This window comes from Miscanthus floridulus, chromosome 14 (assembly GCF_019320115.1).
Source record: "Miscanthus floridulus cultivar M001 chromosome 14, ASM1932011v1, whole genome shotgun sequence".
NCBI lineage: Eukaryota > Viridiplantae > Streptophyta > Magnoliopsida > Poales > Poaceae > Miscanthus > Miscanthus floridulus.
The window spans coordinates 15,433,930-15,502,798 of record NC_089593.1 but is presented as its reverse complement, the minus strand read 5'-3'; the positions used below and the strand labels follow the sequence as shown (position 1 = coordinate 15,502,798).

Sequence of the window (68,869 nt, the reverse complement as noted above, 5' to 3'; positions counted from 1 at the left end):
CGAGCCTCGAGCAGGAGGTCTCGGCATCCTGACACTAACTCTGCCTTGCGCGAGGCTCTCCAGGGAAGGTCTCGGTAGGGAACGCCGTCTCCGCCTCGCCCGAGGCTCTCCACGGAAGGCCTCGGCAGGGGGTGCATTCTCCGTATCGCGCGAGCCGTCTCGCGCGAGGCCTCAGCAGGGAGACCGATCTCCGTCTCGCGCGAGGCCTCATTTTCCGTATCGCTCGAGGCCGGGTCGTCCGCGGCCCATCACCCCCCGCCTCGACCGACCCTCCAGACAGCGCGTCATGTCTCATTAATGCTTCAACCACTCCCACAATCTCAGCCGGACGACGGCTCAACGCCACAGAATGGCCGACGCGACCCGAGGTCGCATCAGCGCCATACCGGCCGGGACAGGGCACGGCGGGGATTACCGGCCACTGTGTCCTAACACTGTGTCCACGATCAGCGCCATACCGGCTGGGACAGGGTACGACGGGGATTACCGGCCACTGTGTCCTAACGCTGTGCCCACGATCAGCCGCCCGCTCGAGGCCTCGGCACTGTACACCAAGGTCTCGGCGATCTTGGGGTTCGGGCCTACCAAGACCCCTCCACCGCGGGGTAGCCTCGGCACCGACCAAGCCTCGGCCTCGCGCATAGTCCGTCCACAGTGGCTTGCACGTTCACCACCGCACCCACTCCGAGGCAGTCCCGGGGTTCCCACGACGCACAGAATCTGATGGGACGACCACGCCGCTCCAGTGCTCCAAGGACGGACCACTCCGATGACCATGCCGCCACAGGAACAGACTACAGGGCCCGGACACGCCGCCTCTGTTCACACGACACCGTATAGTTAGCTCATGTACCGTCCTTGTCCTCCCTTCAGGCTATAAAAGGAGAGGACTTGGGCCGTTTTGAGGGACGAAGAAGAACACCTTGTAACACACACACACACGCACATCCCTGCCGCCTGAGAGCAACGTCTCAAGCGGCCCGCACGACACCCTACCGAGACCTGGGACTAGCTCCCTCTCTCCTTTAGCTTGTAACCCCCTACTACGAGCACTTCGGTGCAAGGAATACAAGATCGACCTCTCAGACTGGACGTAGGGCCTCGATTGCCTGAACCAGTATAAACCTTGTGTCTCTTTGCATCACCATCCGGAATCGGAAGCATGCAGAATAAATTCACTGGTTGGTTGAGGACCCCCTGGTCCGAAACACCGATAGTTGGCGCGCCATGTAGGGGCCTCTGCGTGTCGGTTTCGTCATCCCAGCAGGTTCCGGATGACAGACCCCGTGCGACCATTGTGTCTTGGCACCGTGGTTTGGTTCGGGAGCCTAGAGTTCATGTCTCTAGGGCACGAGTACGACATGGTACTCCTCACTCCTCGAGCCCCACCGTCCGACGATGAAGTCACACCCCGGCAGCCCAGGCGCAGGCGGCGTCCGGGCGGCCGCTCTCGCCGCGCTCGCCAAGCACGACACGAACAAGGCCACCCCGACGCTACGCGAATCCGGAGCGCCACGCCACCCCCCGCCGATATCCTACGACCAGCTGTTGGCACAGGGTCCCTGGCTGGGGACCTGTCTAGCCTGAGCTTGGACAAAGGAAAGTCACCTGTGACACGCGGCGATGCCCAGTCGTCAAGCTCCGCTCCACCACTCCCTGAAGAACCGACCCCGGCGGGGCAGAATCTGGCGACGGCACCATCCCCATACCCCTTTGGGTTGAGAAATGCCACCGCCTCTTACGCCTACGCTTACACTACTGCTCACGAGCATCCCTCGGAACGCCGCCAGCGCTTCGCTCTCGACCTGAGCATCCACGCCGACTCCTCGGATGAGAACGAGGCATGGCCCGGAGTGGATTTCTCCGGACTCAACAACCCTGGGGCTTTGCGCCAGTTCCTGGCCGCAAGCGACTACTGCTTCAGCTACTCCGACTCCGACGACGAAGGCACCTACGACCCCACTCGCGAGTGTTTTCATGTCGGGCTCGGGATGCTGAGGGCGGGCAAAGAGGACGAGGGGGCAGGTAGCCGTTCCCCGCTTCGCCCAGGCACGGGCGCCGTCACACCTCCACGCGTCGTCCTGCTGGCCGCACGAAATGAGAACGTCGCTCTTGCGCGACCTCAGCGCCCAGACCTAGAACAGCTCCGTGAGCTCCAGGCCAAGGTCGAACAAGACCAACTCCTTCTGCAGCAGCTTCGAGACTCTCTCGAACAGGAACAGCGAGGTCACGGCGAAGGCGGGGGAGCCCGACGGAGGGCCCGCGATGTGCATCACCACATCCATGACGACGAAGGGAGTGATCAACCCCCAGTCTTCAATCGCGCTAGCCAGAACGTCGCGGCTGTAGCAATGCTGGTCCGCGCAATGCCCGAGCCTTCTACCACGGAGGGGCGGCGGGTCCGCGGCGAGCTCCGGGATCTCCTAGAGACCGCCGCGGTTCAGTAGGCTGAGAGTTCCGCCTCCCGACGACACGGGGGCGCCTCGAACCTGCCCATGGCACCGCCTCGACAGGACAGGGAAGCCCCAGCTCGTCCCGAGCCCGACCAAGGGCCGATAGCCCACAAGGCCCCTGTGCTTCTGGACCGCCTCGGCAATCGACGCAAGGTACAGGGAGACCATGAGGTGGTCAGCAGGCGACGATGCCACGACAACGAGGGGCCCGCTCGGGGCTACCACCCACACCGAGGCGGTCGCTACGACAGCGGGGAGGACCGCAGTCCTTCCCCTGAACCGCCAGGCCCTCGGGTCTTCAGCAGGGCCATCCACGCTGCTCTTTTCCCCGCCCGGTTTCGGCAACCAGCCAATCTCGCAAAGTACAGCGGCGAGACCAACCCTGAACTCTGGCTTGCCGATTACCGCCTGGCCTGCTAGCTAGGTGGCACGGACGATGACCTGCTCATCATCCGCAACCTCCCCTTACTCTTGTCGGACTCAGCGCGAGCCTGGCTCGAGCATCTTCCTCCCTCACAAATCCACGACTGGCGCGACTTGGTGAGGATATTCGTCGGGAACTTCTAGGGCACATACGTGCGCCCTGGGAACTCCTGGGATCTTAAGAGCTGTCGCCAGAAGCCGGACGAGTCTCTTCGAGACTTCATCCGGTGCTTCTCCAAACAGTGCACCGAGTTGCCCAGCGTCGGCGACTCGGAGATCGTCCAGGCTTTCCTCTCCGGCACCACTTGTCGGGACTTGGTTCGAGAGTTAGGTCGGAACGTGCCGCGCTCTGCTGCCGTGCTCCTCGACATCGCCACCAGCTTCGCCTCAGGTGAAGAGGCTGTTGGAGCCATCTTCCCCGACACCGACACCAAGGGTAAGCGGAGGGACGAGGCACCCGAGGCCTCAGCCTCCCACCTCCCCAAGAGAAAGAAAAAGGGGCGCCTAGGGAAGTAGGAGGTCCTGGAGGCTGATCTGGTCGCGGCCGCAGAACGCAAGAACCCCCGAGGCTTCAAAGGCCCTAGGCCCTTCGACGATATGCTCAAAAAACCCTGCCCTTACCACCAGGGTCCGGTCAAGCACGCTCTCGAGGATTGCACCATGCTGCGGCGTTACTACGCTAGGCTCGGGCTCCCCGACGACGACGCCAAGCAGAAGGACGCCGGTGACCGGGACGAGGACAAGGACGACGGGTTCCCCGAGGTATGCAACGCCTTCATGATCTTCGGTGGGCCCTCGGCGTGCCTTACGGCGCGGCAGCGCAAGAGGGAGCGCCGAGAAGTCTTCTCGGTCAAGGTGGCCACCCCCTAGTACCTCAACTGGTCTCGAGAGGCGATCACCTTCGATCGAGATGACCACCCTGACCATGTTCCGAATCCCGGGCAGTACCCACTGGTTGTCGACCCGATCATCGGCAACACCCGACTCTCCAAGGTGTTGATGAATGGAGGTAGCGGCCTCAACATCCTCTATGCCAACACCCTGGAGCTCTTGGAGATCGACCGGTCGAGGCTCCGAGGCGACGTCGCACCCTTCCACGGCATCGTGCTAGGGAAGCGCACGTGACCCCTCGGGCGCATCGACCTTCCTGTCTGCTTCGGCACCCCCTCCAACTACCGCAAGGAAGTTCTCACCTTTGAGGTAGTTGGGTTCGGGGGAGCCTACCACGCCATTCTGGGGTGGCCGTGCTACGCTAAGTTCATGGCAGTGCCCAACTATACCTACCTCAAGCTCAAGATGCCAGGCCCTAGCGGTGTCATCACGATTGAGTCCACGTACGAGCATGCATACGACTGCGACGTTGAATGCATCGAGTACGCCGAGGCCCTTGCGGAGGCCAAGACCCTCATCGCCCACCTCGACCAACTCAGTGGCGAGGTGCCTGACTCCAAGCGTCGCGCGGGGGCGTTCGAGCCCGCAGAAACCATCAAACCCATCCCGGTCGACCCCACCTGCCCTGACGACCGAGCGCTGAGGATCAGCGCCACCCTCGACATCAAATAGGAAGCCATGCTCGTCGACTTTCTCCATGCGAACGCCGACATATTCGCATGGAGTCCCTCGAACATGCCAGGCATACCAAGGGAGGTCGCCGAGCATGCCCTAGACATCCGGGCCGGATCTAGACCCACGAGGCAACGCCTGCGCCGCTTCGACGAGGAAAAGCGTAGGGCCATCGGTGAGGAGATACAGAAACTCTTGGCGGCCGAGTTCATCAAGGAAGTGTCCCACCCAGAGTGGTTGGCTAACCCCGTGTTAGTCAAGAAGAAAAATGGGAAATGGAGGATGTGTGTAGACTACACCGGTTTGAACAAAGCCTGTCCAAAGGTCCCCTTCCCATTACCTCGAATTGATCAAATCGTTGATTCCACTGCAGGGTGCGAGACCCTGTCTTTCCTCGATGCGTACTCTGGTTACCATCAAATCAAGATGAAAGAGTCCGACCAGCTCGCGACTTCTTTCATCACACCGTTCGGCATGTACTGCTACGTGACGATGCCCTTCGGCCTCAGAAATGCAGGTGCCATGTACCAGCGGTGCATGACCCAGGTCTTTGGCGACAACATCGGGTAGACCGTCGAGGCCTACGTAGACGACATCATGGTCAAAACCAAAAAGGCTGAGGATCTCATTGATGACTTGAGGATAACCTTCAAATGCCTTAGAGAGAAGGGCATCACGCTCAATCCCGAGAAGTGTGTATTCGGGGTCCCCCGAGGCATGCTCTTGGGATTCATAGTCTCAGAACGCGGCATTGAAGCCAACCCAGAGAAGGTCTCGGCCATAACTGGCATGGGACCAATCAGGGACCTCAAGGGAGTACAGAGGGTCATGGGATGCCTTGTGGCCGTGAGCCGCTTCATCTCGTGCCTTGGCGAAAAAGGTTTGCCTCTATACCGACTCTTGAGAAAATCCGAGCGTTTTTCTTGGACTCCCGAGGCTGAAGAAGCCCTCGACAGACTCAAAGCACTGCTCACGAATCCTCCCGTCCTGATACCCCCGGCCATGGACGAGACCCTCTTACTCTACGTCGCCGCAACGACCCAAGTGGTTAGCGCTGCCGTAGTGGTAGAGAGGCAGGAAGAGGGGCATACTCTGCCCACCCAACGACCTGTTTATTTCATCAGCGAGGTGCTCTCTGAGACCAAAGCACGCTACCCCCACATCCAGAAGCTGGTCTACGCCGTGGTCCTGGCCCGGCGCAAACTGCATCACTACTTCGAGTCACACCCAGTGACTGTGGTATCATCTTTCCCCCTGGGCGAAATAGTTCATAACCGGGAGGCCTCGGGCAGGATAGCCAAATGGGCTGTCGAGCTTATGGGGGAATCCTTGACCTTTGCGCCTTGAAAGGCGATCAAGTCCCAGGTCTTGGCCGATTTCGTGGCTGAATGGACAGATACCCAACTGCCACCCACTCAAATTCAGACGGAGTGCTGGACCCTGTACTTCGATGGATCCCTGATGAAGACCGGGGCAGGCGTGGGTCTGCTCTTCATTTCGCCCCTCGGAGTACACATGCGCTACATGGTGCGGCTCCACTTCGCCGCCTCCAACAACGTGGCCGAATACGAGGCCCTCATCAACGGCTTACAAGTCGCCATCAAACTTGGGACGCGACGCCTCGACGTCCGAGGCGACTCGTGGCTCGTCATAGACCAAGTGATGAAGGAGTCAAACTACCTCGACCCCAAGATGGAGGCTTACTGCAAGTTGGTACGATGCCTAGAAGACAAGTTCGACGGTCTCGAACTAAATCACGTCGCGCGGAAGTACAACGAGGCCGCCGACGAGCTGGCAAAGATGGCCTCGGCACGGGCCCCAGTCCCCCCGAACGTCTTCGCCAGAGACCTCCACAAACCTTCCATTGGATACACCTCGGCAACAGAGGAGGGCCCACCTATGGAACCCGTGGCGAAGCTCAACGCCCCCTCTACTGCCGAGACCCCCTCGACCAAGCCCGAGGTCATGGAAGTCAACGCCGAGCCTCCACAGACTGATCAGGACGCGGATTGGCGAGTCCCGTTCCTCGATTGGCTCGATCGGGGGGAGCTTCCTGACGACAGAACCGAAGCGCGATGGCTTGCGTGGTGAGCCAAGACCTATGCCCTCTACAACGACGAATTGTACAGGCAAAGTCCCTCAGGTGTCCTCCAATGGTGTATCAGTTCCGAAGCGGGCCAAGCCCTGCTTTGGGACTTACACGTAGGCGCCTACGGGCACCATGCGGCACCTCGGACGCTCGTAGGGAACACTTTCTGCCAAGGGTTCTACTGGCCGACGACAGTTGCCGACGCTACCAAGCTGGTACGCTCCTGCGAAGGATGCCAGTACTATGCTCGGCAGACACATCTCCTGGCCCTGGCCCTACAAACCATCCCCATCACGTGGCCATTCGCCGTGTGGGGGCTCGACATGGTCGGGCCTCTGCAAAAGGCCCTCGGGGACTTCACCCATCTATTGGTATCAATCGACAAGTTCTCCAAATGGATTGAGGCTCGTCCGATCAATCGAATCAAATCTGAGCAGGCGGTGCTGTTCTTCACTGACATTATCCACAGGTTTGGGGTCCCCAACACCATCATCACCGACAACGGGACGTAGTTCACCGGCAAAAGGTTCCTGACGTTTTGCGACGACCACCACATCCGTGTGGCCTGGTCGGCCGTAGGACACCCAAGGACCAATGGCCAAGTAGAGCGTGCCAACGGCATGATCCTACAAGGCCTCAAGCCAAGGATTCACAACTGATTGAAAAAGTTTAGCAAGAAATGGCTCGCCGAACTCCCGTCGGTCATCTGGAGCCTGAGGAACACTCCAAGCCGAGCCACAGGATTCACGCCTTTCTTCCTAGTCTATGGGGCTGAGGCCATCCTCCCCACCGACTTGGAATATGGTTCCCCGAGGCTGCAAGCCTATAACGAACAAAGTAACCGCACCACCCGAGAGTACGCCCTTGATCAACTGGAGGAAGCCTGAGACGTCGTGCTACTACACTCGGCCAAATACCAGCAGAGCCTGCGGCGCTATCAGGCCCGACGCGTCCGAGGCCGAGACTTGAAGGTAGGCGACCTGGTGTTGAGGCTAGCACAGAGCAACAAGAGTCGCCACAAGCTGACCCCGCCATGGGAAGGACCGTACATCATCGCCCAAGTGCTGAAGCCTGGGACCTACAAACTGGCCAATGAGAAGGGCGAAGTCTTCACCAACGCTTGGAACATAGAACAACTACGTCGCTTTTATCCCTAAATTTCCAAGCATTGTATATATCGTTTCTCGAAATACAATTAAAAAGCGTTCTTTAGTTGGTCTAACTTTTCGAGAAACCCTCCAAGCCCATCGTAGGCCTCGGCAATACAGTAACACGGCAAGGGAAACTTGGTTCTGCCTCGGCAGAACCAAGCCTCCCTCGGGGGCTAGATAGGGGACCCCCCCTAGGCGTAGCCATCCCCTAGGTCCCATGCACCATTCTTCAGTTGTTTTTCGCAAAAATTCCTACGCCAAGTCCCTAGCAGGCTCTGATGAATCAGTTGTAAAAACCCCTCGGACCAAGGTCTGTTTCCTAAGCAAGAGGCCGGTAGAGTCGTGAGACGGCCTACGCCTCCGGGCTACGGCACTCCCTCACTACCTCTCACTCAAGGGACGGCTTAGGCCCCAAGGGGGTGTTTTGCAAATGAAATCCGATCAGGAGCGACAGAGGGCAGAGGCTCGAAAACATAAGAAAAACAACTAAGAAACACAAGTACTTCAAAAGTAAAGGCCTCGACGGCCACAAGCATTACGATACAAAAAATAACCCCTATTCTATTTTTACATAGCCCCCGGGGCCTAGATCAAGGCTCAGGGCCTTCAGCACCGGCAGATGGTAGGGGAGGAACCACCTCCTCTTTGAAGAGCGTCGCCAGCGCCGTGCCAGGGCCTTCCGCCACCTCCATCAGCTTCGCCACCGCCGTGTCGGCCTCCTCGTCATCATCAGGCAGAACATAGCCATCACTGATGGCCAGGAGGTCGACGCCAAGGTAGTGAGAGGAGATGACGGCCAGCGCCCGCTTAACACCCATGTGCAGTGCCCCTCGGAGCCGCTCACGCATCTGGCTGCTCAGCGTAATCAAGCGGCTCCCAAGGGAGCTACCTGATTGAACCCCCTCGACCTCCAAGGCCTCGTAGGCGGAAAGGGCAGCACGCTTCAGCGCCTCGTGCTCCCCGATCTCAGTCTCGAGCATCGTCTGCACCGCGCTGGAAGCCTTGGTGGCCCGAATGATCTCTACCTCTAACTCTGCACCGCGGAAAATGGAATGAGGTCGAGCGAGAGAAAGAACAACCTAAGTTAGGGACAGAAGCCCACGGAACTCACCCTTGGCCTTCTGCTCCCAGCGTCGGGTCTCGGCCTAACAGGCCTCGGCCTTCTCCTTCAACCGCTGGGCCTCGACCCAAGAGGCCTCGGCCGCCCTAGAAGCTTCACTTCCCAGCTCTGCGTCATACAAGGAAGTCAGGGAGCGAACATAAGGAGAAGGAAACAAAACAAGGGGACTGGAACTCACCCTCGACCGTCCCCTTCAAAACCACAGCCTCAATTTGCGAGGCCTCAACCGCAGCAAGGGCCCTGTTCAGAGCGCCTTTGGTCAGCCGGTGCGCACTCTCCTCTGCCCCCAGCTGCCCGGCGAGGACCTTGCCCGAGGCCATCGCCTCTTCGGCCCGGGACCTAAAGGCATCCCGATCGCTGACCGTGTGGGTAAGCTCCTCCTCCAGCTCCTTGACTCGCGCTGCCAAAGGGGCGAGCTACGTCTGGGCTGCGGCCGCCTCGACCTTCGCGTCGGCACAGCGAAGGCGGAGGTCCTCCACCTCCGCGCTTCGCGCCGACAGAAGCTCGTTAGCGTCGGCAAGAAGGCCCCTCTGCCGCTGAAGCTGGTCCCAGATGCCCCTCTCCCACCGGAGAAAGACCGACTTCCCAAGGGAGTGGGTCTCGAGCTCCTGAGGAGGCAGAACAGAGGTCGTCGATTGCGACAAAACCGAGAAAAGAACGACGTCACGCGAGAAAGGAAAACGCGAACTTGGGCAACTCCGGGCAGTTCGTCGGCCACCACGGACAAGGCCGTCCACAACGACCGCTCCGCCAGCTGGCGGTATTGCTCGAAGGTGCCCCAGCGCCCACCCTCGGCTGCGTCCTCAAGGGCGAATAGAGGCTCTCCCTCAGGGTCATCCCGGCTCCACCACAGTACCCGCGGGTGGTCCCACCCACGAGGCTCGGGTCGCACCCGCATGAGGGCCGAGTTTCCCTCGTCCAAGAGCGGCGCCGGCTGCTCCACGGCATCGGTCTCTTCGGCGTCGACCACCTCCCGCGCCCGGGAAGTATCGTCGGAGGAGATCGGATAGACCTCTGCCTCCCGGGCGCTCTCTCGCAATGACGGCGGGCCCTGAACCAAGGGCACCACCGAGGCCTCTACCGCCTACGTCTCCGCCTCCTGGACAGATGGCCTCGCCGCCATCATGACGGCCTTGGTGACCTCAGGGGCTCCAGCCTCTGCAATTACGGCCTCGATGGTCTCGGGGGCTTCAGCCTCTGCCATCGTGGCCTCGGCAGAAGCAGAGACACCAACCGCGGCCACTGTGGTCTCGGCGGTCGTGGGCGCCGTGGCCTCCGTCGCCTCAGCCTTGGAGACCCCGGGGGCCTCGGCAACCAAGGGCACGCCGGCCCCATCCGACTCGTGAGCCTCGCCCCCGCGGGATGGGAGTGATCCCTCTCTCGTCGGTGTAGGGGCCGCCTCAGCAGCCCCTCCTTGGGCGGCCGGTTCTTTTAGGTCGACCCTCGCCAACGCCGCGCCGCGGTGGATGGCGGCTTGTGCCTCCGCCACCTAGTGGGCGGAGGAGCCGGGGCTCACCTTAAGCGCCTTAAGGGGCGCCAAGGGAAGGTCGTCCGCAGGCCGCTTCCGACTAAGGAAAATTAACCTACAGGGTTAGCGCAAAACCAAAAAAGTGACTGGAAGGCACCATGACCCTGCCAAGAATACACTTGCCTTGAACGGGGCGGCCCCCGCTTCGCCACGGCAAACCTCATCCACAGCGGCGGAGGCGGCGGCAGAGGCATCGCCTCTGTATCCATCGACGCCGGTCAGTCTTCAGTGGACCCCGGCGCCCCTTCAGTCCTCTGTAGGGGCGGTGGCGTTGCCTCCATCACCACTTGCTCCACCACGGCCGCCGAGCCTAACGGGCTGACGGCGCGTTTGCCTAACGCCCGCGCTTCGGGCGTGTCGGCCTCGGCCCCGGAGCGAGCAACCGCTGGCCCTTGGTCCGCTTCTCCTCCCCTTCCCGGGGGTGTCGGGCTACTTGCCGACACCCCGGGCGCCACCTCCACGACGTCAGGAAGGTGGTCCAGGGGACCTCGCCCTCCCTCGCCCTTGTCGTTCCTGTCCGAGGCCTCCGTCGACAACGACGTCGACGGGGATTCCTCCAGCGGGAGACCGTCCTTCCGTTGTTGACGGCGGCGCTTATCCAGCCCCTCGCGCGTGAGGATGTGCTTCGTGCGCTTCGTCGCCTTGGTGTCCTTTTGCTTCTTCTGCGCATCGGCGTGAGCGCGGTTGATCGCCCGCCGCCCCGCGTCCTCGGGAACGGGTGGTGGAGAGGAGCGCACGTCCCTCATCCCTGAAGGAACGACAAACGTGCATGAGGGAACAAGGGGTAAAGGGAGACTGAGGAGGTCCAGAGGCTACAGCGGCACACGACTTACCAGCGAAAGGAACCCCCGCGACGGCCGCATCACGATAGGGGTCAAGTTGCCGCCCCTCAGCTTCGCCTCTACCGTCTCCCCCACCCGACAAAGAATTTCCTCGTCGGAAAGGGCGGAGGAGGACATCCGGGTGCCCTCAATGGGCTCACCCGGCTTCATCTTGAACAGCCGCCGCCGCCGAGCCATCAGCGGCAGCACCCTCCGGCGGTGGAAGGCGGCCACGACCACAACCACGGTGAGGCCACGGCCTCGCAGCCTCACCAGCCCCTCTAGGAGCGGCTCCAGCTTGGGCTGGTCGACCTTCGGGACACCCCACTTCCATTTCTCCGGGCAACTCCCCACAATCCGCCCGGTGTAGGGGGGAAGCCCTCCGTCGTCGTTGCGGAGGTAAAACCAACTCGTGTACCACCGGCGGTTGGAGGACGCGAGTTGGGCCGGGATGTAGAGGTGCAGGCGGTCCTGACACGCTTGGAGAGTGCAGCCTCCGGCCCTCGCCGCCTTCCTCTTACCCGACGTGCCCGTCGGCTTGGTAGTATGCCCCGCCTGGAATAGATGGAGCCACAACTCCCAATGGGGAGCGATCCCTAAATACCCCTCGCAGACGGCAACAAAGATAGCCGCCTGAGCGATGGAGTTGGGATTAAAATTATGGAGCTCCACGCCGTAGTAGTGCGGGAGTGCCCACATGAACCGGTCCGCCGGGACGCCGAGGCCGCGCTCGTGGAAGGAGACGAAGCTTACGACGTAGCCGTCGCGAGGCCTCGGCTCCGGCTCGCCGTACGGAGCAATCCACTCCGGCCTAGTGGGGTCTGTCACCGGGCGGAGGAGTCCACCGTCGACAAGCGACTGGAGCATCTCCTCGGTGACATCTGACGGATCCCAGGGGTCCGCCTCGACAACAACGATGTCGCCAGCCATGGGTGCGATGGAGGAATCAGGTGCGGCGGTGAGTTTTTTCTCTCCCTCCCACGCTCTCGCTTTTTTCTCGCTTTCTCCCTAGGCTCGCTCTTCCTCCTCTTCTTCTCGGCACCCGCTGCTCTAGCGATGGCTCGACGGGGGCGGTGCTAATGCAGGCAAGGTAAGACGAGGAGGGGCGAGACTCTTCGGGTATTTATGCGGGGAGGAGGCAAAACGAACGGACGATGAAATCGGGGAGGTTTCCCCCCCCCCCCGATCCGGCGCGGTTAACCACGAGCCGATTTCGCCGGCCCACGCGCCCACGTCTCCCGCATTAAATGTGAGGACAGTTATGTCCCATCCACCACGCCACGCTCGGCCACTATGGCAACAGGTGTCATTTCGACTCCCCATGAAACTGCCTCAAAAGGCGCGCCGCCCGTACCGAGCCAATAGGGAAGATATTCCCTGCGGCCTATTCCTTTCATATGAAGGAACCGGGCTCTGAACCTATTACGATCCAGGGGTTCGAAGGCTGGGCCCCAAAGGGTTTCGACAGCCGCCCCAGGATAACAGAGTCAGGGACGACCGTGGGCGAGCCCATACGGGGCCGAGGCCCAAGCAAGCGAAACACTTGGGACGCCCAAAGTTGTGTCCGAGACCGGAGGAAAGTCTCCGAATGGGATCCCACCGTAGGGAGGCACCAAGCCACCGAAGCCTAGCGAATGGCCTCGGCACCCACTAGAGACATCCTCTGGTACTCTTGGAGTGTGTCACTGGACCGCTAGCCGTCCCCTAGCGAACGGGGTATGGGCCTCCACTCGGACTACCCGATAACAGCTCACCGGAAGTGCCACCGCTCGTGCCCATCGAGGGTAGCGAGGCACATTCCACCCCTCCTTCCGAGCGAAAAGGAAGCGCGAGGGTCGCACAAAAAGTCAGGGGAACCCTCGACGGCCTTCTCGTTTTATGCAGAGGCTAGGGGGGCTCTTCCTACAACCTTGCTGAGACCCAGCGACCCCAGCTCGCACTCAAAGGGGCTCAGCAAAACAAACCCTCCTTCCGAGCGAAAAGGAAGCGTGAGGGTCGTACAAAAAGACAGGGGAGTTCCTGACGGCCCTCTCACCCTGTGCAGAGGCTAGGGGGCTCTTCCTGCAAATACGCCGAGACCCCACAACTCGGGCCCGCGCCCAAAAGGGGCCTCGGCAAACAAACCCTCACGCACGAGGGGCGTATAAAAAGTCAGGGGAACTCCCGACGGCCCTCTCGCTCTGCGCAGAGGCTAGGGGCTCTTCCTGCAACCTTGCAAAGACCAGAATGGGCTCGGCAAACAAACCCTCCGTCCGAACGAAAAGGATATGTGAGGGGCGGATGAAAAAGTCAGGGGACCCCCGACCGTCCTCTTGCTCCAGGCGGAGGCTCGGGGGCTCCTCTTGCACCCAAATACCAAGACAAACGGTTCAAAGCCACGCTAGAGATTTCATTACAAAACACGATAAAGGGCACCGAGCCCGTTACGGTCCAGGGGTTCGAAGGCTGGGCCTCCAAGAGGTTTTAACAGCCGCCCCAGGGCAACAGAGTTAGGGACGACTTCGGGGCGAGCCTACGAATGGCCCAGACCTGAGCAAACAGTCGCTCGGGGCATCCTAAGTCGTGTCCGAGACCGGCAGGGAAGTATCCGAATGGGATCCCACCGTAGGGAGGCATCGAGCCACCGAGGCCCAGCGAACGGCCTTGGCACCCACTAGAGAAACCCTCTGGTACTTTTGGAGTGCGTCTCTGGACCGCTAGCCGTCCCCTAGCGAACGGGGCTCGGGCCTCCACTCGGACTACCCGATAATAGCTCACCGAAAGTGTCCACGCTCGCGCCCATCGAGGGTAGCCTGGCACATTCCACCCCTCCTTCCGAGCAAAAGGAAGCGTGAGGGTCATACCCAAAGTCAGGGGGGCCCCTGATGAACCTCTCGCTTCGTGCGGAGGCTAGAGGGCTTTTTCCTGCAGCCTCGCCGAGACCCCCGCAACCCGAACTTGCGCTTATGGGCTTGGCAAATGCAGTAAGAACTACTCGCTCAAACGCAAAAATGGAGAAAGCCCCTGGAGGAGTAACTTCTCTCCTCCAGGGGCTCGGGGGCTACACCCGGCGGGTGCGCTCGCGCGCACCCACCAGAACCTCAAAAAACAAAACCCAATACCTACGGAGCAAGTATAAACCCAGCCTCGGCAAACCCTCAGGGAGAGTGCACGCACTCCCCCCGAGGCCTGGGGGCTACTGTCGGGTACCTTAGAACGGGGTACCCCAAGCAAACCTCAAATGGGTCGCTAAAGTCCCATCCAAAAAAAATAATAAAGCTAGAAGGTAAGCTGTGGGCCCCTCACCCACCACGACCGAGCCCACTGGGTCCTCCTCCTCCTCGCCTCGAGCCTTGAGCAGGAGGTCTCGGCATCCTAACACTAACTCCGCCTCGCGCGAGGCTCTCCAGGGAAGGTCTCGGTAGGGAACGCCGTCTCCGCCTCGCCCGAGGCTCTCCACGGAAGGCCTCGGCAGGGGGTGCATTCTCTGTATCGCGCGAGCCGTCTCGCGCGAGGCCTCGGTAGGGAGACCGATCTCCGTCTCGCGCGAGGCCTCATTTTCCGTATCGCTCGAGGCCGGGTCGTCCGCGGCCCATCACCCCCCGCCTCGACCGACCCTCCAGACAGCGCGTCATGTCTCATTAATGCTTCAACCACTCCCGCAATCTCAGCCGGACGACGGCTCAACGCCACAGAATGGCCGACGCGACCCGAGGTCACATCAGCGCCATACCGGCCGGGACAGGGCACGGTGGGGATTACCGGCCACTGTGTCCTAACACTGTGTCCACGATCAGCGCCATACCGGCTGGGACAGGGTACGGCGGGGATTACCGGCCACTATGTCCTAACGCTGTGCCCACGATCAGCCGCCCGCTCGAGGCCTCGGCACTGTACACCAAGGTCTCGGCGATCTTGGGGTTCGCGCCTGCCGAGACCCCTCCACCGTGGGGCAGCCTCGGCACCGACCAAGCCTCGGCCTCGCGCACAGTCCGTCCAAAGTGGCTTGCACGTTCACCACCGCACCCACTCCGAGGCAGTCCTGGGGTTCCCACGATGCACAGAATCTGATGGGACGACCACGCCGCTCCAGTGCTCCAAGGACGGACCACTCCGACGACCACGCCGCCACAGGAACAGACTACAGGGCCCGGACACGCCGCCTCTGTTCACACGACACCGTATAGTTAGCTCATGTACCGTCCTTGTCCTCCCTTCAGGCTATAAAAGGAGAGGACTTGGGCCGTTTTGAGGGACGAAGAAGAACACCTTGTAACACACACACGCACATCCCTGCCGCTTGAGAGCAATGTCTCAAGCGGCCCGCACGACACCCTACCGAGACCTAGGACCAGCTCCCTCTCTTCTTTAGCTTGTAACCCCCTACTACGAGCATTTCGGTGCAAGGAATACAAGATCGACCTCTCAGACTGGACGTAGGGCCTCGATTGCCTGAACCAGTATAAACCTTGTGTCTCTTTGCATCACCATCTGGAATCGGGAGCACGCAGAATAAATTCACTGGTTGGTTGAGGACCCCCCGGTCCGAAACACCGACAGCGGGTTTTTCCAATTATGCTAAAAGGATTAAGATTGCGGGTGGATTTTGAAAGATTTTAAAAACCCCTGGAGATGCTATAGAGCATCTTCAGCGCTTCCTAGTACAACTCGATAATAGGGGTAGTCTAGTTTTTTATTTCCACAACATTAGTTGAATCTACGGCCGTTACTGTCTTATCGTCTCCCTCTCGCGAGACTAACCCTAAGCGCCGCCGCCGTCGCCACCCCCTTGCTGTCCACCACCACTGGCCCCTCTCCCTTCCCCTCCGGCATCTCGCCGAAGGTCGGATAGACTGGGATTCATCGTTTTTAATAAGTTTTCTAGTAGATCGAGTCTTTAGGGTTAGAGTCTCTACATACCAAATTTCATGATACTGGAGATTTATCTCCTCCTCCTCCTTTCCAGCGACGACGAGGGGGCAGGGTGGAATCGTTTTCTCTATGGCGGCTTTATCGAAGATGAGGACGATAACTACGACATCAACAACTTCACTGGTACGAAGACATGAAGACTTTTCTTTTCGGACCTGGTGATATCTAGAGCACACATCATGAGTCACGACGCCACCGCTGGAACCTAGAAGCCTGGAATGGAAATATCCATTTGCCCATGACGCGGTGGATAAGCACACATGCTCGCGTGGCGACAGCTGATTGGCGCCATCAGGTGTCGCAAACCTTTTTACTGTTCATCAAAGGGCTCCCCCACAAACACAGTGCAAATGCAGTTAGAGCATGTCTGATACTTCCTTCGTCCCAAAAGAATGGTTATTCAGATTCGTTGCTAAACAACGATCTTTTTACAACGTAGGGACTAGTTAAAAGTAATTAATATAATAATATTTTTTTACAAAATATATTTGTTAGGTTTCTTTAACTGTTTCTAAATTCTAGCTGTTAAAAGATTAGAAGACAATGTTACATGTTCGCTTCGTGAAAAGCCAGGCTGAAAAGTACTACTCGTTGATTTGTTGTGAGAGAAAAACAATATACTATGGCTGATATGTTCAAACGAACAGGAATTTTGGATTATTCCTCAATCACCCTAATTACTTTTGTATTTTCTTTCTCGCTTATATATTTGTATTAGAAACCCTGTTCTTACTTTTATTCTTGCACACATCCTTCTACCTTCAAATTGGCCGATTGATATGCACACGGATATTTTTAGACGATTGGATCGATTTCCCCAAGTGTTGGAAAGATTGGGAGTAGAGAGAGGCAATTGTTGGAAAGTGTTTTTTTATAATCTTGCTAAAAATCAAGATTAGGAGTGGGTTTTGAAAATTCTTGTCCCTAATACAACTTTCCCAATAGATTAATAATAGGGGTAACCTAATATCATTTTTTTGGATTATTAGGAATGATGTTGAAACAAACCACAATAATTTCTTCCAATAATCTTGCCCTGCCGCCCGCCTCCTCGCACCTCGTTGTCCAATCACGACAAGATCACCATGAGATTCAACACGGAGGCAGCGACCATGGCTCATGCCCAGGCGCACCAAGACGTCGGCGGCTTAGAAAGAGACACATCAGTGGGCTTCCGTTTTCTAGAGCTCTAGGCCAACGACTTGGATAGAGGGCGTGGCCATGGCTCACGTCCAGCCGCAGAAAAATGCTGGCGGCCGATGACTTGGACGAAGATGAGGTCACGAGGGCCATAGCTCAAAAAGGGAAGAAGGCGCAGTTACTATGGAACCCATGCTATTAGGGAAGATGCAAATTTCTATTTGAAGGGAGATGGGATTATGGGAGAGATATAGTCGAGAAGAAAGGAAGAGTTATTGAAGGTAGACCCGAGCATTTCGCAGACCAGGTAGGGTCCGGGTCGGGTCGAAAAAGAGCCCAGCTATTTTGAACTGATATAATCCTGTCCACGACCATCCTACTATGCGAGTCGTGCATTTTACAGAGGCTGGGCTCAGATCGAGAATTTTTTTTCTAAGCTGCGAGATATGTGCCTTAAGCCATGTCCACTAAGGTTCATGGACGGGCCAAAACTCAACGGGCTTAGGGCAGGCTTGCGAGTTGAGTCAGGCCCATTGAAAGGTCCTAATATGGCTAGAGGGGGTGCATAGCCTATTTAAAAATCTATAAATCAACTAGAGCAATTTGATTAGTATAACAAATAGCAAAATGCAAACTTGTTATAGCTCTATAAGGGTTGCAAGCCACCTATCCAATAATTCTAGTTGCTATGATCTCTAGACACACAATTTGCTATGTCACTACTCACTAAGAGCTCTCACACTTGCTACACTAAAGAGCTTCACTAGATGAACTTAAAACAACAAAGCAAGCTCTCAATTCTAATTACACTAAAGAGCTTATTACAACTAGTTTGCAAGAATATAAATGAATGAGTAGGGTGATTATACCGCCGTGTAGAGGAGTGAACCAATTATAAGATGAATACTAAATCAATCACCGGGAGAATACCAAAGGGTAAGAGACAACCAATTTTTCTCCTGAGGTTCACATGCTTGCCGGCACGTTAGTCCCCGTTGTGTCGACCAACACTTGGTGGTTCGGCGGCTAAGAGGTGTTGCACGAACCTCGTCCACACAATTAGATACTGCAAGAACCTACCCACAAGTGAGGTAACTCAATGACACGAGCAATCCACTAGAGTTACCTTTCGGCGCTCTGCCGAGGAAGGCACAAATCCCTTCACAATCATCGGAGATGGCCACGAACAATCACCAACTCGTGCCAATCCTCCTCCGCTGCTCCAAGCCGTCTAGGTGGTGGCAATCACCAAGAGCAACAAGCGAATCCCACAGCAAAACACGAACACCAAGTGCCTCTAGATGCAATCACTCAAGCAATGCACTTGGATTCTCTCCCAATCTCACAAAGATGATGAATCAATGATGGAGATGAGTGGGAGGGCTTTGGCTAAGCTCACAAGATTGATATATCAATGCAAATGGCCAAGAGAGTAAGCTTGAGCTGGCCATGGGGCTTAAATAGAAGCCCCCACAAAATAGAGCCGTTGGCTCCTTAGTCTACTGAAAAATGGGACGACCGGACGCGCAGGTCAAATCGACCGAAAGCTGGACCCAGCGTCCGGTCACGCGATGTGTGCGACGTGTCCCCTGCTTCAAACGCTGATCGCCCGATCTCAACGATCATCAGTACATTTAAGTTGTGACCAGACACGCTGCTTCGAAGTGACCAGACACAGGACTTCAGCGTCCGGTCGTTTCCAGTAAGCATCCAGAGACGATTTTTCACGATCGGACGCGTCTGGTCACCCTTGACCGGACTCACCCAGCGTCCGGTCACTCAGTGACCCAGCGTTCGGCCGAAGACCGACGCCAGCGTCTTCGCTGCTTCCATTGACCGGATGCAGGACCCCAGCGTCTGATCACTGCATGACCAGCGTGACTAACCCCTTTTCAACTCTATCTTCTTCACCCTTGCTCAAATGTGCCAACCACCAAGTGTATCACCTTATGCACATGTGTTAGCATATTTTCACAAATGTTTTCAAGGGTGTTATGTAACACCCCTAGTGTTACGAGCTTGTTTAGCACCGCGATTTAGGCCTAAAAAAATTTCAAAGCGAGTTTTCTCAAATTTTGGATTTAAAACATACTTGAGGCGATAAGCGAATCCTGTGCGACTTAGTTTCGTGGACTCAAATCAATGGTCAAGTTAAATTACGTAGTGCGTAGAAATATTTAGGAGTGTACGATAACGATTCTAGCAAATAAATGGTGAACGGCTTGTTTAATTGATTAAGCATGAAAATCAACTTTTACAAATAAAATAAAATCTATTAATAAATTGAACGATATATATATTTACTCACGGGTTTATTTTGTTAAGCACGAACTGACGAGAAAGAGAGCGCAACAGCTTCATTTATTTTTCTGACGTACAGCGTACTAGCCTGGCATTGCATTTATGCATTGTCTTGTCTTCTGTCGTGGCTCGGCGTTGCAAGCCTCAGTTGTTGCCGTTCCCGCTAAGCGCCACCGTCCGACTGCCAGTTCCATCGCTTCACCCGGCAGCACCAAAAATGCCTTGCTTGTCTTGTCTGCCTCTGTGGTCTGCCTCTGCTTCTCCTTGTCGTCTCAGCTACGCCAAGCCGTCCAGCTCCGCTGCTCACTTGCTTCTCTCAAATCGAGTTTCTCTGTTCTTGCCGTGAAGCTGACATCGTTGCTGCATCGTCAAGTCCTTTTCGGATTCACCGACCGAACCACGTGCTCGGGCGAACTCACTCACGTTTCCTCGCCTTTTTCTCATGCGCCTGCTTTCCCTGTCTCTGAGCGCCCTCCCCGTTTGCTAGCTCTCTCGCGGTCTCTCTGCTTGCCTCTTGCATCGGTGCTCCCTACTCCTTGCCTCGTGCGAGCATTCGCCTAGGGCCGAGACCGCCGACGCCCATCGTCGGTTCTTCCCCTTGCGCGAGCATGCCCAGGCCTACCGTGGCCGTAGCGCCGACCCTCCTTTTCCTCCCCGCGTCATGCCCTGCTGGCTGCCGTGCCCCGCCCACGTCTCTGTCGTCCGCTTCCCATAGTGCTCTGCCATGGCCGGTCCACAGCGCTCTTCCCTACCGCGTCGTTCCTGCTGCTCCGCGCGCGCTCCCTCCTCGGCTTGCCTCGTGTTGTCGCCCCGCGAGAGTGCGCTACTCATCCATGCTCGAGCCGCGTTGACTCGTGAGCACCGCCCTCCCGTGCGCCATGCCATCGGTGCTGTGCAACCGCCCTACCTGGGCCGCTGCGATGTTGCCGTCGTCCGCCTGGCCGACGCAGCCGCAGCTGGAGTACCGCTGCCACGGTTTGCGTGGGTAGGCTGCCGAGGCTTGATTCAGGTCTCGCCGTGGCCAGCCGTGGTCGCATGGGCTTCCATGCCCCTCACCGGCGAGTTCTCGCCGCCGTTGTGCCTTCCCCGGTCGAGATTGACCGCTGGCTGGTGCTCCCTGTTCGTGCTCTGCTTCGGTGGAGGAGGTGAGGGTGTAAGTATGTGAATAGAGGTAACAATAAGGTTCTAGGTGCGATAAACGTGACTCACTTGAATAGTATTTATGTCCTGAGGTGGATTAGATAAAAGTGCAGGGACCCAGGCGTAATTTGGGTCGCCGCTGCTAGGCTTCCCCACCTGGGCCAGGCGTCGCGCGTTCCGCATGGGCTGGCCTGCTTTAGCTAGGCCACGCCGCTTGGCCGCTTGGGTCGCAGCCGGCCTTGGGCCGCTACCGCGTGCGCGAAGGTGGGTCGCTGGCCGGTGAAAGGTCCTAATATGGCTAGAGGGGGGGTGAATAGCCTATTTAAAAATCTATAAATCAACTAGAGCAATTTGATTAGTATAACAAATAGCGTAATGCAAACTTTCCCTAGCTCTACAAGGGTTGCAAGCCACCTATCCAACAATTCTAGTTGCAATGATTACTTAGGCACCCAAACTTGCTATATAACTACTCACTAAGAGCTCTCAATCTTGCTACTCTAAAGTGCTCAATTAGATGAATGTAAATAATAAAGCAAGCTCTCAATTCTAATTACACTAAAGAGCTTGTATCAACTAGTTTGCAAGAATATAAATAAGTGAGTAGGGTGATTATACCACAGTGTAGGGGATGAACCAATCACAAGATGAAGATTAAGCCAATCACCGGGAGAATTCAAATGACAAGAGACAACCGATTTTTCTCCCGAGGTTCACGTGCTTGCCAACACGCTAGTCCCCGTTGTGTCGACCAACACTTGATGGTTCGGTGGCTAAGAGGTGTTTCACAAACCTCGTCCACACGATAGGACACCGCAAGAACCGATCCACAAGTGAGGTAACTCAATGACATGAGCAATTTACTAGAGTTACCTTTTGGTACTCCGCCGGGGAAGGTACAACTCCCCTTACAATCACCGGAGATGGCCACGAACAATCACCAACTCATGCCAATCCTCCATCGCTGCTCCAACCATCTAGGTGGTGGCAACCACCAAGAGTAACAAGTGAAATCTGCAGCGCAACACGAATACCAAGTGCCTCTAGATGCAATCACTCAAGCAATGCACTTAGATTCTCTCCCAATCTCACAATGATGATGAATCAATGATGGAGATGAGTGGGAGGGCTTTGGCAAAGCTCACAAGGTTTCTATGTTAGTGAAAAATGTGCAAGAGAGTGAGCTTGAACCGGCCATGGGGCTTAAATAGAAGCCCCCACGAAATAGAGCCGTTGTACCCCTTCACTAGGCACAACGCGGGCTGACCGGACGCTCCGGTCATGTTGACCGGCGCTGGACCCAGCGTCCGGTCGCTCGATGTAAGCCACGTGTCATTCTGAGTTAAACCTGCGCCGCCAGATCTCAACGGCTATTGACTGACCGGACGCTACGACAGAGCTGACCGGACGCTAGACCCTCAGCATCCGGTCGTTTACAGTAAGGGTCCAAAACATGTTTTTGACGACCGGACGTGTCCGGTCATGCTTGACCGGACCCTGCCAGCGTCCGGTCAGATGATGTCTCCTCTGTGCGCCTTACATCAGCGTACGTCAGCACTGACCGGACGCACCCTGCCAGCGTCCGGTCGCAAAGTGACCCAGCATCCGGTCGTTTGACCGACGCCAGCGTCTTCGCTGTTATACCTGACCAGACGCGCCGGTCCAACTGAGGCCAGCGTTCGGTCACTTACAGTGACCTCCAATTTTTCTGTCTAGGGCGCCGGTGGCACCGTCGGACTGTCCGCACTCTACGGGCGAACACTCCGCCGGTGGAGTTCCTTACTCTTGCTCCCAAACTTCACCACCCTTGATCAAATGTGCCAACCACCAAGTGTATCACCTTGTGCACATGTGTTAGCATATTTTCACAAATATTTTCAAGGGTGTTAGCACTTCACTAGATCCTAAATACATATGCAATGAGTTAGAGCATCTAGTGGCACTTTGATAACCGCATTTCGATACGAGTTTCACCCCTCTTAATAGTACGGCTATCGATCCTAAATGTGATCACACTCACTAAGTGTCTTGATCATAAAAACAAAATGGCTCCTATCATTTATACCTTTGACTTGAGTCTTTTGTTTTTCTCTTTCTTCTTTTCCAAGTTTAAGCATTTTATCATCACCATGCCATCACCATCGTCATGATCTTCGCCATTGCTTCATCACTTGGAGTAGCGCTACCTATCTCATAATCACTTTAATAAACTATGTTAGCACTTAGGGTTTCATCAATTAACCAAAACCAAACTAGAGCTTTCAGCCGGGCGCATCGTTGGGCCAGTCTGCCGCCTGCCGCGCCTGGGCCGCCGTTCATGCCCGCGCGCCCGCCTGGGCCACCGTCCTCCACTAGACCACGCTTCGCGTTGGGCCGAGATCATTGACGCCGGCCCGTTTCGATTTCTAGGGCAATTTATGATTTAGCTTATAAAGTAAACTTGTAAAATCAATATAAAAATGGTGAAACCAGTTTTGTTGAGTCTCTAAAATCATGATCTACCTGCTAGTATATTTTGTTCATATAGTTTGATAATATTCTTGAAAGCTATATAATTAATTTAAGGTACTTAATATTATAAAATATAAACTTATAGGAATTTCCATGATAAATTGGTAATATTGTTGAATCTAAAATTTCTATAGTAGATTCCTAGCAATATTAGGTACTCACTGTAATTTTTGTAGCTCCAGAATAATTAGTTGCTAAATAGATAATGATGGCCTATTCTGAATAAAGATTAAATGGATAGAATGGGATAAAGAAACAACTTGGGTTTGTATAACTAGAACAATTGTTGGGAAGTAACGCCTTATTCGACAATACGGATACGTAGACCAGCGTTAGAGCTATCATGTTAGTTTGTGAGGTGTAACCGGACTTCTAAGCATTTCGGCTATCGTTGGTTATTTACATCTATGCATTTGCATCAATACATATCATATAGGTACGATGATGGATCAACGGATCAAGTGAAGGATGATTGAGAATCCGAAGATGGTGTAATGGTATTCTCTCCAGGAGATGATGCAATGGGCTTCTTATTCAGTTGATGGTGGATGATCTGAAGATGCAGATACTAACTTTTTAATATATATCTTACCCAGACAAGTCCTAGTACATAACCTCTACTTTCTACAGTTTAAATTATATTTGTGCATCAAGTTTTAAGGAGTTGAATGAAACCCACTTGCATATATATCTTTATCCTATGAGTCTTACTAGTATGACAGGATCGTGTAGAATGCTATGCTACAAGACTCCGGTAAAAGTCGAGTGATGGCTGTCACTCGTGAGAGATAGGAAATATATTATTGGATTATTATCACTTGGAATATATAAATGGTGGAAAGGAAAATGATGACTGGGCAGAGATATGGTTTGGGTATGGGTGGGTGTAAGAGGTTGTGTCGCCATGGACGTGGGGCATGGCTTGGTTACACTGTTTTCCCTATCTGTGTCGGTTAAGGACCGGTCGTTGCATAAAGTATCGTGGGCAAGTCACAGATTTATTATCCCGAGCACATACTTGTGTATGGGCACTTGAAAGACTTGTTGCTCTCTTGTCGTGGGTTCCGGCTCTATCCGAACCGACTGTCAGGGTTTCTTTTTAGTGGAGGAGGTCCTTGCACCGCACTGAGTCTGGGACTCAGGGGCGGGGGCTTGGAGTCCTAGTTTGGACGAGGACCTAGGACCCCAGGACAAGAGGGTGATGGGTTGGTCCTACTTGTGCCCGAGGTATAAGCGGGGCATGTGTTTTTAGGGTACCCAGCTGGAGGCATTGATTCACGAATCGCCGGGCAATCCGGTACGGCTTGTCTCGTGTTTAGCACCGTAGTAAGAACTGAAAGATGAAAGATGTAATGGAAAAAGGAACTCTGATTGCTTATCACCTGCTTGAAAGTAGCATAGGTGCTTACATAGAATGGTTAGGTAATGAACCAATACGGCTATTAATAAAAATCGAATATAAGGACGCACGCTTAGTAATGCTTCCTGCACATGCAATAAACCCACAAGCCAGATAGCCTTGCATATCCTTGGAGTCTTTTCTTTTCTCCTGTCGGGTAAGTCTTGCTGAGTATAATTGAGTACTCAGGGTTTTATTTCCCCGTTGCAGGTGACAGGTGAAGGCTAGAGCTGACATTTGTGTGTGGATTCCTCCTGGTGGGCTCAGAGAGGATTTCCTTTACGCTGCGATTGTAGTTTTTATTTATAACTCTCACTAAATGTTTTTATAAAGGAAAGTTTTATAATCTGATGTCGTAGTTTATATCTCAATACTTCATCATGTCATGAATAGATATTTATTTCCGCTGTAATTCTGATCACATGTTTATATTTCTCTCTTACATTAAATTGTTCATAACTCTGATAATCTGATTACATTCCACTGTTATAATGATAAATGTTATACTCTGATGTTGTATTAAAAGTGATGTAAGAAATGGTTATGAATGATGTAAGCTTTATTCTCTCATTTGTGATCCTGATGACAAAAATGTGGATTTTCGGGTTCTCTCCTGGGGTGTGCCCGACAGAACCGAGTAATTTAGTGCTCTCTCCTGAGTGCTTAGTGTCTAATGGAAGACAAGCACTCCTGGGAGGCATTAGATTAGGCGGTTCTGCCACATGTTAGTACTCCACTAGATCCTAAATACATATGCAATGAGTTAGAGCATCTAGTGATACTTTAATAACCGCATTTCAATACGAGTTTCACCCCTCTTAATAGTACGGCTATCGATTCTAAATGTGATCGCACTTACTAAGTGTCTCGATCACCAAAAAAATGGCTCCTACCACTTATACCTTTGCCTCGAACCTTTTGTTTTTTCTCTTTTTTCTTTTCAAGTCCAAGCACTTGATCATCACCATGGCAACACCATTGTCATGTTATGATCTTCATTTGCTTCACCGCTTGGAGTAGTACTACCTATCTTATAATCATTTTGATAAACTAAGTTAGCACTTAGGATTTTATCAATTCATCAAAACCAAACTAGAGCTTTCACTCGTCTCAATTTGCGCAAGTCTAATTGGAGGTATGCTGGGATAAGGCCCGAGCATCGCGGTCTTTCTCGACTCTTCCCTGCTACAACAGGTGATAGCAGGCGACCGGGAGGCGATTCGATCCCGGCGCAGATCTCCTGAGGTTCCCATCCTCCCCGGCGCCTGCTTTGGCTCCGGTGGGCATGGGGATCGGGGAGTGAGGTGGCCGCTGTACATATTTCCTTCTACTCTAGTAGATCTAGGTAGTTTTTTTTTAGTTTCTTCGTTGCTTCCGATTGGAGGAGTTTGGTTCTTCGATTTCATCATTGGAGGAGGTGACTCCAGGGTGAAGTCGAAGATTTCTTTCCGAGCTATTGACTTCGTCGATAACGCCGGTATTTTGCCCCTCCAAGAAACCTCTGGTGATCCTGGAGTTGTTCTTGTGAGGTATGTGCTCCTCCTTCCCGCTAGCTTTGGGTTGGAGTTCCCAGTCCCAGTGTTGGGTTCTTCGTCTTCCGTCGATTGGGATCGGTCATGGAGGCGATTGGCGTCTGATCCCAGTCTTCGTGACGATGTTGTTAGTGCGTTCATTGTTGTATGGTACGGTTCATTCGTGGCCGTGCTACTTTTGGCTATCTTCAAAGATGATGTCACGTCGTCTGTTGGGGTGTGGGCCTTGAGCTTCCTCCTCAGCTTTCTTCTCTGTTGCTGGCGATGGAGGAGAGGCGAGCAGCGGCGATTCCCGGTGACGGAAACGGCAACCTCTAGGAGCTTCTATAAAGGACTTCAATGTAATTTTATTTTGCTGTGGGAGCTCCTTTGTAAGGGGCTGGATGTAATATCTCTCCCTGCTTAATAAAATCCAACCCGTTTCTCAAAACAAAAATGGAGGTATGCTGAAGCAAGAAAAAAGTTGCATTCCCTCCAAGATGACAGTTTTACTAGGGACAGAGTCATAGTGGAAGACTGCTGGAGATTTGCTACTAACTACTTACCGCATTCGAGCTGTGAATCATGCCAAGAACCTTCAGGTCCAGTTTAGTTCCCCAAATATTTTGCAAAATTTTTCACATTCCCCGTCACATCGAATCTTTGGACGCATGCATGAAGCATTAAATATAAATAAAAAATAAAACTAATTACACAGTTTAGACGAAATCCACGAGACGAATCTTTTAAGCCTAATTAGACTATGATTGGACACTATTTGCCAAATAACAACGAAACTGCTACAGTGCTTCATTTTGCAAATGAAGTCATCTAAACAGGCCCTCAGTAAGCAGAGCACAAACACGGACACAAATAAGGGATGTACATATGCATAAACATCAGGAATTCAGGAAAACAAATTGGACAGCTGCAAAGGCACAATGATGGACGAAGCAGAATTAAGATAACTGTCAGTAACGGGACAATAGTCTGTCCGACTGTTTGAGAAACTGGCATCTCCTCTTAAAACAGATTAGAGCATCTACCACATCCTACTAATCTTGGCTAAACCGTCCTTAGGCGTTTAGATTGTAAGTTTTTTCACTATCTCTCCATCACATCAAATCTTTGGACACATGCATGGAGTATTAAATGTAGATAAAAAAAATAACTAATTACACAGTTTGATGGTAAATTACGAGACGAATCTTTTAAGCCTAGTTAGGCCATGATTGGACAATAATTATCAAATATAAACGAAAGTGCTACAGTGCCAAATACTTATTCCTAACCCCAATCTAAACAATGCCTTAATCTAGCATCTACTTTAACAGCCATGCCCTATATAACAAAATGTGTCAGGGATGAGGCGACAAAAGAAAACGGCAACCAGTCAACCGCCATAACCGGCTCCTCTTTTCTACTCCTGGGGAGTCAAGCTGACGTTGATGTCAGGAGAGGCCCTGTGCAGCATGGGCGGGGAGCTCGCAGGCCAGCCAATCATGGTGAAGCCCCCCGTCGTCGTGTTCAGGTTCATGGTGCCGTGCTCTGTGCTGCCATGGGGTTGTGGAGGCGGGGCGGCGGAGGGTGGCGGTGCGTGGAAGCCGTTGCCGGGACCTGCCTGGGAGATTGGCATAGCGGCAGTGAGCACAGGAGGGGGAGCCACAGGTGCTGGTGGTGCTGGTAGTGCCGGGACAGAAGGTGGCTGCTGCTGCTGCAAGCTCATCCTCCTCTGATGCTGCTTCAGACTGTTGGGCAGGAAGCTCCCCACGATCACCTGTGCCGTGTTTTATGTTAGAGAATCAACAAACGATATATAGCTCAATGTTTGCTTTTCCATCAATCTGCAAACTGATACATTATTACTGATTGCACTGAATCAACAAGGAGTCAATGTGTTTGTGTCCTGACATGTTAGCGTGACTGCATCCAAAAATTGGTTTCAGGTTCTGTTACATTTACCTGTATAGGACTAGCAGCACGCAGCATCCCAGCCACTACGCCGCCAACTACACGGCCATCAGGGCCAGCAAGAGAGACACTGAGCCCCCCGGTTCTCCGACGACCTTCCTCAGCCATTGTGAAGGAGCCCATCAATTGCAGAATCTCGAAACGGCCCTGAAGACCAGAAACACATCGAATCAGTGCCCTCTAAACATAAGTAGCGCAAACTCAATGTACATGTGCACGGCATCTTTGCGATCCAATAGCCATGAAACAACTTGGAGGTGAAAGTTGTCACTTTCCATGCAGATGGGAGACTTTAGACGTTCCATGGCCATTTATACCTAAGATTTTCTGTGTATTGTTACAGTTAGAACAAGAACTTAAAAAAGTCTTCTTGGTGCCTGAAATAAATCAAACCAATAGTGGACAAACTGGAGGCGCAGAAGATGGAATTGGCATAGAACAAAATCGAAGAGAAAGTCAAAGATAAAGTGGAAGGGGGGTCTTTTCAGACACAAGGCGTTCGGCTGGTGCAAAATTCCTCCGGAATTCACTGTAGCCGGCTGAAAACATTGTTCACGCTGTCACAAATTCCTCCAGATTCATCGTGATTCCTCCAAATTCCTCCAAGCGAACAGATAGTCTCCCGGCTGGTGAATCTGACAGTGTATCTATTTAATTCTTACTGCAATCAAGTCAAAAGAATGTGACTTGCATTGCTAAATCTATGTCCGAATGGGTGGTTGAAATTTTTTATATCACCGCAACATGAAAGATCAGATTAAGGTTGCCATTTTTTTCAACACAAAAAAAAAAAATTGCCAACTAAGTCATTTTGCTTGATGTGCCTGTAGACAACTCTAAAACTAAATACACCGAATTTGTCTAGAGAGGACTTATAAGTTCTATATAATCTGAACATTACAAGGATAATGATAATTTACAAAGAGTAGCACTCAACAGGTCCATACCTCGTAGGTGAAGGTGCTACCAGATGGATCCGGCTGCCTCAGTGTTACATTAGAGATTGTCCCATTTGCAGAGAGGATGCAGACCGAGCGTGGACCCTTCTGAGAAAACGACATTATGCGCGCCGCCACATCCTACCAACGAATTGGACAAGAGAGCTCAGTGACACCGTTAAGACAAGCACTGCACACTAGTCAAGCAATGCCAAACTAGCTGCAGTCTGCAGAGAAGCATGACGCTGCCGATGATGATGGAACACGTCTTACCTCCCCAGTACCCACGATGATCACATGAGGTGTGAAGCTCCCTCCGGCTGACAGGGCGTACCATTCCCCTTTTGCATTGGATGAACAGAATTCAGACAGCGAAATGAACAATTTTTAAGTAACTTAACTACCCAATGATGAAAGAGACCTTAATCACTGCTAATCGGTAAGAAGTTTAAGGATTAGGTTGATTAGGTAATCCACCCAGGAAAAATCTGAGAAAGAATGCGCGCACAAATTGGTAGGAAAAAGGGGATAAAAACATGAGAATCGCATAATTAACAATTAATAACACAAAAGATGAATCCGATGAACAGAAAAACTGTGGTAACAGGTAACGGATGTTTGACTTGTAACCCTCTTGAGTGTGAAAAGCACATACACATCACCCAACTGGACCCCATCCAAGCAATGTAACAGAGATCAATCAGGGGAGCAAACATTGCAAGAAACTACCAAAAAAATGAAATTTTTGAGCTGCTGAAGAAGAAAATGAGGACGCTTTGCATTTGAGGGGGCAAACTGACCTAGGGTGGCGAGGATCTGGCGCCTCCCGGAACCGCGCGGCCGGCCCCGGCGGCGTCCGGAGCTCAGGTTGGCGTGCTCAGTCTGCGCGGCCGTCTGCACGCCGTTGTTCCCGGTGGCCTCGCTCGGCTTGTCCCCACCCAGACTCCAGGCTAGCGGAGTTGGAGTGGCATCCCCACCGTGGCCAGCAGCAGCATCTGGTGGCGGGGACGGAGTGGGGGACGTCGACGGCGAGGAGGGAGAGAAGTGGTACCCCTTCGCTGCTTCATGCGCCTCTGTCATGGAAATGTCTGCTCTAAACAGACCGTGGCCGGATTCATGGCCACCTGCCACTGCAATGCCCTCCCTTCCCTCCATGTTGAATTTGAAGGGCTCTTCTAGGTTGGAACTTGCTTGCTGGGTAAAAATTTCTTTTTCTTGGTTTGGTTTGCTTCTTTGGTTGGCAGAGGAAGGCGGACAAGAACAGACACCTATTCTAGTTTGGATTTGGCTTTGTGTCCGGTTACTACCAGGCACCAGTAAGCAGCAGCCTGTTGTACCAGTATTATACCAAAGTCATCAAGGATAGGATTTTTGAATTAGGGGCAAATAACAGAGAAAGAAAAGGGTGGGAGGGAGATTTTGGGGGCAGAAACGGCACAAGAATGGCGGGGCTTCGTGCTGCTGCTCGGTGATCCTCTCTCCTTTGACCAACCATCTGATTGGTTGGACTGCAAAAGTGTACTAGAGTCCAGCGTAACTTTCATTTTTCTATTGAATAGTAAAGCAGCGAGAGAAGACAACAATATCTACAGAAGATGGATAAGATAAATAAAAGAATAGTTTAAAGAATTGTAGTGCTTAATTGTGTTTTCACTGAAAAGAAAATACACATTCTATAGTATTTTTTTTCATAAGCATTGTAGCTGATATTCGAATGCTGCTTCTCTTTAAATTTTGCCTGTTGATAGTAGTATATTATTAGAAAAGGTGCAGCAGGTGAGAGAAAAGCAATCACATTGGGGTTTGTACCATACAGTTCATTACTGCTCACTCCAATCTCCACTGACATTATGACATTACTATGCCTACACTGCACAACTTTATTTATATATATAGTTAAATGATGAAAACTGTAATGATTTATTTTTATTGCAAATTTGCAATAAACCTAAAGTTTTTGTGAACAACAGAGATTAAATTTAAATAAAACTTGAAAAATAAATCTAAAAGTTAGCGTGCATGTTAAACTGATATTTATTAAGATATATGAGTATGTGTTTTTTCATGTAGTTGAGAGGTGATAATTCCATTGTTAAATATTTTTGTGTATTTGGTTGGAGGAAAGAGGTGGTCTATTTTTTCTTACTCCTCACTTTTTTTGTTGTTTCTGCAATTAAATGAGTTGATCTATTACCACCTTATTTCTCACGAGCTAATAATTAATATATGCCTGAGGAATAGATTAATTCTATCAAAATTATGGATCAACTCATGATGCATCATCTTACGAAGCATAAGGTGATTCCATGAACCAACCACACGGTTAAGTTCCACCTTTCTATGTAGCTTTCCCAATGTGCCTCTTCTTTTGAATCTTCAAAATCACATAAAAAGTCATATTCTTGTTTTGTCATTCACTTTTTCTCCCAGTCTGAAGAGAGCTTTAAGGCCCCGTTCGTTTCGCTAAAAAAACAAGACGAAACACTGTTCCGGCTAATTTGTTTTGAGAGAAAAACACTGTTCCAACTAAAAAAACAAGCCGAAAAATATGGATTATAACACAAGCGAACAGGACCTAAGAGAGAGAAATACATGTGGGGTAAAATTATCGCAAGCACGCGTACCAAATTTTGCAGCAACTGTTGTACTGTACCTACCTGTTTTGCTTGGCCATCTTGCCCTGCACATTTCACAGCTGTCCATCTGAAAGGATAAGATCGAAGCTGGGAGCCTTTTTGGGAATTCAGTAGCTGGATTAATTCAAAGGGGAAATAAAAAAATACAGTCAAATCCAAGACGTGCTCCAACTGTAAAAGTAAAAGCATGAAGTCCTCGTCATCATAAAACTATGGATGCCTGAATAAACAAGGCTACTGATAAGAGTCTGCATCTTAAGAACTACTCCTATAGCATAGAACTATTGCTATATATCCACTTTATTATATGAGTATCAAAATATAAAAGAATGCTTCAGCTGACAATAAGACACAGGAAGATTTTGTAGATTAAGGAATAAAAAAGCAAGTGCTGTTTTTTTAGCAAGACACGGGAAGATGCAGACAAAAGGGTGGGGAGCTCTTATGTTAAGAAAAAGAAGAGTGTGGTATGAAGAGAAAACGTTTATACACAAGTTAAACACTTAACTTAAGAAGTAGCAATGCAAAAAAAAGGTGTACAGGAAACAACTAGTTTTCGTTTTTTACATAAAGCTAGTGAAGTGTAGGTTGTAGAGCACGAAAGAGAGACAGAGTAAAAATACTATTAATTAATTTGATACGAGAGAAAAATATTATTTATTAGCTGATAAACCATCATTTATAAGTCAAATACGATCGAACGAACGACCTACTGTCCCTTGCCTGGGAAACATCCAGTGGACACTGGGCACAGCTGTAGTAGTAGGTCCGTAGGAGTCTGAAGTCTGAACTAGCACGGCAGCTGGAGCAAATTTCCGCAGCATCCGCTGCAAAAGATGCAAAATGTGTGAGCTGCGGATCAAAAGCTGGATCCCCAGTGTACTCCAATAGCTATAGCATTTATTGCATCACAGATACTGAAATGCATAACAAGATTACAAGAAGTTCAGAATGTGAGCAGTGAGCACAGCTTGGTATGAAACAACTTGTGACACTTCATTTTTTTTTGGCTCTCTTTTGGGATTCAGCATTTGAATTAGTCCACTCCACAGAAATTCTGATTCACCAATTGTAATACAGATCACAGCATTTTGAGTTCTGAATATAACCTGTTACTCTGCTCTTTTTTGTTTTGGATAAATTGTCACTCTGCTCTTGGCCCAGTGAACAAGCAGACAGAATAATTTGAAGTGGACAATGTTTGTTACACTGGAACTTATAGTAGGATATATTTTTGGTTTCTTCAAAGGACTGGCTGTGTCTCCCATTACATTTTTTCCAGAAAACATTCAGGAAAACAGCACTTTCAATTATTACGGAGGAAAAAGAAAGCTGGCAGCAACAAAAAGGCACAAGCATTAGACACAAGAAACTTTGCGCAAGCAACATTACTTGCCAGAAATAACAAATATGATCTACAAGCAGCCTAATCCCAACCAAAACAGAATCATTTGTGAAAGATAAATGAGGGGGTCCTAGATCTCATCATCATAATTATTCGAAAGTAGTTTTCCTTTTCCTTCCGAAACAGAGAATAGTTCCTCAGGCCACACCATGCAGTCCAATGTTTTACCTAAAAAGCATCTAATAATCTCAAATCAGAGGCTTGGGACGACCTGTTCTCAATTGATGAGCACCAATAGAGAAGGTTCTAGCTGAACCATGCCTGTATAAGCAGGACCACTAATATCATGAAGAGAACTCTTAAAAATTTCAGTTATGGGCTTATGGCTATGGACAGACAGCCATACAAGACCAAAAAAAAACCAAAAAACAAAGTGCTGAGAGGCACAGAAATGAGAATCTCTCCGCGCTTTGAGTGATCTTGTGTTTAAAATTTAAACAGTTAACGACAATTAAACGACATCATAAATTTGTTCAATAATCCATCGTTTACACTGTGGATACGTAGGGGAAAAGATACGTTGTATTAATTTTCATTGGAGATAAACCGAATGGATTAATGGACAGCTGTAATTTCTTCAAATGCACCCAGAAGGACCAAAACTCGCCTCCCAAGGATTAGTATAGTAGAGTTGATTATCGATGAGGCTTTGATTAAAGAGTCATGACGGTGATACCATGTGATTAAGCCCAAAAAATGGATATTCCTGTATCAAACGTTTTTGCAGGCTTCTTGCCTTCTTGTAAGGTAGTGTTTAGTTGGCAAATTTTTTGGCGAAATGGTACTGTAGCACTTTCGTTGTTATTTGGCAATTAGTGTCCAATCATAGTCTAATTAGGCTTAAAAGATTCGTCTCGTGAATTTCGTCTAAACTGTGTAATTAGTTTTATTTTTTATTTATATTTAATGCTTCATGCATGCGTCCAAAAATTCGATGTGACAAAGAATCTTGAAAAATTTTACAAAATAAAGTGCAACTAAACAGGCCCTAAGTATAAAACAATTGGGACAACGTAAAGCAGCTCACGCGCCCTTTCTTGTGTCACAACTTTCAATATGATATGATAAACAGGTAAAGGCAAAACAGGAACTAAAATTTAAAGCTGCCAAATTATTATTAAAGTAAACAAACAGAGAACTCAGACCTAGAGGACCTTTTTCTATTCTTAGGCTGGGAAATAATCTGCCACCTAATCTAACCATGCACATGGCCTCTGAAGCACGCCCTTTCAAGGAATAACTGGTGGGAACAATCAGCCTCGTTTGAATAGCAATAGTACTATTGAGAGTTTTTTTTTCTTGGAGCCGAACAGGGGCAGTTGCTCTGCCATTTCATTATAGAAGAAAGCAGCTGTAGTATTTATAGGATTTCATAGGGAAGCACTAAACGCTAAAAAAGGAAAAATAACTGTACTAGAATCACAACAAAGAATTGAGAGGGCTATTGAGAGTTGCATGTTGTGTCAGCATTGAGCTCCAGTGCTAAGATTTTACTAACTGTACCATGATCACTATTAACAGATAAAATGTTGATGCTTAAAGATCAGAAGATGTATACCTACTTTAATAATGTAGTGGTTGGGACAGATTGATAGGGAATTTATTGCACCATAACAGCGGCTTTGCCGCCTTACCTTAAAAGCCAGCTTATTCGGCTTCTTTTTTCAGCCGGAACCGTATTTTTCTCTCGTAATATTTCAGCTTTGGCTTGTTTTTTCAGCCAATTTCAGTTAAGCGAACGGGACTTCAACTTCAGTTGCAACTCCCTCTCTCGCATGATACATAGAGCTGGAGTTTCTATTTTTGCAACAAAATCAAGTATATACACCACCGGGCTTGACTCATTTTTGTTAACAAACTACAAATAACATTGGAAATGTTGGGGCTTAAACGATATTTCAGTAGAAGATCAAATGCTATGAAGCACTTCTATTGCTGTATAGTCTTGCCATAAAAACCCCTCAAGAAAACATACTTGAATACTATGAACGTAAGAGGGCAAAAAGTGATCATGATTGATTTATGAGTCGTACGAGAGAAACCAAGTTTCATACGCTTCTTCAATCAAGAATAAATCACTCTAAAAGAAAGTCAAGAATACACCACTAAGTCCAATATTGAAATAATCTAACCATAAAACAACATATGATGCTTGCTTCCTCAAGAAAACCTACTTAAATATTATGTAACAGAGAGAAAAGATTGTTACCATGCTTTAACTATGAACTGTGAGCAGGTTGTTTGGAAGTTTGAAACGCTGAGCAAAAACTTCTCTGCGTTAACTGAAGAAAAAAAAATTATAGCAATTCTTGGAACTAGGAACTATCAGCAGGTTGGGTGAGAATTCTTCAGAGGTACAGATCAAGACTGAAGCAAGATCTCTTTGTTCTGGAGCAAAATCTGAAACTGAACTATGTGATGTTGAAGGTCTGAGGCATGAGGGTGACCGATACCGTAATTCACAATGCAAGCAACATGTGAGGAAATATAAACAAACTGAAGGCATGGTGCTCAACTGCTCATCTCATCTCTGGGTTAGTAGAAAAAAGGGGAGGGACCATATGCTGTAGTCACGAATTCAGTACTGGTCCATTCCCTGATTATGATGATTAATGGAAGCCATAACTACAGGCTAAGCCGCACATCGTCTCAACAGGAAGGCAGACGAACCTGATGTTTCGGAGCCTCACATCGTCTTGAACTGGGGCCTGGGGGAGTGTCGTGATCGGGAGTTACTGACCGTTACCAACGAGGTGAGAGGGTCCGAAGCATACGTCAGGAAGGATATGGGGCCAGTTCAGAAGAAAAAAAAAACAAGCGAGTAGTGGCCGCCAGCACCGAGACCGAGGAGATCGACGTCGCCGCCGGCGCCGGTTCGTCGGCCGCCTCGGTGCCATCAGCCGTCGTCCTCGTCCACGACCACAAGCGCGGCTGCTGTCTAATGGCCTAGTGGGCCTAGGCCCTATTGATTTGGCCCACGGCAGTGGTCGTGGGCTGAAGGCATTGTGCCTCGTACGGCCTTTGGTTTTAACCTTTTTACTCGGACTGCTCACAGGTCTAGGAATATTTTATTTTGCCTGGTGCTGATAATTGGGGATTGGATAGAATACATTTCGGTTAATTGAATTATGTAGTTTCCTCTCGCAACTTTTATGTGATCTTCATATTTCACTCTGACCCAGCTCACACAGTGACACGGGTAATTTCACGGGAATGGCCACAAATGAGAGACATGGGAGACCATCAGACCAATGCATGGAAAAGGGTAATTTGCATATGAAAAAAAGTTCATTTTGCATCCCCTAACTATCGTGAAAGTCAGATTTTCCTCCCTCAACTCTAAAACCAGATATAGTTCCTCCCGCCTCTCTCAAAACCGATCACTTAGCCTCCATGGCGGTTTCCATTGGTGCGTTTTCTTTTTTTCTTTTATGTTTATTTTGGCTGGATCTTTGGAAAATCATAGCAAATCATAAAAAAAACATAAAATGGAAAATTCAATTGTGTTGGATTCCACCTGAGTATATCTACACAGTGAACATATGATATGGTATGTTTTAGTACAAAAATTTTGTTGTAACTTTGTATTTATGTTTTTTATAAGTAATTCATAGCTGTTGTTTCTCTGATCCAATTGTGGTCAGATTTTTATGATGGCCTAATTAGCTGGAGTAAAATTTTAATGCTCATTGAATAAAGCATGATTGAGTTATAGATTTATCTAGGTTTATGTTTGTTAAATAGTTTTTAAATGAAATTAAACATATAACTCAGTCATACATTATCCAATGAGTATGGATTTTTTTTAGACTCCACATGAGTAGATCTACACAATAAATATATGATATGGTATGTTTTAGTACAAAGTTTTTGCTACAGCTTTAGATCTATGCTTTTCTGTAATTAATTCATAGCTCCAGTTTCTTTGGTCCAATTATGGTGAAGTTTTTATGGTGGGCTAATCATTGAATTATTGAGATATAGCAAAAATTTCATGCTCATTGGATCATGCATGACTGAGTATAGTTTTATCTATATAAACCTAGATAAATTAATGGATAAATCTCTAACTTAGTCATATATGATCCAATGAGAATGAAATTTTTTCTACATCTCAAGCATGCAATGATTAATCCACCATAAAAGTTTCACCATAATTGGATAAGAGAAACTGCAGCTATGAATTAATTATATAAAATATAGATTTAAGGTTATAGTAAAAAATTTGTACTAAAGCATATCATATCATATGTTCACTGTGTAGATCTACTCACGTGGAGTACAACGCAATTGAAATTTGTATTTTATGATTTTTCTATAATTTATTATGATTTTTCAAAGAATCAACCAAAATAAACATAAAAGAAAAAGAAAAAACCACCCACGGAAAGAGCCATGGAGGTAAAGTAGTCGGTTTTGAGAGACGAGGGAGGAACTATGTTTGGTTTTAGAGTTGAGGGAGAAAAAGTTGACTGTTCACGATAGTTGAGGGGAGGCAAAATAGACTTTTTCCTTTGCATATTTATTCATGGATTGGGGTCAATGGTGGCACCCCGATGCCCGATAAGAGCTCGTTGAGGTCCCGTTTGTTTCCCGGTCACAGCACGCCACACTGAGCTGTGGTGGCGCCTAACTCGCGATGGCAAAAATGGACCCCAGAACTATGGCGGGATTTTACATTGAAGAAAGCTATGGCTGTCGCAGCTATTTAATGAACCAAGCAGCAGCCTTTTGCAGTGTAATGTGCCGCATGTTTGGTATGGCAACCGATGGCGAGGAGCCAAACGCCCTCTGAGACTCAAACATAGTTTTATTTATTTATTGTGCATGATTTTGCAGTTTTGAGTACCAGCATTATAGATGTGTTTGGTTTGTTTTCTAGATAAACCTGGCCAGCAAAACTAAGACAGGCCAGCTCTAGCTAGCTTTAGCTAATACAAGCAGCACATGTTTGGTTCTTTGTACTGGCTAAGCCACCTCTTCCTTCACCTGGCAATTTTACCTCACTTTAGTCGATGGGCATGGTAGACGAGCACCTCGACGACCATGGCAGCAGGCCACCACGCCACACCCTTGGCGCACGAGTCGACAGCCACGCCGCCTGCGACGACACCTTCGCCCACGACACCTCCGTAGCACAAGGAAGAAGAATATAGGGGAGCTCGAGCCAAACCACATGCGAGCACCCCCACTGTCCCCACTGTCCGCCATGGAAGGCACCTGGCGGCCTGCGCGAGTGGTGGAGAAGAGCTCGATTTGGAGGCGGGGAAGCTCGATTGGTAGGCGAGAAGTTCGATTCGGCGGTGGGGAAAGTCGATTCGGGGAAGCTCGATTCGGACGCCAGGAGACTCAATTTGGGCTCCGGCGAGCTAGAGAAGAAGGCCGGTGGAAGTCGTGCTTGCCGGCTTGCTAGTGCTCGTGCTTGCCGGTGTGCTCGTGCTCGTGCTTGCCAGCGTTCGCGTGAAGGCCGGCGTGCTTGTGCTTGCCGGCTTGCCGCCGTTGCTCGTCTGCTGCTAGTGCTTGCCGGCGTGCTCGTGCTTGCCGGCGGCGGTCGCGTGCTCCTGCGTGCTCGTGAAGGCCAGCGTGCTCGTGCTTGCCGGCAGAGGCTCCTGCATGCTCGCATGCGTGCTTGCTGGTGGAGGTCGCGGAGGGGGATCCAGTGGTTGCCGGTGGAGGTCGCGTGCTTGCCGATGGAGGTCACGTGCCTGCTCGCGTGCCTGCCGGTGGAGGTCGCAGAGAAGAAGGTGCAGCAGACTCCGCTCGGTGGTGAGACGACACCGATGGGGTGTGTAGCCAAGCCTCTTCCCCACTTTATATCTTCGTGGAGCTTGGAGCCATTCAAACACGAAGAAGTTGTATTGCGTAAACCTAGCTACCCTTAAACCACCTAACCAAACACACTCTATATATTTAAAGAAAAGGTAATAACACCGCTTGTGTCATGAGTTGCCTTTATTAGGAAGTGACTACACTGCATCCCTGAAAAAGCCAGAACGGGTCATCACATTCACTGGACGCAAAAAAAATGGCTAGAGAAAGCCCGTTCGCTTAGTCGTAAACGATCGTAAATTTTCAGTCAGAACAGTATTTTTCTATCACACCAAACCAGCCAGCAATAAATAATCCACGATCATATATATATACTCCTTAAACATTGCAAGAATCAAGCAAGTTGAGGAATCAATTGAGGCTTTACTTAGCTGCTCTTCTAGCCACCCTAATCCACGTGTGTCAAGTGAATTTTGATTAAAAATTTACTAACACGTGGGTTAAGTTGGATACAAGCACAGTCAAAACAAGCTCTGATGTGGTCAGATAAATTATAAACGTTCCTCCTTCCAATGGACTTAAGATATGATTAATGGGCCGGATATATAAAATGTCGAAACTGTTCTCCTTAATAATACTTCGTCTAGCTGTTGCCTTACAATATCCATTTTATTTATGGTGATAAATGTTCGGGGATGAAAAGAAAACAAACAAACATACTTGGACATGAAACAAGAAGCACAAGCTAAACCTGCAAGCACGCTCTGCATACCCATTAGATACAGTATAAATTGTATGTAGGCCCCTTGCGACGCAAAGTAGAGGAAACTATAAGCAAATCTCCAATCTGATAATAAATGTGCTCGCAAGATGCCTTTGCACGCAAATTTTGGGGGTTCTTCCGGTAATTACTGCGTGCCCAAAATGGCCGTCACACTCACCTTATCAACGACTTTATCCTCCTCTTCATCGAACATGTCTTCGCTTATATCTGCGGCTGTGACGCCCTCGTCCACTGTAGTACTCAGAACAGTGAACTTATCCTTCTTCCGGTGTGTAATTACAGTTCCAGGTTTCTTCTCCTGCGCCTGCAACGTTATGGTGACACTATGCATGGATCTTGGTGGAACAACTTCTTTGTCTGGTTGCGTTCTGTATGCTAATAAGCCTGTTGTTCCGATCATGAACGCAATGTAATGATCTGTATCGTTGGTCAACTGAATTGAGCGTGATTGTTGTCTGTTAAGCTCAATGGGAAAATGAAGCTCCAGCGGCTCGATTCCAAGCATGTCATCCGAGCAAGAATTTATCTGCGCCAGAAACGGAGGAGAGCGGATTATATTACCATGGGATACATATTCCATATGTGGTAGTTTTGCAGGCTTGTCAAATAGAAGGCTTAAAAGCCTCTTGAGATCGATGGGTGGACGCAAGCTTACCGAGTCAGATGCGAGAAGTTCACTTGTTATATCCATAATATTTGGCCTTTGTATTGGATTCTTGTCCGTGCACCTTAATGCCAACTCGAGGCATTTAGTGACTTCGTGGTACCAAAGTGGTGTATACCTCGCCGATTTATTCCACCGGTGCCTCCATCTTCTAAGCACCTTTCACACGACAAAGGCGAAATAGAAGCCCAAGTATTATGTGGATACATACAGTGTGCAAATGCTCAAATGCACATCTGACCTATTTAACGTAAACTGCAATTTTTCGGGTGAAAAAAAAACAGGTAACTGGGGCTCTGTACGTTTTCACATCTAGTACTTTCAAAGATGAACTTGAAACCTGCACTTGAAGGACATATTAACTACACTATCCGTCCCAAAATAAACGCATATCTCGCTTCTCGAGAAGTCAAACATTTCTAAGTTCGGTCAAATATATACAAAAATATACTTATATTTATGATATATAATAATTATCATTAGATTAAATGTGGAATATACTTTCGTAAAAAACTCTTATTTGAAAATACAAATATAGATACTATTTTTTATATATATTTCTAGTAAAAAATTTGACTTCTCGAAAAGTGAGATGTGTATTTATTTTGAGACGGAGCGAGTATCTTATACCCTTTGTTTCACGGTTTTTAGTCAGTACACTTGCTGTTTTCGCAAACAGTAGTATTTGAATTCATGGGTGTATGGAAAATTGCAGCATGTAGCTCCTCAGAGCACCCGTAGTGTATCGAACCAGCCCTATTCCTAAAGTATGATGTGACTCCATCTAGTAAATAAGCCACAATGTATCGTACCCACTCTGGATCTATAGGAGCAGCAATGGCAAGAGAGACAAGAGAGAGTGCATGATTTCTTTATTTCAAGGAGCCGGGTTCGATAGATGGGAGCAAGTTCTCCATCGACTCGAGCTCACAGTGTATAGAAGCCGGTACTATCGTTGCATTTATTGTATAGAACCGGCTACGGTCCGCCCACTGCGGACACTCTCAGTCCGCTGTGGAAGCTACCAACAGAAATTTTCCTTGTTCAATTCCACATTTTACCCATGTTTCACACAACCTCTGAGAAGAAAGGTCCATTAAGAACTGGATGCGCTGGACATAATTCTAAAGCATGGAAACGGATGACCCAAGATGGATTTTTTTCGTAATTATAAAAAAGGTGTATTTTCTGTGCAATGGTAAGATAAATCACTTACATTGTTTATACTGGGCCTCTTCTTACTTCCTGTCACTATCTTTATGATTATGACACCAAGACTATAAATGTTGGACCTAGCTGACATTTTGCCATGATCTAGATATTCCGGAGCATAATATCCTCTGCATGAAAACATCCATGCATGATAGCAGAAGGAAAAATCAGAGAAAGTAAATGTCATAAAACACAAAAGTACAGCTTACTAATGTGCGCAGCTCACCATGCCCCAATGCCTTCTGATTTGTCAGCAAGTCTTGAAAGTCCAAAATCTGCAATCTTTGGTACCATGTCATCGCCAATTAGTATATTCGAAGGTTTGAGATCCATGTGAATAATACGGTTTCCCTGGTGAAGATACTTCAAACCCTCGCAAATTCCCAAAATAATTCGATATCGTATATGCCATTCATGTCCTCGTAGCTCATCTGTACAGCAAAAGAACAAATAAATAGTAGGAGGACTAAGGAAGCACGTAACTCGAAAGTGTATATGGCATAGCCCCGTTCGCTTCGCTAAAAAAACAAGCCGAATCACTGTTCCGGCTGATTTGTTGTGAGAGAAAAACACTATTCTGACTAAAAAAACAAGCTGAAAAAGACGGATTATAAGAGAAGCGAGCAGAGCCAGAAAAGGTTGGGTCATTCTGATCTGTACAGTCAGCCCCTTATATATAATTAAGAACTGACATAAAAGAAAATGAGGGGAAATATAAGAGCAAGAAACAAAGGAACCCAATGTATCATCGTACCAGTAAGGTGTTGCTCAAGGCTTCCATTACTAAGCCCTCATTTAGTTGATGCCAGAATCGGCGCCGCCGTAGCGCCTGTAGCTACAGTAGCTACTGTAGCATTTCGTTTGTATTTGGTAATAATTGTCCAAACGTTGACTAATTAGGCTTAAAACGTTCGTCTCGCAAAGTACAACCAAACTGTGCAATTAGTTTTTGATTTCGTCAACATTTAATACTCAATGCATGTACCACAAGTTTGATGTGATGGAAAATCTTCTTTTTGCATAGTGCCAAAGTTTGGATTTAGGATGAACTAAACAGGGCCTAACATATTCGAAACAGAGCAATCTTTCCCGATGCTCTGCCATAACTAGTTTTCGTTCAAATTTCAAAATTCGTCCTACAGTATCAAAACAATAACCTAGAAACCGTAAAACATTTGGGTGTTTAACCAACATCATGAATTCAACCTCCCGGTAAATCATCCTTTCTTCGATTGTGTGGCTCTCAAGCCTCTTAACAGCAATAATCCTGTTGCCGAGGATCCCCTGCAGTTTAATTGCTTAACAGCACTTAGATAGAGTTTGGACATGCAGTAAGAAAATTTGAAGCACAGATCAAACCAAGACTAAAGTTTACCTTGTAGACCTTCCCACATCGACCGCTACCAACCATTCTCTCATAAGAGAAATTTTGCGTGATATACTTTAGAAGTGATGAGGGAAGACAATCTGGCATATGGCTTCCGTCAAGCATGCGCTCCAGGACTTCCATTGCTCTGTAGGATATTGAAATTAAAGAAGGGAATAAGTAGTAAGAATCTATTGATATATAAACGTAAATGAAGTAGATTTTCTGTTATCACTAGTTCACTACTCCCTCCGTCGTAAAATATAGTGTATTGTGACTTCTAAAATTTATACTGAAATATAACGCATTTTATATAACGACAATGCCTAGTTTTGGCAAAGTTTGTTAAAAATGAAACCATGATTTGAGGAGAAACTCCTTAATTGGAACAATCAATAGGTACTTGTGTCATTTGAGTGTTCCTTTAAGTTGTCTTAAACTTTTTAGAATGCATTATATTGCAGGGCGGACGGAGTAGCGTATAAGTAATTCTTCATTTAAAAAATCCGTAAAAGATATTGTGATATGGAAGGACTCATCTATATGTTTCACATATAATTAAATAGATATCTCATGGAAAGGGAAAAATGGTATTTTTTTTAGAAAGAGTGACAAGAGATTTGTCGGTGTATATATTAGATCAGGAAAAACAAAAAGTTTCAAAAATTATAGGACTCGTCCCTCCGGTTCTGCTTGCGAAAACCTGCCACTATGTCTAACCAGACAACTAGCAGAAAAAAGAATAACTGCAGAACCTGGGAGATCACTGAAAGCAACCAAAGAAACACGGTACTGGAAAAAACGACTATAGAAAAGGCAAGAAAAAACAACTAAACACCAGATAACTATAGTTGTTGGACTATAGTGAGAATTATACTTGTGGCCATTAAACTTAAAAATCCAGATAACTATAGCTCTTGAACAAATGTGACGAAACATTTTTAAGCTGCCATCGAATTCAACCTGATTTTAGATGGACATGTGGCAATAGGATCCAACTATCACTGGACACATAAGAGCAACCTTAAAGAGAGCTCCTAAAGCGAAAGTATATGGCTCTTGATGGTTACAACTATGTACTTTGTAATTCAGCAACTGAAGAAAGTCAGGTACATCTCTTCTTGATGTGTCCTTTTGCCACAGCCTACTGAAACACTCTAGGGCTTGCACCTCATCTCCACAGTGATCCCTTTGCCACCCTTTCATCCTTCAGGGAACAGCTACACTTGCCTTCCTTTATGGAAATCTTGGTTACAATGTGTCGGTGTTTCGAACAAGCACCGACTAGTAAATTTATAATTGTTGCGCGTTAGGCTCGGATGGTGTACTAAAGGACACAAGGTTTATACTGGTTTGGGTAGAATGTCCCTACGTTCAGTTTGCTGCTGCTCATGTTATTAGTACCGAAAAAGGTTTGTAGTAGGGGGTACAAACGGTCGAGAGAGGGACATGTCCCAAGTCTCTGATGGAAAGGTCGAAAGGACGCCAAGAGCTCGGTTGCTGCTTGGCTGTGTGTCAAAACGATCGGTCCCCTTAGTGGGGTGCCCTGCCCTCCCTTTTATAGACCAAGGGGGGAGCAGGGGTTACAAACAGGAGAAAGAGGAAAAAACCAAAGGTAGAGAAGGTCCTTCGAGGGAGCCGGGTCTTCCTTTTCCCCTGTGTCTGCTCTGCTAACATGGCAGACCGTGTCAGAGATGGCATGTTCGCTGATCCTTATAGGGTCCTGCCCTAGCCTCCTTTAGCAAGTGGGTGCGTCCCATCCTACATCGGCGGACGGTGCGGCGCGCCAGAGAGCCAAGCTGTGACCCTTCGAGGAGTAGATGGGGAAGTGACCATACGTCCGTCACTATGGATGATGTGAGCTCTGTCTTGGATCGTAGTGGTTGTCGTATGCTCATGTTAGTATCCGCATCCGAGGGCTGATGGCGGCGCCTACAACACTGTGGGACCAAAGTCGGCGCCTACAACACTGTTCGGGCTCTGTCAGGTCGGAAAGGGCCTAAAGCGCCCGTCCTGTTGTATCCTGCCAGTACCTTCCCGCAGGCATGCAGGGCATGGCCCTCGGTACCACGGTTGACTCAAATGTCTTGTCATACCCTGTGCTCGTATTTATGAAGGAACAGGGTGTAGCCATCGGGCGAGACGAAGCCTGTCCTCAGCCGTTGGGCGAGGCGGAGCAAGCCCTCAGGCGTCGGGCGAGGCGGAGCCAGCCCCCAGACGTCGGGCGAGGCGGAGCCAGCCCTCAGGCGTTCGAGTGAGGCGAAGCCAGCCCTCAGCCATCGGGCGAGGCGGAGCCAACCCTCAGACGTTGAGCAAAGCAGAGTCTTAGCCCTCGGTGGTCGGGTGAGGCGGAACCAATCTTCCGTTGTTCGGGCAAGAAGTGTAGTAGCGTTTTTGTCTGACCGGAAGTGTCAACGTTCGATGGTTATTAATTCCACCTCATTGGGTACCCCGGTATTAGGTCTCCAACAGTAGCCCCCGAGTCCTCGGGTGATTCGGGTAGAATCCCCCGGGGGGTATTTCGATTCGCCAGAGGGTGCGCGCGAGCGCACCCGAAGGGCGTAGCCCGAATCGCCCGGGGAGTATTTCGATTCGCCAGAAGGTGCGCGCAAGCGCACCCGACGGGTGTAGCCCTCGAGCCTCCGGGTGATTCGAGCAGAATCGCCCGGGGTTAGCCCCCGGGTGATTCGGATATAATCGCCCGGAGGGTAATTTTGGACCCTTCGCGGGTATGGCTGTGAGATTGGGTTTTTTGTTAATCTGGATAGTTTGAAGGAAATCTTGGTATCCCGTTCACGGGGATTCACCCAAGGTTTGCCCGGTTGGGACTTGATTGCGCATCGAGGCTCCCTTGAGGCTTGTGTGCCTGAGTCCTGGTCGCTCGTGGGCCCATCCCTCGTTGGGACGGCCGTTGAGACTGTTGGGTCGGCCCTTGGACTCCTGGGCCCAGGTGGGCCGGAGAAGAAGCTTTTTGACCCTCATCCCCTCTGTGGGAAAAGAGTCATGGTCTGCTTGGGAAGGCGAAACGCCCAGCGCGATCTTGGTGGGAAAGGATAGGGATCGTGGGCGCATATCCAGCGACGTGACGTGGTGGAGTATCGTGGCGGGCTCGGAGACCGAGGTGGACGGTTGCGCTTCTCGCATCCATCGCCCCTATAAAACCACGGGGTTCGCCCCCAGGGTTCCGTACTTTGCCTCCTCGCCTTCGCATCTTCAACCTCTACCGCAAATCGCCTGAGCCTCCCACACCCGCATCGCTGCCGCCGTCAAGCTCGCATCCGCATTGCGGCCGCCATCAAGCTCGCATCCACCCCCTTCCCCATCGTTTCAATGGAGCCATGGTGCAGATCCAACATCACCCCTCAGCTCCTAGAGGGCCTCGTTCGTCGTGGCCTCCTTTGCCCATTGACCGTCGTCGAGGAGTGGCGGCTGCCTAGCGATGAGGACAAGCCGTCGCCGCCCGAAGGATATGTCGTGTCCTTTGCTCACTTCCACGAGCAGGGATTCGCCGTACCTACTCATAAGTTCCTTCAGGGGCTATTGGATTACTACCAGGTGGAGTTGTAGCACCTTACTCCCAATGGGGTCTAGCACATTGCGGCGTTCATCGCTCTGTGTGAAGGGTTCCTGGGGATTAGTCCCCACTTTGATTTGTGGCGGTATCTCTTCGCCGTCAACCTGTCGAAGAAGCGGGTTGGGAAGCAAGAGCTGAGCATGCCGATGGGATGTGCCAGCATTCATCTACGCAACAACCGGGTGAACAACTACCCGTCGATGCGTTTGTCGACCTCCAACAAGGGGTGGCGTTCGCAGTGGTTTTACGTCAAGGATGACGTGGCTGCCCCCTTGCCGGTGTTCTCCGGGCGCGTCATCGAAGATGTCCCAGGGTCGTGGAAGTGGGGTGTCTCGGACAAAGATAAGAAGAGGATCAAGGACCATTTTGCCGCCCTCCAAATTCTGAAGGAGAGGGGCATGAAGGGATCGGGGATCATCGGTGCCTACCATACATGGAGGGTGGTGCCACTGATGAGCCGCGCGCTCCCCTTGTTCCTGATGGCGCCCGGGGCGTCGCCTAAAGGGACGGCGCTCGTCGACGAAGTGCTCCCCCCCACCGAAGTGGCACAGCGGATCAAGGAGGCGATGGAACCTTCGAAGGACAACGCCGGTGTTGTCCTTGATTTCGTGTATCTGGTGCCGAGGCACCCCCCCAATGCGGCCAGAGCCGGGGTTCATTGATTTCATAAGTTCCCTTTTCCCGTGCCTCCTCTTTTCTTGAATTTCTAACCCCTTGAGGCTGACCTCAGGATAGCGGGACCAGCCAAAGAGACTCGTCCTCGGGGATAGCCTAGCTCCGCTATCGAAGGACCGGATCCTAGCGACAGCGAATCGCACCGTGGCCGAGTGGGATAGGAGGACGAGGGAGCTCAAGAAGAAGAAAATGCTACGGAAGCAACAAGTGTGGGATCGAGGAGAGGAGACAGGCAGTGATGATGACGACGATGAGGATTTTGATGAGGTAGTTGCCGACGTGGATTGGGACATCTTGGAGGGCGAGGATTCGCTGACGGGCACCCAATTGTCCACGTAGGGACCCTTCCCGTTCCACGTGGGGGGAAGTGAGTTCGTGAGGCCAGTGGAGACGGGCCAAACCATTGGCCCATCCTCCGGACCGGTGGGAGCGGGCGGATCAGCCACCACACCCAGGGGCCGGCGGAGGACTGGTGGATGGGGGGAGGCGGATCTACCGCCGCGCCCCACGAGTTGATAGGGGCGGACGGATCTGCCGCCGCGCCCCATGAGTTGATAGGGGCGAGTGGATCTGCCTCCGCTCTCGAGGTGCTGATAGAGGGGGGTGGCTCCGCCGCCGCGCCCTCGGAGACAAGGGAGATGAGCCCCCCTGCCCGAGAGCAAGGGGCAGGCTCGAAACGGTCCCGCCCAGACGAGTTGGAGCAGGAAACCGGGGGTTCGTCCTCAAAACGATCCTACCGCCCAACAGCGCTAGAGTAAGTCTTTGATTCCTCTGTTTTCGTGTTTTTCTGTTTTTCTGTTTGGCCTTATGCCTTTTACCTCTTGCAGACTCTTGCGATGGGCTATTCTTTGGTGCTGGCGCCCAAGAAGAGTGTTGCTCTTCAGGCGGTATGGGTCCCGTCGCCTGACGTTGCTCCTATTTCGGGCAGGAGCAGAACCGATGTTGCGGCCTCGTCGGCAGGTCAGGTGCCGCCTGCGGGGGCGTCTGTGCCCTCGGCGGGTCAAGCAGGCGTCGGGGCTGAAGAAGTGTCCTCGGGGGTCGCCGAGCAGACGACGGCGGAGGTGACACCGCCGCCTATGTTAGAGCAGACGGGGCTGCCGCCCGTGCTTGTGGCGCCCTCTGTGGTGGGCGTGGCACAGCAAGTTGAGGCTCCGGTGTTGCAAGCGGAGGTGGCCACGACCACGCCGAGCCAGGAGCAGCCGGACACAGCCACGGTGATGTCCGAGGGGGCGGCGCAATCCCCGCCTCTGGTGGCCCAAGCGACGGAACCCGAGGCGGGCTGGATGGAGGGGGACACGGCCGGAGGGTCCTCGGGCGCCGTGGCGGTGGTGGAGAGGACCAACGGGAGGTCGCCCTCGGCCCTAATGTTGGGGGGCAGCCGCTCACTCGCGCGGGGCGAGCTGCCGCTCTAGTGGATGGATCCCCGAGATCCAACTTCGACCCTTTTCTCGCTCGACGATGCTACATAGAGCATAGAGCGGGGGAGTCTCAACGAAGGGATCTCGGTGATGATGGATGTCCTGAACCAAGCCAGGAGCGTCCTGCGTGACATCATCGTTCTGAATGGCCGGGTATCCGCTTGATCTCCTCGCTTTCTTCTTTCTTCATGTATTTTTGTATTTTTGACATTGGTCTTCTTTTCAGTCCCTCATTGCTCGTAGCTGGGAGAAATCCCGGTTCCTCCATGAGCAGAAGGCGGAATGGGACCGCCTCACCGAGGAGGCCCGGCTGCACAGAGATGTGGGCGCCCAGCTTGCTGCCACCCAACAGCGGGAAGCCGAGGCGCGTCGGGACACGGAGGAGATCCATGGGATGTTCCAGGATCTGTCGACGAGGGTGCAGCAGGACGAGGAGGCGGCCGCCAGGGTCTGAAAGGACCAAGACGAGCTGCTCCAGAAGGATGCCGAGGCCAGCCAGCGGGCCGTCGAACTCCTAGATGAGCTAGAGATGGAGCGGAATCTCGAGCTGAAAGCCGAGGACAGGTCCACGGCACTATAGCAGAGGGCGGATCAGGATGCTGAGGTGATTGCCCGGCTGTGCAGGGAGCGAGACGAGCTACACCAGACTATGAAAAGACTCCGCTCAGAGCGCGGCACAGTCCGTGAGGAGCGCGATCGGGCCTTTCGAGAGCACGACGAGGAGCGTTAGGTGGTCAGCTCCCTCCAAGTGGATCTTGGAGTCATGATGACCCAAAGGTTGGAGGCCGAGAGCATCTCTGCCAGGCTGGGCACAGAGCTTGCCAAGGTGCGGGGGACTCTTCAGGCCAAGAGTGACGAGCACGTTCTTCTACGCGCCGTCGTCGGGGTGGTCTTCGATGACCTAGGGGTGGCACGGCCGGAGGGAACCAACTCACTTGCGGCCCATGCCGCGGCTATCACGGCGCGGGTGGGATAGCTTGAGGAGGATGCCTTTCATGCCGGGATCACCCAAGCCTTTACTGATGCCCGCTCTCATTATGATCGACAAATCAACTTGGAGGTAATGAGCCTCGGCTTTGCGCCAGGCTACGAAAACTCCGAGTTGGATGAGATTGAGAAGGCGGTGACTCCCATCGCGCGGAACCTGGCAAACAGTCTGAAAGACATGGTTCTCCCTTCGAGGAAGTAGTTAGTTTGAATAAGTTTGATAAACATTTATCTATAATATGTGGACAAGTGTCGGTCCTTTCGTGTCCAAAAATAGATTAGTAACTTTGTTTCGTTCGTTTGAGCTTACTTTCTTCCCTTTTGCATTCGAAAAATGGTTTATGCGATCCGATCTTTCCGTTCCTTAAGACTATAGGGCCCGAGGTGTATAAGGGGAAATTTTGATTGTGCTGGTGAGCAAAATTACCGTAGTCATCTGGGCGTGGGCTTTTTGCAGTCTTACCAGGCGTGCTTGTTTATCTGTTCCCACAAACCTTGCCGATAGTCTCGACGCGAGGAAAAGGTCTGATGCAATGACTATTTTGAAAAAAGAAAGGAGGTATTTGTACCTTTATCAGCCCCCGAGTGAGATCTGACCCCTTGCGGCCGTTGGGGCCGGATGTTACTGGAGACCGGAGCGAGGGTAGTGAACTTACTTTTGTATTCACGCATACCCCCTATTTAGGATTTTGGCGATCGTTCCATGACCGTGCATTTGGTCCCATTGCTCGCCCGACCTTCCCTGAGCCCCCGCGCATGGCGGGGATTTGGTCAAGGGTTGGCTCGTTTTGTGATTGTCGCCCCGTCCGTAGTTTTTCACAACTGGAGGGGTTGAGGCAGCGTCACTTGCCTCGACGGCTCGAGTGACGTGCCTGATGAGCTCGCTAACGGGGATGTTCGGACAGAATCCGATCCCGTCGCTTTGCGACAGGGTCGGCAAAGCCCTCGAGTGACGTTCCGTTGCTCCTTGACCTGCCTTCCAACAGATTCCCCCTCAATGGAGATTCTATGGGCTCGGCAAGAGGCTGGATTGAACTTAGAAGGTTGAGATGATGAAAGGTCCTCATGTGGTTTTGGTAATTGAGTGACAACCTAGGTGGACTAATTGTGTTTATGTGAGATACACAGGTGATTAGTCCACAGGTACATATGTGTGAGCAAAATATGCCATGAAGGTGAAAATGGCTTAGAGATGTTGCAAAGCTCACACATGTGATGATGAAGGAGCTCATTGCACATGAGACATGACATTGAATCATGTGATCAAGGTGGAGAAGATCAATACATGACTTAGCTTGATGGACCGGTTGTAAGCGTGAAGGGCAAGTTGGAGGCTTTGGAGCGATGGACCGCGTGGCGGTGAAGCTTAAGCAAGACTTGGCGCCGATGGACAAAGGCAACGGTGAAAAGCAAGTGAAGTCAAGATCGTTGAACCAATATGATCACATGATGATGTGAAGTGGATCATATCATTGTTGATCATGTTGGTGCATGTGTTGCATCGACATTAGAGGAGATGGAATGGAATGCGCAAGGCAAAGGTAAAACCTAGAGCATTTCATTTCATCGGTCATAGGTGTGTAGAGAAGTTTATGACCAGGTTTAGGATAGATGGCCGTACTATCAAGAGGGGCAAACTTGTTTGCATATCGGTCATCTAGTGCCACTCGAGTGATCTAACTTTGCATCGTCGCTAGGATTGAGTGGCGTGGCAAGTTGAGTGGCTAATCCTTTGGAAAATGATTGTGAAAATGCTAACACACATACACATGGTGGTGTACACTTGGCGGTGTTGGCACATTTATAAGGGAGATGAAGTTGGAGTTGATGTGGATCAACTTGGCGATGGAACAGAGGCGAGAAGGGTTCGAAACTCCACCGGCGGAGTGTTCGCCTGTAGAGTACGGATAGTACAATGGTGACACCGGCGCCCTATTCAGAGAAGATGGGGTCTCACAGAGTGGATCGGACGCTGGTGATGTGGTGACCGGACGCTGGGGTCCCGCGTCCGGTCAGTGACGACCGAGAGTGTGCAGGAGTCGGTCTTCGACCAGACACTGGCACTAGAAGTGACCGGACGCTGGCAGGGTGCGTCTGGTCAGGGTGACATGTGGTGACACAGGCAGAGCAGAGAAGCTAGAAGTGACCGGACGCTGGAGCTGCGTCTGATCGTGACCGACCGAACGCGTCCGGTCATGTCTGGTACCTTACTGGAAACGATCGGACGCTAGGGTTGCTACATCCGATCAGTTCAAACTGCAGCGTCTAGTCAACAGATGACCATTGAGATCGGGTGAACAGTATTTGAAGCAGGGGACACGTGGCGTGCATCGCACGAACGGACGCTGAGGTCCAGCGTCCGGTCGATCGGACCGGAGCATTCGGTCGTCCCGAGTTTTGCCCAGTGAAGGGGTAACGGCTCTATTTGTTCGTGGGGTTATAAATAGGAGCTGTGGTTGGCCTTTGGGCGTGAGCTTGCATAAGCTGAGCACACTAGAGCCTTGGTGGCTTGTGTAGTAGTGCTTGGGAGCCCTCCATCTCACATATGCTTGATAGTGATCATCCGATTGTGTGAGAGAGCGATTCTAGTACGATTGCATCGTGAGGTTGCATTGAGTGGCACTAGGTGATCGAGTTGCAAGCCGATGGTGCTTGTTACTCTTGGAGGTTGCCACCTCCTAGACGGCTTGGTGATGATCTCCGTCGAAGCCCACAAGAAGCTTGTGCGGTGCTCCAGAGAAGAGCTTTGTGAGGGGCATTATGCTCACCCCGCGGGAGCCACGAAGAGCAACTCTAGTTGAGCGTGTCATTGAGCTACCCTCACTTTTAGGGTAGGTTCTTGCGGTGCCCGACGTGCGGGCTTGGCGGGTGATGCCAATTAGCCGCCGAACCACCAAGTGAGCAGTCGACACAACGGGGAGTAGCGTGTTGGCAAACACGTGAACCTCGGGAGAAAAATCACCGTGTCAACCTTGTTCTTCCCGTTGGTTTGCATCCTCGTTACACAAGCTTGTAATTACTTTCATACACATTGTGCTTGTGTAGTTGCTCTTGTAATTAGTTAGCTTGTGTAGCTTACTAGTTACCTTCTTGCTTGTGTAGCATAAAAGTAGCTCCCTTGCGTGGCTAATTTGGTTTGTGTAACCTTGTTAGTCATATAGCTTAGTTTGTGTAGCTAAGTAATTGTGTTCCCTAATTTGGCATTGGTTACCTTGTTATTGAGCATTGCTAGTAAGCTTAGATAGCTTTGTGCTTTTGCTTACTAGTTTGTATAGGAGTTCCCTTGTTGCTTAAAGTACTAGTGGCATAGGTTTGTGTGACCTTGCTTCTAGAATTGGTTAGGTGAGCTCTAGCTAGCCCGGTACCTTTGTTGCTTAATTAGTATCTTTGGAAGGTGCTAGAGAACATAGATAGAGGAGTGTAGTCTTGGCTAGACCGATAGTTTTAATTCCGCACTTGTTTCGGTTAGCCGAAGCGATTAATTTTAGAAAGGACTATTCACCCCCATCTAGTCCACCATCTCGACCCTATAGATGACCCTATCTACCTCAATGTGGGTTGGGCAAAGGCCGCTGATGCTCATCTGCGTATTTTCCCCTGGCTCTTGTTTGATGTGAGGCGGCCTTAGACCCTTCGTGGGTCAACCTTCGAACCTTGGTCTCTCGACCTTGGATCGAGCGGCTCGAGCCCCCGAGCCCCTTAGGGTCTAATAGGGGTCGGCCGTGTTTCGTGCATCACCCTATCCTTGATTTCCGCAACCGAAGGGGCTGAGTTGACGACACTTGCCTCGACGGCTCGAGTGTCGCGCTTAATGAGCTCGCTAACGGGTATGTTCGTGTGGAATCTGGGTCCATCATTCGCTGATGGGGTTAGCAGAGCCCTCATGTGGCATTCCACTACTTAACCTGCCTCCCGGCAGATGCCTAAGCCATTCGGTAGGCTCAGGTGGCCCGTTGGCCTCTCCTCGATGGAGATTCTATGGGTTTAGCTCGAGGTTAGAATCGAACGAGAAAGGTCAAGATGTCCCTGTCCGCTTCTGAGCTAGGTCGGGCAAGGCCGCTGGGGCTCATCACGGTTTTTCTCCCCTGGCTCTATTTGATGTGAGGCGGCCTCGAGCCCTTCATGGGCCAGCCTTCGAACCTTGGCCATTTACCGCTCATATAGAATGAGCCGACTGCCGCTTCGTGACGCGACACGAAGCGTTGGGATGCAGCGATTGCATATGTAATGTTTGGATGATGGGATTAATGTATGATTTAATTGAAACAAAATCGGGGGTCGGTAATGTTACCTCGGTGGCATGAGCGACGAGAAGCTCTTACCGGACATGTCCATGCGGGGTTCGAGTCTAACGTTCACGATGGGGCCGGCGTGACCTGCACGAGCACCGTAGTTTTTCGTTTCCGTCTCTTGGTGGCGATTCGAGCTATTCGATTGACTTTAAGCGACCTGACAGCTTCTCCTTAAGGGAGATTCTGCAGGCGGACCCCTCCTAACCCTTCTCGAGAAGGCGGATGCAAAAGCTTGGGGTACGGGGAACTGTGAATTCGATTATGCTGGTGAACAAAAACGTCGTAGCCGCTGGGGCATAGGGTCTAGCTGTTCATCCAGTTTTACTCAAAGCTTTACACCCACAGCCCGTGTCTCTGGTTTTTAAACGTAAGGATGGGTCAGGCGATGAGGATGTCTAAACGAGTAGACACTCTCGGCAGCCCCCGAACGATGTTCGTGCCCCTGCCGTTGCTGGGGTCGGAAGCTCTATAATGAAATTAACACGCAAAGTAAGTAAATAGAAGTGCTTATCTTTCAGCGGTCGGTCGGTCGTTGTTTTACCTAGGCCGTCCGATCGACCCAGGAGGCTCGTTGGACCCCCTAGACGGGGGTTCCATCGTCGGGTTGTTCCATGTCCTGCCTAGGGAAGCGGATAGTTGCCTGCATGCGGGTGCGCCCTGATTCTCGCGCTCGACTCGTGGTAGTGGTGGGCCATGCGCAGGCAACATCCTGTTTGACCAGGCGACATCTCATCGACTAGAGCGCGTCCCGTCAGTCCAAGCGTGTCCCGTCGGATTCCCATCAGCATCGATTTTCCATCTGCATTGATTAGGGGAAGGGGAGAGTTTTTTGTCCCAACCTTTCGCCTTTCCTTAGCTGCAGCACATCTTCCTTAAATAGGGAGGGGAGGGGAGTTCTCGTCCCATTCCTTCGCCTGCTTCTGAGCCACTACCTCTTCTCCTTCCTTTTCACCTAATGCGTTCGTGCGTCGCAGCGGTTCCTATGTGAGAGAGGGTAATGCCAGGGAGAGAAAAACTCACAGATCCACTCATGAATCCGGAGCATGATGTCGAGCTAGAGGTCCTCCAACGTAGATGAGATGGTGTTGGTTGCCTTTGCCGAGAAGGGATCGCTTCCGACGAAGGAGGAGGTACACTGGAGGGTGCTGAGTGTCATCGGTTTTGCCACCGTTCATGGTGGCCTTTCTTCGGCGGGAAACGCCCCCTGTCCAGACGCCGTTGTCAGGGTTGCGGCTGATCATGATGGCATAGTCCCTAGACGCCCCGGCAAGGGTGCCGTTGTAAGGGTTGCGGCTGATGATGATGGCGTAGTCCCAGGACGCCCCGGCGAGGGTGCCATTATCAGGGTTGCGGCTGATGACGATGGCGTAGTCCCTGGATGCCCCGGTGAGGGCACCATGGTCACCGATGTGGTGCTTGACATTGCAGATGATGGTGCCCTCGAGGATCCCATGGAGCGGTGGGACGTCGCCGATGGAGAGCGTGGCATGGCAACCATAGTAGTGCTCATAGTAGAACTGATCAGAAACTATAATCGAATAAGTTTGTGGGGGAGCCCCTGAGTGAATAGTCTTCTGTATTTTTGAATACATCAGTCCTTTTCGTGATGAAATTACGTTGTAAGCGATGAATTTGTGCAAAAAATGAACAAGTTCTTAAATTCTGTTACGGCAAACAGCTTTTCAGCTCTTCTCCCTCTTTTTGGCAAAGAGGTCTGGTGCCTTTCGACCCTTCCCATAGTTGAGGTCACGAAAAACTCGGAGTGCGGGCGAGCTAATTCTGATTACGCTGGTGAGCAAGGAGGCCATAGCCGCTGGGGCGTGGGTTTCCCGCAGTCCTACCAGTTATACTCAGATTTTGTTCCTGAAATCCTAGCCCTTAAGACTTGCCATGAGAAAAGAGGGAAGACTCAGAGAATGTTTGTAAAGATAACACGTAGAGTGTTTGCAAGATAAACATACTTATATCAGCCCCCGAGTGAGGTCCGACCCCTTGCAATTTGCAGGGGTCTGATGTCACTAAAGATCGGGGATTCTTGAAGACAAAAACTGATAAGAAAAAGTATTCATTTGTTTAAGGGTAAAAATGACATAGCTGCTCAATGTTCTAGGCATTGGTGAAGACCTCGTCGTCGATGGTTTGCAACTTGTAGGTGCCTGGTCGGAGTACTTCTGTGACAACGTATGGCCCTTCCTAGGGCGGGGAGAGCTTGTGACGGTCCTTGTTGCTCTGCACGAGGCGGAGAACCAGGTCCCCGACGTTGAAGGCTCGGTCCCGCACCCGTCGGTTGTGGTACCGTCGTAGCGCCTGCTGGTACTTGGCCGAACGGAGGTGGGTGATGTCGCGAGCTTCGTCTAGCTGGTCCATAGTGTTTTGGTGGGATGCCTCGGCTCCCTGTTCATCGTATGCTCTGATTCTTGGCGCTCAATAGTCGAGGTCGGTTAGGAGGACGTCCTCGAAACTGTAGACCATGAAGAAAGGCGTGTAGCTGGTGGCCTGGCTGGGAGTTGTTCTTAGGCTCCAGAGCACCGCAGGGAGCTCGGTGACCCAGCGTACGCCGAACTTGTTCAACCGGTTGAAGATTCTGGGCTTGAGGCCCTGTAGGAGCATGCTGTTTGCACGCTCGACCTACCCGTTCGTTCGGGGGTGCATGATGACAGCGCAATCGACCCAGATGTGTTGTTCATCGCATAATCGAATGAATTTCTTACTGGTGAACTGTGTGCCGTTGTCCGTGATGATGGAGTTCAGTACTCCAAAGCGATGGATGATGTCGAGGAAGAATAGCATAGCCTGCTCGGACTTGATTATGAAGATCGGCCGAGCTTCGATCCATTTTGTGAACTTGTCTATAGTGACAAGTAAGTGGGTGTAGCCCCCAGGCGCCTTCTTGAGGGGCCCAACCAGATCGAGCCCCTAGACCGTGAAGGGCCACGTGATGGGGATCATTTGGAGTGCCTAGGCCAGGAGGTGAGTTTGTCGAGCGTAGCACTAGCACCCTTCATAGGTGTGTACGATCTACTCAGCGTCGGCTACTACAGTGGGCCAGTAGAAGCCCTATCGGAATGTGTTCCCAACTAAGGTTCTAGGCACGATGTGGTTACCGTAGACCCCATCGTGGATATCGCTTAGCAGAAGCTTCCCCTGTTCGACGGGGAGACAGAGCTGCATGATTCCGGTGTGGCTTCATTTGTAGAGTTCGCCCTCTACAAGAATGAAGGACTTGGCGCGATGTGTGAGCCATCGAGCTTCCATCTTGTCCGCCGGCAGTGCGTCACGGAAAAAGTAGTCGAGATAGAGTGTTCTCCAGTCGTCTAGAGGGTCGGGCTCTGTTGCTAGATCCTCTTCAAGCTCCATGACCTCGGGCCCGGAGGGAGCCATCGGTTGGTCAGCCCCCAGGGCTAGATCAGATGGGCCATCGTCGGCCTGTTTTGGCACTTTGTAGCGTACCGAGGGCTTATGTTGGTCACTGGCAAAGACACCCATTGGCACCGGCTCTCGATCGGATGCCGCTTTTGCAAGTGCATCGGCCGCCTCGTTGAGACGCCTTGGGATGTGATTGAGTTCAAGGCTGTCGAATTTGTCCTCTAGCTGTCGGACCTCTTGGTAGTACATAGCCATCTTGGGGTTGTGGCAGCTCGACTCCTTCATGACCTGGTTGACGACCAGCTAGGAGTCACCCCGGATATCGAGGCATCGAATGCCCAACTCGATGGCAATTCATAGGCCATTGATGAGCGCTTCATACTCAGCCACATTATTTGATGAGGGGAAATGGAGTCGAACCATGTACCTCATGCGGACCCTGAGGGGTGATACGAAGACCAGCCCCATGCCGGCGCCCTTCTTCATCAACGACCCATCGAAGTACATCATTTAGTACTCTTGATCGATGACCGCCGGTGGTGTTTGGACCTTGGTCCATTCCACGATGAAGTCAGCCAACACCTAGGACTTGATTGGCGTTCGGGCAGCATAGACGATGCCTTGATCCATTAACTTGAGTGCCCACTTTGTGGTTCATCCCGTGGCGTCCTAGGTCTGGATGAACTCACCGAGGGGGAACGATGTCACAACCATCACGGTGTGTGATTCAAAGTAGTGGCATAGCTTCCTCTTGGTGATGAGGACGGCGTACAGGAGCTTCTAGATTTGGGAGCAGTGGGTTTTGGAGTCAGATAGTACCTCACTAATGAAGTACACAAGCTGCTGCACCTTGAGAGCGTGCCCCTCTTCCTCTCGCTCTACTACCAGGGCAGCGCTGACCACTTGTGTGGTGGCCGCTATGTATAGCAGGAATGATTCTCCGTCGCTCAGAGGAACTAGGATCAGGGGCCTTGTCAGAAGCAGTTTGACCATGTCAAGTGCCTCCTGGGCCTCGGATGTCCACTCGAAGCGATTGGTTTTCTTCAAGAGCCGATAAAAGGGGGAGACCTCATTCGCCGAGGTGCGAGATGAAGTGACTGAGGGCGGCGAGGCACCCTGTGATTCGTTGAACCCCCTTTATGTTCTGGATCGGACCCATCCTTGTGATGGCTGAAATCTTTTCCGGGTTGGCTTCGATGCCATGCTCGGAGACGATGAAGCCGAGCAGCATGCCCCTCGGGACCCCGAAAACACATTTTTTGGGATTGAGTTTGATGCCATTCGCTCAGAGTTTCATAAAGGTTTGCTCAAGATCGGCAATGAGATGGTTAGCCTGCTTGGACTTAACCACGATGTCGTCAACGTAGGCCTCAATGGTCCACCTGATGAGGTCCCCGGAGCATTTGAGCATACAGCGCTGGTACGTAGCCCCAGTGTTCTTCAGACCGAACGGCATTGTGACATAGCAGAACGATCCGAAGGGGGTAATGAAAGATGTCACGAGCTGGTCGGACTCTTTCATCGCGATTTGATGGTAGCCGGAGTACGCATCAAGGAAGCAGAGGGTTTCGCACCCCGAGGTAGAGTCAACTATTTGGTCTATGCACGGCATAGGAAACGGATCCTTTGGGCATGCTTTGTTGAGGCCCGTATAGTCAACACACATCCTCCATTTCCCGCTCTTCTTTCATACAAGAATGGGATTAGCTAACCACTCTGGGTGGTATACTTTCTTGATGAATCCGGCAACCGACAATTTTGCTATCTCTTCACCGATGGCCATGCACTTCTCGTTGAAGTGACGCAGACGTTGCTTCATCGGTTTGGAGCCTGGATGGATTTTCAAGGTATGCTTGGCGACCTCCCTCGGAATGTCTGGCATATCTGAGGGTTTCCACGCAAAGATGTCTTTGTTGTCACGGAGGAAGTCGGCGAGCGTGCTTTCCTATTCGGAGGAAAGCGTGGTACCAATGCGTACCGTTTTACCCTCGGAGCTGCTAGGATCTATGAGGACCCCCTTGAGCCTTCTGCTGATTCGAACGACCTAGTTGATTTCTTCGTGTCGGGCGCTTCTTCGGCGACCTCCTCCCTGAGAGCGGCGAGTTCCCCGAGGCGATGGTTGTCGTGGTGTGGCCACAGCATTTGACCTCACATTCATAGGCGCGCTGGAAGGAGGTGCCGACGGTGATGACCCCATGAGGGCCTAGCATCTTCAGCTTGAGGTATGTATAGTTGGGGATGGCCATGAACTTTGCGTAGCATGGATGTCCTAGGATGGCGTGGAAGGTTCCGGAGAACCCAACCACCTCGAAGGTGAGAGTCTTAGTCTTGTAATTGAACTGATCCCCAAAGGTGATGGGCAGATCGATCTGCCCGAGTGGCATGGTCTGCTTCCTGGGCACGATGCCATGAAAAGGTGCTCGGGTTGGGTGGAGGCATGTCCGGTTGATGCCCATCACATTGAGCGTTTTGGCGCACATGATGTTGAGGCTGCTGCCTCCGTCCATCAGTACTTTGGTGAGTCGCTTTGAGCTGACGATTGGGTCAACCACAAGCGGATATCTTCCTGGGTGTGGGACAACATCTGGATGGTCGGTCCGATCGAAGGTTATGGCGGACTCCGACCACCGGTGGAAGGGAGGTGTGGCCATTTGGGCCGTGTAGACTTGGCGGCGTGCGACCTTCTGACGACATTTGGAGTCATAGGCCGCTGATCCTCCGAAGATCATGAGGCAGCCGTTCGGCGTCGGAAAGCCATCATCCTTCTCCTCGGCATCGTCCGTAGTAGGGGTAGGCTCCTTCCCCTGCCCCCCTTTGTTGGAGCTTTCGGACAAGAACTTCCGCATGAGGCTGCAGTCCTTGAGCAGATGCTTTACGGGAAAGGAGTGGTTCGGGCACGGCCCCTCGAGCATTTTTTCGAAGTGGTTTGGAGTGCCCTCCGCGGGCTTCTGACCACCCTTGCAGTTAGTAGTGGCCACGAGCGAGTCCTCGTGTCGTTGCTTCTTATTCTTCCTTTTGGGGGAATGACTGGAGGTGCCTTTGCTGGCACCCTTGTCCCACCTTGCCTTGCCCTCGAGGCGATCGAAGATCGCTCCGATGGCCTCTTCTCCTGAGGCGTGACTGGTGGCGATGTCTAGGAGTTCCTTGGAGGTTCGCGGGCCCTTGCATCCTAACTTATGAACCAAGAACTCGCAGGTCGTCCCAAATAGGAAGGCTCCTATCACGTCGGCGTCGACGACGTTAGGGAGCTCGTTGCACTATCGGGAGAAGCGCTGGATGTACCCGCGGAGGGTCTCACCGGCCTTCTGACGGCAGTTCTTGAGGTCCCATGGGTTCCTAGGGCGCTTGTACGTGCCCTAGAAGTTCCCCACAAAGATCTCCTTCAGATCCGCCCAACTCTGGATTGTGTTGGACGACAGGTGTTCCAACCACGCTCATGCCGAATCGGCCAAGAACAGTGGAAGGTTGCGGATAATGAAGTCATCATTATCCGCACCACTGGCTTGACAGGCAAGCCGATAGTCTTCAAGCCAAAGTCTGAGGTTTGTCTCCCCAGAGTATTTAGGGATATTGGTAGGTGGCCGATACCTTGGCGGGAATGCAGCGTTGAGGATGTGCCGGTTGAAGGCCTGAGGCCCCGGCAGGCCAGGGCTCAGGCTCTGGTCCTTGCCGCTGTCGTAGCATCCACCGCATTGAGGATGATAGCCGCTGCAGGCTCTTTCCCTTGGGTCGCTGTAGGCGCGTTTGCGGGCGTCGATAGTGCTACGTGCGTCGCGGTTGTGGCCGTGACGTTGATGTACCGGGATCGCAGCGCGCTACCCGGTGCCTTGTGGTGCTTGGTGGACTGATGCGTCCATAGCAGGGTGCACTGAGGGCGTACACTAGCTAGTGTCGAGGCGAAGTTGGTGGCGATGTCGAGGAGCACGACAGCCGAGCGTGGCACGTTCCAGCCTAACTCTCGGACCAAGTCTCGGTAGGTGGTGCCGGAGAGGAAAGCCTGGACGATCTCTGAGTCACCGACGCTGGGCAACTCGGTGCACTGTTTAGAAAAGCGCCGGATGAAGTCTCAGAGAGACTCGTCTGGTTTCTGGCGACAGCTCTTAAGGTCCTAGGAGTTTCTAGGGCACACGTATGTGCCCTGGAAATTCCCGACGAAGACCCTAACCAAGTCGCGCCAATCGTGGATCTGAGAGGGAGGAAGGTGCTCGAGCTAGGCTCGCGCTGAGTCTGATAAGAGTAAGGGGAGGTTGCGGATGATGAGCAGGTCATCGTCTGCGCCACCTAGCTGACAAGCCAGACGGTAATCGGCAAGCCAGAGTTCAGGATTGGTCTCGCCGCTATACTTCGTGAGGTTGGCTGGTTGTCGAAACCGGGCTGGGAAATGTGCAGCGCGGATGGCTCTGCTGAAGACCTAAGGACCAGGCGGTTCAGGAGAAGGACTACGGTCCTCCTCACTGTCATAACGGCCACCCTAGTGTGGATGGTAGCCCCGGGCGGGCCCCTCGTTATCGTGGCATCGTCGCCTGCTGACCACCTCAGGGCCTGCCTGCACCTCGCGTTGGTTGTCGAGGCGGTCGAGCCGCAAGGGGACCCCATGGGCTATTGGCGCCCGAGCGGGCTCGAGACGAACTGAGGCCTCCTTATCCTGCTGATGCGGTGCCGAGGGGAGGTCCGAGGCAGCTCTGTGCCGCCGGGAGGCGGAACTCTCGGCTTGCTGCACCACGGCGGTCTCGAGGAGATCTCGGAGCTCGCCGCGAACCCGTCGCCCTTCTGTGGTAGAGGGCTTGGGCATCGCACGAACTAGCATCGCTGCAGCCGCGACATTCTGGCTAGCGCGATTGAATATTGGGAGACGATCGTCCCCTTCGTCGTCGTTGATGCGGTGGTGCACGTCGTGGGCCCACCGCCGGGCTCCTCCGCCGTCACCGCGGCCCTGCTGCTCCTGCTCGAGAGTGTTTCGGAGCTGTTGCAGAAGGAGTCGATCTTGCTCGACCTTGGCCTGAAGTTCACGGAGCTGCTCCAGGTCCGGTCGTCGAAATTGTCCGAGGGCAAGGTTCTCGTTCCGTGCTGCCGGTGGGACAATGCGTGAGGGCGTGGCATCGCCCGTTCCCTGATGAAGCGGGGTATGGTTGCCCGCCCCCTCGTCCTCATCGCCCGTGCTTGGCATCCCAAGTCCGACGTGGAAGCACTCATGGGAGGAATCGTGAGCGCCTTCATCGTCAGAATCAGAGTAGCCAAAGCAATAGTCACTCGTGGCCAAGAAGCGGCGCATGGTTTCATGGTCGTGGAGGTCGGAGAAATCCGCTCTGGCCCATGCCTCGTCCTCCTCCGAGGAGTCAGCGTGGGTGTGAGTCGACGCGGTAGTGTCGAAGTCGAGAGCGAAGCGTTGGTGGTGTCCTGAGGGCTCCGCGTGAATGGAAGCGTAGGCATAAGCGTAGGAGGCGACGGCATTTCTCAACCCGAAGGGGTATGGGAATGGTGCCGTCGCCGGGCTTTGCTCTGCCGGAGTTGGCTCCTCAGGGAGTGGTGGAGCGGAGCTTGATGTCGGGGCGTCGCCGGGTGCCACCGGCGTTTTTCCCTTGTCCAGGTTAAGGCTAGACAGGTCCCCAACCAGAGACCTTGCGCCAACAGCTGGTCATAGGATACCGGCGGAGAGCGGCGAGTCACCCTGGGTTCGCGTAGCATCGGGGTGATCCTGCTCGCGTCGTGCCCGGCGAGCGCGGCCGCCCAGGCGCCGCCTGCGCCTAGGCTGCCGGTGCGTGACGTCGTCATCGGTAGGCGGGGCTCGGGGTGTGAGGAGTACCATGTCGTACTCGTGCCCTAGAGACATGAACTCCAGGCTCCCAAACCAGACCACCGTGCCGAGACGCAGTGGTCGTACGGGGTCTGCCATCCGGAACTTGTTGGGATGACGAAACTGACACGCAGACGCCCCTACCTGGCGCGCCAACTGTCGGTGTTTTGGATCGGGGGGTCCTCAACCAACTAGTAAACTTGTACTGCATGTTCTCGATCCCGGATGGTGATGCAAAGAGACACAAGGCTTATACTGGTTCAGGCAATTGGTGCCCTACATTCAGTCTAAGAGATCGATCTTGTATTCCTTGCACCGAAGTGCTTGTAGTAGGGGGTTACAAGCTGGGTGAGAGAGGGAGCTAGTCCCAGGTCTCGGCGTGGAGTGATGAGGGCTGCTTGAGACGTTGCTCTCAGGCGGCGGGAGAGTTTGCGTGTTACAGGGTGTTGTTTTTGTGTGTGCGTGTGTTCTCTCCCCTAGAAATGGCCCAAGTCCTTTCCTTTTATAGTTGAAGGGAGGATAAGAGTAGTACGTGTGCTAACTATACGGCGTCGTGTGAACGGAGGCGGCGTGTTCGAGCCTGTAGCCTGTTCCTGTGGCGGCGTGGTCGTCGGAGTGGCCTGTCCTTGAAGCGATGGGGCGACGTGCTGGTCACATCCGATCCTGTGCGTCATGGGAGCTCCAGGGCTGCCTCGAAGCGGGCGCGGCGGTCAGCGTGCGGGTCGCTGTGGGTTGACTGCGCGCGAGGCCGAGGCTCGGTTGGCGCCGAGGCCGAACCATGGTGGGGGTCTCGGCAGACGTGAATCTCGAGATGGGCGAGGCCCTGACGTAGAGTGCCGAGGCTCGGAGGGAGTGGTCGATCTGGTACGTCGGTTCGGAGGCAATGATGACTTGGGCCAGACTTCCCATGCCGCGTTGTCTTCGGGGCGGGTGTTACGGGGCACAGCGTAGTGCCGGCGCTGATCGTGGGCACCGCGCTAGAACACAGTGGCCGGTAATCCCCGCCACGCCTTGTCTTAGCCGGTATGGCGTTGATGCGACTTCTTGTCCCGTCGGCCACTCCGTGGTGTCGAGCCGTCGTCCGGCTGAGATTGCGAGAGTGGTTGACGCATTAACAGGACGTGACATGCTGTCGGGAAGACTGGTCGAGGCGGGAGCGACGGGTTATTGACAAACCAGCCTCGAGCGGTACAGAGAATAGCTGTCTCATTCGAGGCTGTACGCACGGGGCCTCGAGCGAGACGGAGATTGGGCTACTTGTCGAGGCCTCCCGCGAGAGGCCTCGCGCGAGGCAGAGATTTCATCAGGGCGTCGAGACCTCCCGTGCGAGGCCTAAGGCGAGGCGTGACTTCGTTGTTGATGGAATTTAAATAACTCTTTTGGTGTACGCTCGGGTACTCATTTTATGGTACCCGACAAGGCGATTCGTCGATTTGAGAGCTGCGGGTTTCTTGGACCTGCGTAGGTACGTGCTCCTCTCTCGGCCGGACCGGATCTCTGGTCCTGCGGATTCCTGCTTCTCAGATTTGGGTCCTGGATGTGGGGTATTGATCCGGTTTTCCGCGTGATTTGATTTCAAAGGTAAAAACACCACCCCCATTTCCTCTCGGCCGGCGGATGGACGCGAGGGAGGTGTGAAGCCTGGTCTCAGATTTGTATGGAGCTTATGTTGGTTCTGACATTCTTAACTGTCTGAACGACTGCTTATGAGTTCAGTTCAGCTTTGTGACAACACAATTTTTCTGTCTGCATCGTGGACTGAAAAAACTTCAGATATCTATATTTCCATTGCTAATTCTGACCAACCATCGACTAAACTGAATACTTGACATAAACAATTACTTGATAGTGAAAGGCTACCTGCGTGTGTTGATTTTTTCAGGGAAGCATTCTTTGACTACGCCAAGCATTGCAAGATTTTACTGGATACATTGTACCGGTTGCTATCAGAGGCTCTTGGCCTAAACCCGAGCTACCTGATTGATATTGAGTGCAACCGAAGTCAGATGATACTGTTTCACTACTACCCTCCATGCCTGGATCCCGAGGTGCCATCGGAACAACCCAGCATTCCGACATTGGCTTCCTCACCGTCCTTCTCCAGGATGAGATCGGCGGCCTGCAGGTCCTCCAAGATGACCAGTGGATCGATGTCCCACCAACGCCTGGAGCGTTCATAGTGAACATTGGCGATCTCATGCAGGTTCATAGATTCTGATCGACTGTAAAATTTAACAACAGGAGACCTAGCTAAATCGTTGTTTTCAGAACTGATATATATTTTGTTGCTTACACGAGTATCTGCAGATGATGTCGAATGACAAGTTCAGAAGCGCCGAGCACAGAGTGGTGGCAAAGAAGGCTGGACCGAGGGTCTCCATCGCATGCTTCACCAGCCATTCAGATTCCACAAGGATGTATGGCCCTATCAAGGAGCTGTTGTATGATGAGTGCCCACCGTTGTACAGGGAAACACTTGCCAAAGATTACATTGCGCACTACTACTCCGTCGGGCTAGGTCGCAAAAAGGCTATTTACGATTTCCGGCTATAGTGGTTCTGCAACAAATTGCGAGTTCTGCTTCTCTGAAGTCTGAACTATATGTCTCCTGTGTTACAATATATGAATTATGAAGGCATTGAGGATCATCCTATATGCCCATACGCTATATTACGAATAAAGGAAATGGAGCAATAACAATACTGAGGTATTCCTTCATCCAGTAATCAAAGTAATCACAGACGTAGTTGACCAGAGAAAAAAAGACAAATTTTACAAAATTTTGATCAATAATTACTCAAATTATATGCACGTTCAGAGCATAAAACTTGCATAATGGATTTGTGTCCAAGTGCCCCTAAGATGATATTAATTTTTTAATTACTTATTATATATTATAGGAGAATTTAAGGGTCAAAAATTTACTTTGTATGATTTTTTTTTCTGGACCAATACTCTCTTTATTTTTGGGAGGAAAACAAAGAGGTACCTATCTTTACCACTTTGAATAAAAGATCAAATGATTGTGAGCTTCTTCTTACCCTGTTGTGTCTGACATGAAACCTTCAGCTCAGGGCTCTTGCAGTAGCTCAATCATGTAGGGGGGATGGTAATAGATTTTTTTGTGGTTGTTACTGCACCATATGTAGGAGCGCGCCGTGCGGAGGCGGTGGAGGAGGAAGCGCCGACGATTTGGACAGCGTAGCGGCGACGGAAGGGAAGCAGCAGGCGGACGAGGAGCGAGCCGCCAGGAGGACGACGGCCGCCGCCGCTGCCGCCGCCGCCGCCATGGACACTTTTTGGTGCGACATTCCAACGTGGTCCATCGTCCTACCTCCCCGTGTGATTTTTTTTCCACCTCAACGCTCTGGCCGCCCGTGCAAAAGGAAACTCGCGGCCTCCACGCTCTGCCTTCCCGTGCGAAAAGGATTGGCTTCACCCCGCTCGCCCTGTCATCCTCCGGCAATCCCGCGCTCACCTCCCTTGCAAACCTTGAGAACCCTGTCTGCCCCCTCCACTCAAAGGAAGTCAAAGCCAGCGCGATCAAGGCCGCTCCAGACATTGCGCAATCTTCGCGTCCCAGGATTGCCTAAAATCATGCAGCCGCTTCCCCATTCCTTACTAGAGCCATGGTGTGTGCGTCCTCCGCGGTCGTCCACCCAGCCATCGTTGCATGCCCATGCAAAAACCAGAAACTTGGGCGTCTTGGGCTCCCGACGGTGGTCAGGGTCGAGGTCGTTTGGGTGCGTGTGGCGCGGCGGGCGTGGGTGTGACGACGAGAATGGCTTGTGGTTGCGGCGCGCGGATGCGGCGCTGATGTCTCAGAGGTAGACGTTTGGGCGGCGGCGGCGCTTAGGGTAGAGCGGTGCGGGCAGCTGCGCTTCCCTGGTGGTGGCGGCACTCCCTTGGCGGTGGCCAGCGACGGTCACACCTTCAATTACCTCCTGGAAGATGAATTCAGTGAGTTCTCTTGCCTTCCTGTCGTCCGCCTCTGTCAAGTTCTATGCTTTTAGCATTTCATCAGTAATTTTTCTTAGTCTTAGATGTATTTTCTAAATTGGGTGTATGGTCAAACCGTGGGGGAATTGGATGACAATTGAAGTTTTGGCATTGTTGGATGGAGAACCAAATGAAAGAAGGATTAGGACAATATGGGATTATGTCGTCCAGTGCACATAACAAAAGGTAACACACTCAACATCCTCCTCTTTTTTCATAGAATGAAACACTCATACGACTGAACTCAAGGCGTTGAATAACAGAACGCAACAGTGCAGGAGTGACTGAAAAAAAAAACGAAATGGTCTTTGTGATCGAGGGAAATGACAGCAGCGATCCCGTGTATGGCCAAATTCAGAAACTCCACATGATGATAACCCATTGATTAGAAGAAGAGATATCTTTTCTATTACGATTAGTATATTGGCACGCTTGTGCATCACTGTTTCTTGATCTGCATGGTCATGTAGACAATGCATATGTGCCGGGCCGACATGGCACGGGCCAAAGGCAATGCTGGCTCCAAGAAGGAGATTTCAGTTCCCAGGGACGCCAGAGGCAATGTCATCTCTGCTCAACAATGTACTTGAACATCTTGTTAGATTTTTCAATACCATTATCTAAGCTTATGCCACTTAAACTAATATTCTGTTCTAGATCGATGTAATAATTTCACATTTTATTTGGTTCAGTCTGCAGTTTTTTTTCCGTGATGATAATCCTGAAGGTATTGAGGCACGTAATGAGGTTAGCACACCCTATTCACTATTATGCATTTATTACTAAGAATTTCAAAATTATGTTCCTACCATTCAAAATAGGTGTCATCATAGACCATCTTCTGACTGATTGTATGCCTGTAATTACTAATAAATATACCTACAAATGACTGATGTGTGCTGCAGGCGAGAGTAATAGTGACCCAGATCCATGAACCATTACATGTAGCACATGTGTTTGTGGTAATATGTACAACAATTGATTATAGGACACAATCCATGAACCAGGTTATGCATATCATTCATCTTGAGTTGTCATATAGTGAATTGGACTGCATGCATCTGATTTTCCATCATCGCTGCCTCCTCCGACGCTTTGGAACTCAGATGCAAATACGTATTTTATATTTATTATGTACTGCAAAAATGGATTTGATAAGATAGAATAGAAGCCATGCATTGGTCCTGAATTGGCATGAAGCTCATATGGGTGTGGTCTGATGGTCTCTGTGTCAGCTGGTCTAATAACAGGGATGCCTGTAGGTAGGAAGTAACCAAACTATCATCAGTTAAGAAGAAAGACAAGCCCGGCAAGAGAAGCAGACTTTTTGTGCCATGTAATATCACACAAGAAGTCAAGAACACATATCCCAGCAATCGCCTCAACTTAATTTTATTGGATTTTTTCTAAAGCTTTTGACATGATCTTTGCCCTGTGATTGAATTTTTCGGTTTCAAGATTCAACTCTTTCAGCTCATCTTGCAGCTGATTTATCAAGCTGGTTTAACTCCATGATTAATTCAAAAAATAGAGTTAGGTGCATACTGCTTGTTTATCTGAATAAAATCCAATAACAGGTTGAGAACCTAGACCTGTCATGCTGATAGTTGTAATTACTGATTCTTGTAACTATATAGGATCAGTTTAGTCTTGTGTTTCAGAGTAACTTTAGTTTTAGGCCTTTGTCTAACACTGTTCACTATTCGACAAAATCAATTTTGTATTTTTTTATTTGAAGATATTCCTCTCAGTCTTGCATGTTTCTGTCTACTACAGTTTAGTCTGAAACCTAATATGTTGATCATCAATCTATAATACTATATCTGACTTTGCACAGGATGGTCGAAGGCTATGAATGGACTTTGTAATACGGTTGTTGGCTTATGACGGGAATTCTAGGATAATTTCAACTCGTGTAGAGCCACAAGACTATCTTAAGCGTATCACAGACAATGTCG

At 51.0% G+C, this 68,869-nt stretch overlaps 3 protein-coding genes, 1 long non-coding RNA gene and 1 pseudogene across 4 annotated transcripts; 2 read left to right on the top strand and 3 right to left on the bottom strand.

Moving 5' to 3' along the window:
• Positions 1-9,883: 9,883 nt before the first annotated feature.
• On the bottom strand, positions 9,884-15,960 carry LOC136503095 (uncharacterized). The gene is made up of 2 exons (XM_066498282.1): positions 15,889-15,960; positions 9,884-10,288 (listed from the first exon to the last, which is right to left on the bottom strand). The coding sequence occupies exons 1-2, from the start codon at positions 15,958-15,960 to the stop codon at positions 9,884-9,886; spliced, it is 477 nt and encodes a 158-aa protein (XP_066354379.1).
• Positions 15,961-27,268: 11,308 nt separating this feature from the next.
• LOC136506009 (AT-hook motif nuclear-localized protein 7-like) lies at positions 27,269-30,420 on the bottom strand. Its single transcript, XM_066501135.1, has 5 exons — positions 29,771-30,420; positions 29,244-29,311; positions 28,980-29,111; positions 28,024-28,179; positions 27,269-27,838 (listed from the first exon to the last, which is right to left on the bottom strand). Exons 1-5 carry the CDS (start codon positions 30,123-30,125, stop codon positions 27,482-27,484), a joined length of 1,068 nt encoding a protein of 355 aa, XP_066357232.1. The 5' UTR covers positions 30,126-30,420; the 3' UTR covers positions 27,269-27,481.
• Positions 30,421-39,366: 8,946 nt separating this feature from the next.
• Positions 39,367-42,954, bottom strand: LOC136505948 (vesicle-associated protein 3-1-like). The gene is made up of 7 exons (XM_066501079.1): positions 42,816-42,954; positions 42,501-42,724; positions 42,195-42,223; positions 41,667-41,871; positions 41,445-41,568; positions 40,220-40,387; positions 39,367-40,090 (listed from the first exon to the last, which is right to left on the bottom strand). The coding sequence occupies exons 5-7, from the start codon at positions 41,529-41,531 to the stop codon at positions 39,689-39,691; spliced, it is 657 nt and encodes a 218-aa protein (XP_066357176.1). The 5' UTR covers positions 41,532-41,568; positions 41,667-41,871; positions 42,195-42,223; positions 42,501-42,724; positions 42,816-42,954; the 3' UTR covers positions 39,367-39,688.
• Positions 42,955-64,750: 21,796 nt separating this feature from the next.
• LOC136503093 (1-aminocyclopropane-1-carboxylate oxidase homolog 1-like) lies at positions 64,751-65,612 on the top strand (annotated as a pseudogene).
• A 988-nt stretch (positions 65,613-66,600) lies between these two features.
• Positions 66,601-67,856, top strand: LOC136502726 (uncharacterized). The gene is made up of 3 exons (XR_010770671.1): positions 66,601-66,872; positions 67,015-67,493; positions 67,604-67,856. It is a non-coding gene; the product is annotated as an uncharacterized lncRNA (long non-coding RNA).
• Positions 67,857-68,869: the final 1,013 nt, after the last annotated feature.

Excerpts from the sequence above, each read along its gene's own strand:
- LOC136503095 (XM_066498282.1), bottom strand. The coding sequence starts at position 15,960 with ATGCCGGAGGGGAAGGGAGAGGGGCCAGTGGTGGTGGACAGCAAGGGG. Across the intron at positions 10,289-15,888 it reads CGACGGCGGCGGCGCTTAGG|GTGGCGGAGGCACAAGCCGC; the intron begins GTTAGTCTCGCG and ends TCCGCCCACTAG.
- LOC136506009 (XM_066501135.1), bottom strand. The coding sequence starts at position 30,125 with ATGGAGGGAAGGGAGGGCATTGCAGTGGCAGGTGGCCATGAATCCGGC. Across the intron at positions 29,312-29,770 it reads CCAGATCCTCGCCACCCTAG|GGGAATGGTACGCCCTGTCA; the intron begins GTCAGTTTGCCC and ends CCAATGCAAAAG. Across the intron at positions 29,112-29,243 it reads TCATCGTGGGTACTGGGGAG|GATGTGGCGGCGCGCATAAT; the intron begins GTAAGACGTGTT and ends ATTCGTTGGTAG.
- LOC136505948 (XM_066501079.1), bottom strand. The coding sequence starts at position 41,531 with ATGTCAGCTAGGTCCAACATTTATAGTCTTGGTGTCATAATCATAAAG. Across the intron at positions 40,388-41,444 it reads AGAGGCCCAGTATAAACAAT|GTGCTTAGAAGATGGAGGCA; the intron begins GTAAGTGATTTA and ends GTCGTGTGAAAG. Across the intron at positions 40,091-40,219 it reads AACTTCTCGCATCTGACTCG|ATAAATTCTTGCTCGGATGA; the intron begins GTAAGCTTGCGT and ends TTTCTGGCGCAG.